At 35.8% G+C, this 60,622-nt stretch overlaps 4 protein-coding genes and 1 non-coding gene across 6 annotated transcripts in view; 2 read left to right on the top strand and 3 right to left on the bottom strand.

Annotated features, from left to right (window-relative positions):
• The window catches only part of LOC21400891 (probable voltage-gated potassium channel subunit beta), a 9,333-nt gene extending 5,563 nt beyond the window's left edge, over nt 1-3,770 (bottom strand). The window contains exon 1 of the mRNA XM_010100811.2: nt 3,139-3,770. Within this exon, the coding sequence (XP_010099113.1) occupies nt 3,139-3,711 (573 nt within the window). The 5' untranslated portion in view covers nt 3,712-3,770. The remainder of the gene's footprint in view (nt 1-3,138) is intronic.
• Nucleotides 3,771-14,891: 11,121 nt separating this feature from the next.
• On the bottom strand, nt 14,892-26,418 carry LOC21400890 (probable voltage-gated potassium channel subunit beta). Of its 2 annotated transcripts, none has more exons than XM_024167405.1 (5): nt 26,179-26,418; nt 18,182-18,956; nt 16,486-16,629; nt 15,426-15,590; nt 14,892-15,308 (listed from the first exon to the last, which is right to left on the bottom strand). In XM_024167405.1, the coding sequence occupies exons 2-5, from the start codon at nt 18,743-18,745 to the stop codon at nt 15,195-15,197; spliced, it is 987 nt and encodes a 328-aa protein (XP_024023173.1). In that variant the 5' UTR covers nt 18,746-18,956; nt 26,179-26,418; the 3' UTR covers nt 14,892-15,194. The 2 variants fall into 2 exon arrangements, with proteins under 2 accessions (XP_024023173.1, XP_024023174.1); XM_024167406.1 differs by having other exon boundaries at nt 18,182-18,951.
• On the top strand, nt 23,024-24,893 carry LOC112092117. Its single transcript, XM_024167396.1, has 3 exons — nt 23,024-23,218; nt 24,312-24,546; nt 24,631-24,893. The coding sequence occupies exons 1-3, from the start codon at nt 23,024-23,026 to the stop codon at nt 24,891-24,893; spliced, it is 693 nt and encodes a 230-aa protein (XP_024023164.1).
• A 2,311-nt stretch (nt 26,419-28,729) lies between the features above and the next one.
• On the bottom strand, nt 28,730-28,836 carry LOC112092125. The gene has a single exon (XR_002902432.1). It is a non-coding gene; the product is annotated as a small nucleolar RNA R71 (small nucleolar RNA).
• Nucleotides 28,837-28,852: 16 nt separating this feature from the next.
• On the top strand, nt 28,853-30,540 carry LOC112092116. The gene is made up of 2 exons (XM_024167395.1): nt 28,853-29,582; nt 29,738-30,540. The coding sequence occupies exons 1-2, from the start codon at nt 28,853-28,855 to the stop codon at nt 30,538-30,540; spliced, it is 1,533 nt and encodes a 510-aa protein (XP_024023163.1).
• The last annotated feature ends 30,082 nt before the right edge of the window (nt 30,541-60,622 follow it).

Genomic DNA, 60,622 nt, shown 5'->3' with positions numbered 1-60,622 from the left:
GTCAAGTCCATCATAGTTGGCGATTGGAGACCAACAGCCACACTAACGACTAGTAAATATAATATTTATCAACAAATATCATATTTAGTCACAAATATTTTATTTATCTAAAAATCTAACCTCAATATGACCATATATACCTAAAAATACTTTATTTACTTAAAAATATGATGTCAACGTCGACGGCCGGTAAATATTATCTTTCTCAAAAATCTAACGTTTGACGCCGACAGTCAATAAATATAGTATTTATTAATATATATTATATTTATCTAAAAATATTATATTTATCCGAAATACAAAATTTTAAAAATAAACTAAAACCAAAAATTAATATGAAATATAGATTCTACATAAATACTGCATTTAATACCAACCATTGAAAAATCTAGATAAATCCTATATTTAAATACGGTATTTTTTTTTACAAATTAACTAATATTACAAATTAATCCCAAAAATCACCAAATCAGTACCAAATTAACTAAGCCTAACTCTGATCCCCAAATTAGCCCTAAATTTTGATTCCCAAACCCTTACCATGCCCAAATAGCCCCAAACTTCCACCCGCAGCCCACACCCCTTGCCCGCGGCATTGTTCCCGATAACAACCAAACCACCAACCAACAAAAAACAAGCTACAGAGATAGATAGAGCACCACTGCCATCTCGGAATCAGAACGTGGTCTCGGTCACCTGCGGGAGTGGTTCACGATAGCGGCGCCGTTTTCACTGGCCGGAATCGGGTTCGCTACGGCAAGAACTGGACAGACGATGAGGAGACAAACTTTGACGAGGAGATGGAAGGACGACAAGATCCGGCTATTGTTGTCTAAAATGGTGACCGTAAATCTGCAGACGGCGTCGCGAGGTCAGAGAGAGTGAGATCAGAGTCGATTTCGTCGGTCCTCCGTTGAGGATCTGTCGTCACGTTGTCGTCGGCATGAGATTTCATCGCCGCCACAGGAGCCGTCACCAGATAGAGAAAGCACGACGAAAGGAGAGGCAGAAATCGAGAAGATAGAGAGAGGGGATAACGATGAGGGAGAGAGGGAGATGAATGACAGATAGGGGGTTGGGCGGCAGAGAGAGGAGAGAGAAAGGGAAACAGAGTATGGGAGAGAGGAAGCTGTAACTTTGAGTTGAGCTAAACGGACTGGTCTTGAGTCTGTTTAGTCTGTTTGTAGGAGATTCATACTATCAGGTTCATAGTTTATTACAATATTTTTTATTACACATAAATTAAAAATAATACTAATTTTATAATTCTAATCTATTAATTAAACATTAATTTATACCTTAAATTATTTTTAAGTTAGGCCAGATTGGGCCGAAATATTTTTATTTTATTTTATTTTTATATTTTTTTTGTAAAAGTCAAGATCGACTCGGCCTGACTTTAAGATTGTGTTCGGCAGCCTTAAAAACTCAAAAAAAAAGTAACTTGAGTTTTAATTTTATTCAAATTCATGTTCTTTTAAGTTTGATCTTGAGTTTGAACTCAAGTTTAGGACTAAAACTCGAGTTTAAGTTTCTCCTTCAACTCGAGTTCAGAAACTTGAATTTAAATTAATAAACAATATTTTTTCTATTCTTAAAAATGCTATAACTTTTTCGTATTAATCTTGATTGAGATGATTTTTTTTATGCGTTGACAACGAAAAGACGAATAAAATCTCACTCATATACCCTATTAAAATTTTTCATCACCATTGAGTTTTTATTAAAATATTATCTAAATACAAATTCAAGTTTTGACTCACTCAAACACAAACTCAAAAAGATTTTTATCACAAACCTTAACTCAAATGTACACAACCAAACACAAACTCAAGTTACAACTTCAACTCAAATTATAACTCAAATTCAACTCAAAAACTACACTCAAATCACACTCTAAAAAAACATGCCCTAAATCTGTCAAGTTGGATTGATTTTTTCTTTTTAAAGTTGAGTCGGCCCGACCTAAATATTCCCTTTAACCGTTGCCTTAGTCAGCCTAAATTTTTAATTTTAAAAGGGTACATTCGAAAAGAAATAATTTATTTTAGAATCAAAATTCAAGATATGCAATAAATTATCAATATTTAAAAAAAATGATATTTTCTTCAATAGCATAATTAAATATGCTATATGATGCATTTTCTTTTTAATCTTCTATATGATTTTACCAACTTAACTTTTTTAATATGCTCTACATCATGTCTTCACGCACACACTCTCTCTCACACATAAGCGAACACACAAATATTAAACCAAAATACACGTTATGATTGAAATTGCATTTCAATTCATTTGATTTATTATTTACTTTTAGTTGTTTATTTTAAATGTTCCTTGTTAGCTTTCTGTTTTCGTAATCAAACTCTCACGAAAATAACTTTTATCAAGTGCACGACTACCTAAACAGTTGCTTTCATAATCAGTTTTTTTTTTTTTTTTCTTAATTATGGTCCTCATAACGGTTTTTTTGTAATTTCCTGGCCGAAATAATTTCTCTTAAATATGTATCTACCTAAAAATTATTTTCGTAACCCCTCTGATACTTTTTTTTTCCACACGCATAGCTAATTCAATGTCTAATTTGTCCCAATAAAAAGCTTTTCTTCCTTTCATATGTGTTTTATTTAAATTTTTTTTTACTAAATTAAACTCTTAAGAGAATAATAAATCAAAGAAAGAACCTAAAAGGCTAAAGAACTTTTATATCTTCATATCTAAAAAATGTAACAAACTGATTATGCATGCGAATACTAATATATATATAAATATTATCTTATGATTGAAAAAATAATATCCATATAGATAAATATTTAAATAACCATATAAATCACGCTCATAATATATTTTATACATATAAATTTATAGATGAAACCCACCAAATCCAATTTCTCGCGCACAAAAACTTCAAAATAGCAAAAGGAAAGAAATAAAAAACCAACTTAAACTAGGTCAAGTGGTTGAGTGTTTCAATGTGTGCGTCGAATCTTGATGGTTAATTCATTTTTTACACAGATAGAAGACATATGCCCCACACCTTAGCTAAAAAATGTAAAAAATACAAAATCCACCAAATCAAAGAAAATAAAACAAAACATTTCATTTAAAAAAAAGAAAGAAAAAGATAAAAGGATGAACCTTGTGCCTGGAAAGGAGATTATACTCTGGCTGCTCTACAATAGGCCCAACAAGATCGAGCCTCTCGGCAATCCCCCAGGCCTCAGTGATCTGCTGGGCTGACCACTCACTGGTCCCCCAATAGAAAGCCCATCCATTGTCAATCACATGGTTCATCGCCCTCACCGTCTCCTCGATCGGCGTCAAGCAGTCTGGGCGGTGGCAATAAACAACATCAACATACTCCATGTCGAGCCTCTTAAGCGAGGCCTTGGTCCCCTCGATTATATGCTTCCTAGAGAGGCCCTTGTCGTTTGGGCCTGTCCCGCCCCAGAAGATTTTGGTGGAGACGACGATGTCGGAGCGGCGCCAGCCCAGCTCCCGGATGGCCCGGCCCATAATCTCCTCGGCCCGGCCGTCGGAGTAGACCTCAGCATTGTCGAAGAAGTTGACGCCGTGGTCGCGGCAGCACTGGAGGAGGGATTTCGCCGCTTTGACATCCAGTTGGTTGCCGAAGCTCACCCATGCTCCGTACGAGAGTTGGCTCACTCTAAGACCTGATCTTCCCAGGTTCTTGTACTGCATTGTTGCCATTTTTAGAGAGAGAGAGAGAGAGAGAGAAGTACTCGAGATCAAAGGGAAGGGGAGTTGGAAGCGAGTTTCATCAATGAGGTGCGTTGTTTGAATTGAGGCTTATAAAGGAGGAGTAGGAATGTGGGATGGATTCTAAGCCATTGGATGCGTTGGTGGGGACCACATAGAAAACCATTATGGACATGACATCCTGCTATATTTTTCTTGCTAGATTTTTTTATGGAGATTTTTATGGTGGGACTAAAAAATAATGGACAAATTACTAATTTGTCCCCTCAACTATTGACTTTGTAACAAAATGACCTTTAATTTTAAAAATAACAAATTCTCTTCCTGATTAATTATTCGTTAGCACGCATTTATCTTTTCTGTCATCTCGGTTAAATTTTAAACGTTAAGTGACACATAAAAGTTGTTGAGGCATTTAATTTTTATTCTATTATAAAAGGACAATTTTGTCCATCCAAGCCAAGTCATTGACCGGTCAAACCCACCATTGACCGGGATGGGGTCGGCGGGATGCATGCCAAGTCTAAGATCTCGAAGTGAAGAACATTCATCCGGGGTCGATTTCTCCAAATGATGTCTGGTTCGCTAGAAAAGGTCCAAAATTCAAAATAGACGGAGGCGGTACATCGGAGCTCCTTCGACACCGATCGAGGAAGCAATCATGTGGGTTTTGCTCCACTCAGCGAGAAGAATATAATGGTACAACTTATTGGTGAAATAGAGGTCAGATGGCGTTGGAATTCAGTGCAGAGAAAAAATGGACCAAAACTTTAACTGACGCTTACAGGTGAACGGCGGCGAGATTCCGGTTCCAAAGGTTGTTGTTGGCGAGCTCCATAGGTGGTTGGCGTTTGGCGACGGCCGGAGGCCGGATAGTGGCGGCTCAAAGTGGCAGTGGAGCTTGGTTTTTCACGCGCAAAGAATGAAGAAAGAGAGAAAAAGAATGAGAGAGAGAGGGGAAGCGAGAATGAGAGGGAGAGAGGGGGAGAGGGAAATCATCATATGTTCATAGTGGTCTTGGGTTGGGCTTGGATGGGCAAAATCGTTATTTCATTGAAGAATAAAAATTAAATGTCTCAGCGACTTTCACGTGTCACTTAACGTTCAAAATTTAACCGAGATGACAGAAAAGGGAGACACATGCTAACGGCTAATTTTTCAGGGGGAAAATTTGTTATTTTTAAAATTTAGAGGGTATTTTGTTACAAGACTAATAGTTCAGGGGGGGACAAGTGTAATTTGTCCAAAAATAAATATTGGAGCTGTAAGACATGTGAGAGAAACTTTTTCCCCCATTTATTTTTAAGAGCCACTATGGTGAGACCTTTTAAAAAATTCACTTATAAAACACCTTATTTTGATCATTGGATTAAGTTTTGAATAGTTAGATCTACACCGATTCATATTAAAAATTTACAGCGTGCCACACTATAACGCCCTCTAGAATTAAATATATTTAATTATGTTAAATTGTGAATTATTAGTTACCTAATTGATTTTCACAATTAATCAAGAAACTTTAAATTATTTTCAATATTTATGATTTCACCCCAAAAGTTTTTGAAAATACACTTAAATTGTAATGCATTTTCCTTTTTCCATTTTTCCCTTTTTCCTTTTTTTCTTTTTTTTTCCTTTTCTTTTCTTTTTCCTTTTTTTTCATTTCTTCCTTTTCATTTCCTTCTTTTCCCTTCCATAGCTTTCCTCTCTCTCTCTCACTTTCTTTCTTTCTTTTCTTTTCTCTCTCTCTCCTTGGTTTCTCTCACGATAGAACAACTCCCTCTCTCTCTATCTTCCTTCACCACCGGCCACCACTCCCTCCTTCTCTCCGGCCACCTCTCTCTCTTTGGGTCTCTCTCTTTCTCTCTCTCTCTCTCTGTGGTTGGTTCTGCCGAAACATAAAACAAAAAGAAAAAAAAACATAGAAAATGGGAGAAATAGAGGGAATAAGACTCCATCAACTAATTTGAGATAAAACCCCTTGAAACTCATTCTTTGATTTGAATTTTAAACTTGAGAAAGTTTAATTTTGGTTGGATTTGAATAATTTTGAGTTAGGGTTTGGATTTGAACAATTGTTGTTAGAATTGAATTAAATTTGGGAGTTTTCAGTTATTGGACTTATTGAATTAATTGGAAACTGGTTTTGATAATTTCTAGAGAATTTATTTTAAAATTAAACTTGAGTTTCAGGTTTGGCATTTTTCCTATTTATGCCGGCATGCTGCCGAAATTTATTTAAAAACTTGTTTTTAAGCTGAAATTAAATAGGAAACCAAACCCATGAATTGAATTAAAATTTTTAAAGAACCCCCAAACTGAATTATAAAATTGTTTGTGAAACTTGGATTTGAGTCAAGGCACACTAATAGGAAACAATTAAACATTCTTTTTAGGAATGAGAAATATATCCTAAGATATTATTTTTGTGATAAAGCTAGTGGAGAAGATCGAGTATTAAAGCTGTAAGGAAAGCGGAGGGTAGGAGAACGAAAGGCTAGCCTAGGTTTGATATTCAAGAGGTAGGATATTCTTGTCTATATCCTTGTTAGCCTCACTTTAAATGGTTTTGGCCATTGAAAATGTTTTAGAACAAAACATGTTGAAAGAAAATTGTTTTAAAGGAAATAGCATGAATAATGCTATTAAGTTTTCCAATGATTTTGGAAATGAGATTTTAAAGAATATCATTTCTTAAAATGAAATATTTTAAGAAATGATATAACGCATGGTAGCCTCAGAGATCGGGATATAGGAATCGTATCCTTAGGGGCAGGTCCTGAAACCCGTATGGATCTACTTCTTGCTCAGTGGTGTTATGGCTTTACATATTTTCATTATACAGATGTTTTTCTACTACTACGTGAGTATTTCCTTTTTCTAAAAAGGATGATCGGTTCTGGGTATATGTCTTCAGACCGTGAGTACCTTTATTTATAATGTTTTATAAAATTATATCATACTGAACCTTCCGCTCACTTTTTCTTGTTTTAAATGTATTAAACCCCTCCAGGCGACGCGAGGAGTAGTGCAGAGTAAGTAACTACTACCAGTGAGGTGAACCCGTCTTCGAGAGGTGAATAATTGTATTTTTCTTTCCCTTTATTTCAAGACATGTACTAAATTATGGATTGCAAACTCAAATATTGCTGACTGTGGTTGATGTCTACATTTAATGTTGTTTATATTCATGTATGTTAAACCTGTGGAAATTTTTGACATGATACCAGGGGTGAGGATTTGAACTGGTTTGGTTGGAAATTCCACCACTCTTCTTGAAACTGAATTTCTCATAATTAGCGGGGCTTGTTTAGAAATACCTGAATGTTTTGGATTTGAAATTTAAATTTTTACACTGTTATTTGTTAATCACTTTTTTAAATAGGTTTAAATTTCTGAACAAGCATTCACGTCACTAACCCTTGTTTGGGGGCGTGACACGTACAGAACTGCTCCCTCTACATATTTGACAGCTAAAAAAGTAATTCAACAGTCAAAATAAAGTGTTTCACTAGTGAATTTTTTGTGTTTCACTAGTGAATTTTTTTAAGGGATCTCACCATAAAGAAAATCATATTTTTGTTTGATATGTTTTTGATTCGATACAATCACCGTTAGAAACATACGCGGTATTATAGAAAGACACTTTTTTTTCATACAAGGAGAAAATAAGAAAAATTAGGTAGATAAATGGTTTTGGCCACCACTTAATTAATTGGCCGAATTTTTCCTTATTTTTTTTTAGCTAAATCACTTTTTTTTTTGGTTGCTTTAAAGCGATTAATCACTGCTATACTATCAATTATGATTTATGAACGATAGACCAATAAATTTTTATTAAGCACTAACTGATGTAAGTAATAGCTAACCAAATTAATCAATAATAAACTAGAAATTACTCAATTTCTATTTCAGGAAATAGTCATTTTTCTAATTTAGCAAAACATAGGTCCATTTACAAAAGAAAATAAGAGTAAAATTAGAACACAACATATTGAAATTTTAAAATATGCTATCTATTTTTACTGTTTCAATTATGTTATTAACCAAAAACGATTTAACAAATTAGTCTAGGTTGACTTCACATCTCTACCCCAAATTATGAAACACGACTTTTTTCTTACATTGGTTTTCGTAAACAGTAAACTCGTGTCACTCTGAGATTATTTATCTATCTATCTATATCTATATTTATATCTTTATCAATATCTATCTATATCTATATCTATTTATGTATACTTTATATAAAAGTGTGAAGATGTGTTGTGGCCCTACTCCCATAGTTTTCCACTTCTTGTTCCCTCCTTTTTTTTCTTCTTTCTCCTATTTTTTGCTTTATTTTCAATTATTCATAGCTATCGGTGTATACCATATATAAAAGTAAAAAATATGTCTCAGTCCCAATCCCGTGATTTATAACTTTTTTTTTAATAGATAAATCTATTATCTATTATTACTTATTAAAAGACTCAAAGTGCTCCTTCTCAGAGTTAACCACTTGACAACCGTTCCTCTTCCTCCTTTTTTCCTTTTTTTTTCCTTCTTTACTTTTTTTAATCTTGTTAATCTTTTTCTTTTTAATATTTTGTGTGTTTTTTTAAATACTTTCTTTTTCTTATTTTCTTTTAATTAAAAAATCCTTCAAATATGTACCCACTCATTTTTTTATCAAAAACTCTTATATAACCTTAATTCTTTTTTTTTTTTCAGTTTTGAAAATTTCTCTTTTTCTCTTTTTTTCTTTTAACCTTTTTTCTATTTTTTCTTCCTTTCTTTTACTTATTGTTTTCTTTTCTCTTTTTTCCTTTTTCCCCTAGTATTATTTGACAGTTCATTTTTTTACCATATTTTTCTTTGAAGTACTTTTTCCCTCACTTTCTTTTAATTAAAATAATTACTTTCAAATGTCTCCCTACTTAAAATTCTTTTGATAAATAACTCTCATACAACTTCAATTCATTTTCGATTGATTTTTTTAAAATACTTTTTTCTTATCTTGCTCTAATTAATGGACTTGACTTGTAAGAATGTTACGTCTTTTGATGTGAGATCAAACTTACAAAATTATTTTCTATGTGCATAGCACATGGCTCAACTAGTATACATAAGGGCAAGTAAAGAGAGAAAAAAAGGAGAAGGTGTGTTTTGGTTCTACCTCTTCTTCTTCTTCTTCTTCTTCTTCTTTTCCTCTTTAATTTTATTTATTCACATCTATGTAGAGAAGTAAAAATGTGAGTTTTGTTCTTGGTCCCACAATTTGTCTCATTTTTCTTTTATCCTTATAATCTTAATCTTAATCTTCATTTTAATATATATATATATATATATAGGAATTATCTACAGTCCCTTCGAAGGGACTATCCCCTCCAACGTTATATGTGCAAGTGAAAACGTAACATTGTAGTTATTAACGTAAGATTGATATTTTTAACATATCATAATTACTGCATCTATTATGACCTACTATTACTTGCTGAACGAAAGCTCATTAAGTTTGTTCGTGTTGTAGGAAGCTTGGGTAAGGCATTGGCTCCCTGAAACTTATTGCTGAGCATGCAGAGAGGATGTAGCAGCGGAGTGTGGGCAAGTAGGTAGTGAATGTATCACGTGTTTTGGAAACATTGCTGAGCTTTCTGTGTATAAAGTAAATAATGTTTTATGAATATATATGAGTTATGTAACGAAAGTTGAGTTTACGAGATAGTGAGGCTATGCATAGCAACCTCAAGTCACAAGGTATGCTTAATGTATCTAAATGCTATAGCATTAATGGAATGCATAGCAAAATGCTATAGCATTAAGACGTATGAATGGTTGAAAAAAATTAGCCTGAATTTTTAAGAGGTTATAATTAGAAAGTAGTAGAGGATGAGTAATGCTAAGTAGGAACGTAGGATGATGATCAAAAGTTAGGATCATCACAGTTGGTATCAGAGTGACGGTTCTGCCACCCACCCACATTATGCTGAGCATCGGACTCTACAATGTCTAAGTAAGTTATTATTTCTTTTGAATTTAGAATTCAGTGTGTGAATTTTGTCCTTATAAGATATACGATATGGTTCGAACAAGACAAACTTGAGCGGTACCACGTGGGTTGCATAGAAGAAGTATCCGGGGTCCAGGAAGGGGAAGACATCCACATAGTCTACCTTCGATACAAGAAGCGAAACCTGTTCCTTTAGAGGTACCTCTGCAACCCCTACGACCTAATAGAATAGCTGAGCCACCCCCGATTGATAGGAAAGTGCAAGTAGCTATAATTAGAGACCCAATAGGATCTAGGGTTGCTGCAACAGCTGTTTTTGCACTTTATTAATGTAATCCACCTATGTATAATGGTCAGACTCACCCAACTAAGTTGTAATATTGGCTACACCGAATTGCATATTTGATGGTAAGGACACCAATCCCAACAATAGGATAGTTGTTACGGGCATGTAACATTCTGTTGAACAACATATAATATCCTAGTGACCGGTGTCCAACATCCAAGAGAAAAAGAAAGAAAAGAGAAAGAAAAGTTCTTTCATTTCCAGTTGCACATCATACTTGTGTTGATGTTCATAGAAGACTTGTGAGTTTAGTGATAACTATTTTCTCTGATTTCAAGTTTGCCCACACGCACGTTCTTTGTAGAATCAAGAAATTGATGAGGAAGATTCTTGGTGATCTAAGGAACTAGACCATTTTGATTGTTCGGGGTCAAAGAATTCAAGTTATCATCCTAATCCGTTGCTAGGTATAATTCATGTTCTAAATTAATTAGATTAATTTACTCGTTATAAATTAATATAATCTATAGCATTCCTAAAAGTCTTATGAATTACCGCGTTTCTGCATCCGAAATCGTTTCGAAAACAAAGAAGACATCCCATGACCTTCTCTCTCTCTCTCTCTTGGCGATTCGTTAATCGCCACCTTCTGGAGATCTCGAAATTGCACTTCTCATCCCCGACAACATGGTGAAGACATTGTACTCCTCGAGATCCATTGACGACGGCACTAAGATCTCAGACTTCTCTTTTTGTCTTGCATATTGACTCTGTCGAAGAAGAAGACTGTCGAGGAAGGTCTCAAGCACACGCTTTTGAAGAGGAAGGTATCGACTTCGCCAGTGGCAAGGGCTTCAACGGCCATTGATGGTTACTAGGAGAGAGGATGAGAGAAAGAGGTAGAGTAAGAGAGAGAAAAAGGGATTGAGAAAGAAAGAGAAAGGAATTCAAAGGTGTGAGAGAGAGAGAAAAAAAATGAACAAATAAATCAATGGCATTAAAAATCTTTTAATGGCATAAATAATAGGTAGTTGAAAAACAACGGTTAAACATGAAATTTTCTAAAAAATTAATACTTCTGCACAAAACCATGTGATATGTGCATAATTATTTATATTTTTCATTGAATTTTCTCATATTTTCCCTGTTTGATTATCAAAGTTTTAGAGTTTTTATTAGGTTTTTGTGTTTTGTAGCTGTTTGGAACAAAACAGAATGAATTAATAATTTTAACAAGGAATTGGGCACATTTTAGAGACTTTTCGAAATCAATTTGGGGACCAAAATGAAGAAATACAAGTAGGGCATGTTTGTAAAAGAAAGGAAAAGAAAAGAATTTTCTCAAACAAAAAAAAAAAATTCCAGTCGATGGGGCTGGCTGGCCGCGCCAGCAGCGCACTCGCTCGTCAGCCCGCATAGCACCAACTTAGGCTGACAATCCGGGTAGCAACACGATGACATGACTCGAAACCCGCACGAAGTTAGCGGGTTTGGGTTTACTATAAATGGATTTGAGTTATAATCGGGTTGACACGTTTAACACGATTAATAAATGGGTTAGGTTAGGGTTGACCTTCTAACACAAATTGACACGATTAACTATATGTGTCATCTACAATCTAATGATATGTGATATAAAATGAAAGTTTATATGACATATTAAATACAAATAATGTGAATTTTAATATTTGTAGGTAAAATTCATTTATTTTTCTTAACGGGAAAAGATAAATTGACCAATAAACATGTTAAACCTATCTTGGCCATCTTAAATAAGTCATTATTATATTAGTTACTTATTCAATATATTAATTTAAATGGGTTGACACGATTAACATAATTAGTAAATGAGTCGTGTTTGGATTGACATTTTTGACACGTTTAATAAACATGTCGTGTTTGAGTTGATATTTTCTGACACGATTATTAAACGGATTGATACGAACACGACCCACTAACACGAATTGTCACCCTTAGCACCAACACATGCCTTAGAGCGCGCACATCAGCCTGCCCAGACAGAGGCCAGCGCCCATCAGCAGCACGCCTGCGCTGCCCAACATGAGAAAGCTGCGCGCCAGCTCAGCCCAGGCACTCGCCCACACGCTCCATCGCACACATGTTCTGAATTTTACTAACTTGTTGACCAAAAAAGCTCCGTTTGACCCCGAATTAAACCATATTTGACTCCAACTTAGAAACCTATAAATAGGGAATTTTAGGATTGAATTAGGAGTCGGTTCTCATATTTTTCCAGCCACCTTTTAGAGAGAAAAAGATGGAGAATAAAGAGGTTTTCACCAGAAATTCAAGGAGAACGTGAGGATTTTTTCAAGAATTATCAAGAGTTTTTCTTCTTTCTTTCTTTCTTTGTAACTTCATATGCTTCCTATTTATTTTGCTTCGCATTATTTTAGAATTACGCTAAGCTAAATTTCTTTTGGGTTAAGGGTGATGTTGAAACCCTAAACATGGAATTTATATTTGAATAATTTCATACCATTTCTAATTGCTCAAGAGAAATCATTTATATTCTTCCAATCTAATTGTTCATAATTATTTTCTTATTTTATTTAGGTGTGTAATCAATTAGGATTCAAAAATTATCTATTGCTAGATTAGGAGTTTTTGATCCGTAATTGCCTTGAGTTTCTAATTATCGGTAGCGAATTGTGATCAATAATTGCAGGAGGTTTTTATTCGATTGCATGTGGAGCATAACCTAGGTTAAATATTCTGAGCTTGGTGTTTATTGCCTAGATCAACATGTATTTCTCAACTTAATGCTTCCCTTAGATTGAATCTAGAGCGCTTGTTCTCGGTTATTTAAGGGAAAAAGAATTAAATAAAGAGCTTGTTTTATTTAAAGACGAATTAAGGAAAGAATGAGGTAGCAAAGCATATTGTTATCTACAGTTGGTGGTTTCTATAGGAAATTGGGAACATTCATTTATCATAATTTCATTGTCTAGAAGTGGAAACTGGACCTTTAACCAATCTTAACCATTGATAATTTCTCATATTATTTTCAAGCATTTCTTCATTTAATTTCTTGTTTAATTTTAGTTACTTTAGTTTAGAATTCAAAATCCCCTTTTATTTATTCAAAAATTTAAAACTTGTTAATTAAGATTAATCCTCTTGGGGAACGATTCTTACTCATTGCTAAACTCAATAACGATCATATAAGCAAATTAAATATTATATCCGCTAGGATTCCCATCACCATGGCAAACCATATGCTTTTCTCAAAGAAAATTATATTTAACGATTACTTTAGCTGTAATAAGTATTGTTAAAAGAAATTAAGTACGGATACATTCATAATAATTTATTTAATAAGAGCAAGAGAGGAAAAAATCATTTCAAAAAAATAATTGAAAAAGAATTAAAATATCCAGAAGCTTTTGGCCAAAGGGAAAAGAGATAAAAGAAAAAAGCAAATATATTTGAAAAGAATTATTTTAACAAAAACAAGAGTAAAAAAGTATTTTAAAATACATACCATTAAAAAAAACTAAAATGTATAGGATCTTTTAACAAAAGAAAAAAGAAATTAAACAATAACGAAAAAGAAAAAGAATGAGATTGAGAAAATGTAAAAGAAAAAAAAAATGGGGAAGAAAAGAAAAAAAAGGGTAAAAAAAAAAAAAGAGTATAGTAGCTTTTAGTCAAAAAATAAAAACCAAGAATGAGAAAAAAAAAAGAAAGAGAAAAGGTAAACAAAAAAGGGGAAGAAAAAAGAATCAACTGTCATCTGGCGAAAGAGAGAGGAAATGACCAAAACACACTTTACCTCTTTTATTTATGTATATAGCAGTGTAGATACAGATATAGTTAATTAGGTTGTATCCTATTTTTGTGAACAACATAATTGTTTTTATCACTTTTATTCATTTGATATACCTCAATTTTACTTTGTATAAAGACCCTTTTACCCTTAAGTGATAAATCACAGTTTATCAGTGATTAACCCCAATTTATCAATGATGGACTCAAGTTTATCAGTAATTAAATATATCTGGTTTGAGGTCAAGTTCGTCTCTTTAACCTTTAAAAGTAGTATGTTTCAAACTTTTTCACAGAAGTAATATAATTGAATAGTAGTACCACAGAAGTGATGTTTATCAAAAACACAGTACAGATATAGATATATAGGTGTGATTTTAACTGCTACTTCAATTTTTACTCGTCAATGCACCGTTCCATAAGGATTACATGCCATTTTCCTTTTAGCCAGTAAAAGCAAGAGATTCAATTGTCAAAAGAAAATCCCCGAATTTAAGAGGATTTTAGATGAGGATCCGCGCTAACTCTAAATCAGAGGAATCAAAGGAATAAACAGGCAATGAATATGGTGGACCTAAATTCCACTTAAGGACAAAAACAAGCGGAGGGAACCACAGAACATGCTGAGGCAGAAGACGAGGAATAGATCTCCGACGAGCTTCGAAAGGAAAGTTGGTAGCTGCCTATGGCAGTCTTGTTTGCGGGTGTACGATCTAATCCTAATCCTATACCCGTAGGGGGGAACGAAGAGTAACAAATCTCACTTGAAGTTCAATTCCCTTGACCATAAGATATTGACGTAACAATTGTAATAAATTGAGTGGTTACTTAGAAAACATCTATGGGTGAAGGGAAGGAAAGTTTGCTCTTTCTGTTGCCTTGTCTCGACTTCTACAGGATGTTTGAGTTTATTAGCCAACTTAGTAAATAAATGGGTGTGAGCGAGTGACGGAATTTTCTGGGAATTTGTAGAGCCTTGGCTCTGGGGAGAAATAACAAGACTCGAGAAGAATTATTTGTTCCCTCATCATTCAATACAACTTTCCAACCGTCGATCTCAATTTTTAAGAGAGTTTGATATCAATTCTTATAAATGCAACGCCACCCTTTTACTGCAAAAGGAAAACAAACAGCAAATGGAAAAACAAAAACAAACAGGGATTGATTACAATGCAGAGTATTGCTCAACTATAGAGAGACTCATATTCCCCAACATCATAATACCTGAGGGGGAAGAAAAACGCCATAAATTTAAGAGATGCATATGTTAGTCCAAGGGCAAAACAACACGAAATAAGAAAAACCAGGTGCAATTTACTGATGAAGGCATGAACTCTCTATCCCTAAATGTTGGAAGAATGGACCTGCAATGTGCAGAAGTGTGAAGGACTTTGAATGAATATCCCACGTCTACCTATACGAATCCGGACGCTTTGGCTTAGTTTGCACGACAGCTTCGATCTTCTCCAACACCGCAGGCGTCAGCAAGGGGATAACATCGATGGCTTTCATGTTCTCTTGAATCTGTCATGGAGGAAAATAGTAACTTAGTGGAGTGTACAAAGACAATGTAGCAACAAAGATCACACAAATTGCTTGTGAATGTCTTTCAGTCAGCGTAATGTACAAGTCGATACGAACCTGAGACTCCTTGGTAGCACCAGTAATAACTGATGAGACATTAGGGTTTGCAGCACACCATGCAACTGCAAGTTGAGATAATGGGACACCTAGTTCATCTGCAATTGGCTTCAGGCCATTTACCTTTTTCAACACATCCTCAACCAGTGACCTGTTAGCAAGATTCTGCACGGCATAAAAATTAAAATTATGGACCGAGAATATGTAAACAGAATAATAAACTAGTTGTGAAAAGTTCTAAGCATAACATCTTAAGAAATACTAAATTCTATTCAAACATACTATAAATTATCAATTATCAATTATTTAGGGAATCTTGTATTAAATTTTATAGGTAGTTTATTGGCTTAAGCATTTTTACTTTTTTGGTTAGGAGACAATTTACACTTGAATGTTTGTTGAGTTGAGCAATATTCAAAATCACCGCCACAATATTACTTGAATAGCCAAACCATGCAAGCAGATTGAATCATAGATCAAAGTCACTAAAGAGGATTACCAATAATCCTATTCACATAACAAGAACTTATATTCCTTTTTTCTTTTTTTTTTTCTGTTTTTTGAAACACTAAATAACTTATATCTCATTAAGCTTACATGTATCTAACAATATGACATGATACAGGTAGGAACTTGATAGTAAATGGTTAGAGAAGTTAGTAGTTTGTTAGAATTGGCTTAGAAGTATAAATAAGTGGTTTAGTTGTTAATGTGGTTGGTCTGGTTTATTGGATTTTGGGGTGACCCTTGGGAGAGTTGGTGGTCTCTTGAATACCACTGCCGTTGTTAGGATTAGTCATTCTCTTTTGTAAGTCTTCAATTCAATATCAATAAAGGTTCCTTCTTTGATTCATTCTGTTGTGTTTGAGCTAGAGCCTTATCAGATACCTAAATAATTTGCAAAGACATTAGCGTTACAATGAAAACTACTTTCTCGTAAGTACTTATTGAATAATAAATAACTTTGGCCATCTTTCTTCAAGTGAAAAGTCGAATCGAGAAAGCTTTGGCAAAAGAAATTGGACTCCAATGCAGAGGAGAGGACGTAGTAAGATATTACCTTGTAATTTTCCAATGCAAATCGACTGTCAGGTGGTATAACTCCCTTGTTGTATTTTCCGGTGAGCACTCCAGAAGCAAGTGGACTCCAAGTGGTCAGACCAACACCATAGTTGCTGTAGAGTGGGAGGTACTCCGATTCAACCTGCATCGAAAACATATACGACATAAAATAAATCCAAACTAAATATCACATTTTTGATACTATATATTCAACTAATCATCAAATCTACGTGATCCCATTTCTGGATTAAGCATATGGACGAGTCTTTCTGGCTCATGTGACCAGATCTTCTCTACTAATAATACTATTAAATTAAGCCCAAAAACAGGGGACTTACATGGTGACAACCTGTTTTTAGAGATCAATCACATGCCTAGTTTGAATGAGTATAACACAATATATCAACCAACCAAGTTTATGATTTTTTTATACGATTTGGGCCTATGACTCCAACTTCATTAACAAGAAATAAAACCACTAGAATTCGAACCCTGGTGACACACGCATACACACACAAACCCAACCCAACCACTTGAGTTAGCCTCAAGTGGCACCAAGTTGATGATTCAAATATACTAAAAAATCACCAAGAAAATTTGAAAACAACAAACTTCAGCATCAAAACTATTGCCTTTAGCCAATAAGCAAGTTTGTGCCCTTCTAAAGATAAACGAATCTTGTGATTTAGATTCTACAAAACGAATTAAACAATGAACTAGTATATGCGTAAAATTCATAAGCCAATCTTAAATAAATAAATAAGCTTCCTTGAGCTTCAAATTGGATCACGAGCAACCTAGTGACATGAGTGGTGGCAACAAATAAAACCCCTCTTAATAAAATCTCACTCCCAAGTTCTCATTCCACGGGGAACCAAAAAATCCCATCACAAAACCTCAAAAACTTCAGAAATAAAGAAATAAAAAGCAAAGTACATTTCCTCAGAACTCTGAAATGGAGAGAGAGAGAGAGAATATAAATCCGTTCGCAATAAATACAAACAGGCTTCAAATAGAATCACGGCTAGCACACTAGTACTCCTAGTCCCATCACCGTGGCAACATATTAGACCAGATCCTATTCAATACAACGAACCCATATTCTCATTTCCCGAAATATACGCATACATACATACATACACACATATATATATATTTGTATGTATGTGTCTATATATATATATATGTATTAACAAAATCTCAGCTGGCCACATACAAACTTAACATAAAAAAATAAAAGAAAAAGACGACGAAGAAGTAAGAAATCCTTGTTAAAAGAGAAAAGAAAAGAAAAGAAAAATAAATAAATCAAAAAATAAACCAAGCTTGTGCCACAAATGCACAAATTGGATCACAATTCACAAGTAAGCATGTGCCATGAGTGCTGGCAACAACAGATCAGAAACCGTAAAATTTATAAAATGAATCCTACCGAATCCAATTTCCCATTTCCAAAAAAAAAAGGTACCATTTGAGAATAAAAAATAAAAAAAAAAACTTCAAATAGCAAAAAAAAAAAAAAAACTTCAAATAGCAAAAAAAAAAAAAAAACAAAAAAAAGTGTAACAAATACAAAATGCTGTACCTGCACAATCCTAAATCCACCAAGTTCTAAGTCCCCATTCCCCACTTCCAAGAAAATTAACAAAACAAAACAAAAAAATCAATCATAAAAAGAGAGTAAAAGAACGAACCTTGTGCCTGGAGAGGAGATTATACTCAGGCTGCTCCACAATAGGCCCAAGAAGATCGAGCCTCTCGGCGATCCCCCAAGCCTCAGTGATCTGCTGGGCCGACCACTCACTGGTCCCCCAATAGAAAGCCCATCCCTTGTCAATCACATGGTTCATCGCCCTCACCGTCTCCTCGATCGGCGTCGACGAGTCGGGGCGGTGGCAGTAAACGACATCGACATACTCCATGTCGAGCCTCTTGAGCGAGGCCTTGGTCCCCTCGATGATGTGCTTCCTGGAGAGGCCCTTGTCGTTTGGGCCTGGGCCGCCCCAGAAGATCTTGGTGGAGACGACGATGTCGGAGCGGCGCCAGCCCAGCTCCCGGATGGCCTGGCCCATGATCTCCTCGGCCCGGCCGTTGGCATAGACCTCGGCGTTGTCGAAGAAGTTCACGCCGTGGTCGCGGCAGCACTGGAGGAGGGATTTCGCCTCCTTCACGTCCAGCTGGTTGCCGAAGCTCACCCATGCTCCGTACGAGAGCTGGCTCACTTTCAGACCGGATTTTCCCAGGTTATTGTACTGCATCGTTGCTATTTTTTTCTGGGTTTTTAGAGAGAGAGAGAAATGAGGAAGAAGGGGAGTTGGACTGTTGGTGTGCGTTTTGATCAGTGGGTAGATTCAAGATTGTTTGACGAAGTTTATAAAGGAATGAGATGGATTCTACACCGTAGATGTCCGGGTGGGACCACATGGGAAGCCATAAATCCTGGATTCTACACCGTAGGTAGGATCTAAACTATAAATTGCTAGAGCCGTTAGATTCATAGGAGAAATTGTTTTGCATATATTTTCATTTATATGCAGAACAAAAAAAAAAAACGAGAAATGTAGAAACGAGAAAAGAAAAACAAACAAAAAAAGAACTCTTTATTATTATTTTTTTTCTAAATACCGTTTTAGATCTATTTGTTTCTTTTAACAATTTATCCCTAGCAAAATCCAAACTTGATATACTAGCGTTACATCTTGTCTAAAAATAGTCAATTCATTAAATGATATGTTAATATTGTATATTTCATACATCATAGGGTAATTGGACCAATAAAAATAAATGTCAGCATCCAAAACTAGTAAAGTAATAAAATTATTTTGGTACGTTGTGTTATAGTGAAATATCTCGTTAATATCTTATATTTTTTATAATATTAAAATAATATTTTAGTTTTTAAATAAATGTTCTATTTAGTTAATAAAAATAACAGTTAGGACATTGTATCTCAAAAGAAGGTCTCAAGGTATAAAAAAAAATTTTAAAGGTAAAGGTACCACTTTAATATATTATAATAAATACAGAGTATCAATGAGATATTTCGTTATAACAGAAGATACCAAAATGATTTTAACCATGTAACAAATGCATAAAATGATCCTTTTTCTTTTTGAATCTATAAAGAATAACTAATTACTAAGGGGGCATTTGGTATGTGGCAGCAGAAATTATATTACTAACAAAGTGATACAAAGTAATGTGATTTTCATAAAACATTCATTATAACATTTAGTTGCATATAGGAATCCTTTTTCAGATTTCTAGGAATATTATTTTACTGTGTTTGGTTGTGTTAAGCAATGCAATACTATTCTTCTTATAAAATCAATAATCTTTAATACTTAAAGTTTATTTTTTAAAAATTAGACTTTTTCATTTTACAACTCAAATCACAACTCAAATTTTATTACTACAGTGTTTTCTCACACAAAAATTAGATTCTTTATGATGGAACCCCAATAAGTGCTCTACTGGTGGAGCATTGTTTTCTTCCATTCGATTACTTTTTCAACGGCCAGATCTGCAGCAAAAACAGTCTTATGTGGTGCATTGTAAATTTTTAATACGGACTTGCACAAATCTAACCGTTAAAAAACTAATCGAACGGTTAAAAACTCAGTGCTCCACTAGTGGAGCACTTTTTAATGTTCCACCATAAAGAATCTCCACAAAAATTCAAATTTAACTTTTTTACTATATGGTTTTTCTCTCACATACACAACTCAAGTCATAACTCAAGTTACTTGAGTTGTGAATTGAACAAATTATGGCTCGTTTAGTTTGTTGATTCGAGTTGAAATGTGACTTTATGTGAGAGCTTTTTACTGTAGCAAAAAAGTTAGATGTGACTGTTTCTGAGAGCTTTTTACTGTAGCAAAACTCAAATTTTAAATTCGAATCGATGAAATGAACGGGGCCTTAGAGCCCGTTTGGTTGAAGGATTCGGGTTCATGATTCGGAGTCAAATGCAAGAATCCATATTTGGATCCATTTTTCAGTCTGTTGGGTTGGTATCAGGGTTTGAGTCCCCGAGGGTTTTTTGGGTCCTAATTGAAAATCAGCTCCCCCTTGATTCAGCCCAACTTCAATCCCTCTACATAGTGCACAAACAGTAACGGAGTAATGACTCCCACCTTCCTCACACTATTCGGGTCGACTATTCTGCCAGAGAATCTCTAGTTTTTCTCAGGCTTTCGTTCTTCTCGAGCTCTTTTAGAGAATCGAGTCAGCCTTTTCCCTTCTCCAAAAAATTTTCACGCTTCTGTGCCTTCTTGCATATTAACCGGGTAAAGAACCCACATCTCGGTGGAAGCCTTTTCTCTAAGTTAATGCCTACCCTTTCAAGTAGGTTGCTCGTGAACAATCGACGGAAGCTTCACATTCAGTACAAATTTAGCCGAAACTATGCAATTTCTCGCCCTTACCGGAGAGGAAACAAAAGCGAACGGATAAATTTTAGAATACCTTCGTCTGCGTTTGGTTTTCTACCGACGGTGACGTTCATCTCCTCCTCTTGCTCGAACTCTGTAACGGTATGCGATCCTCACCTTATTCACTTCTTTTTTTACAGATCTATAGATGCTTAAGATATTGTTTGGCATGGTTGGTCTTTTGAATGGGTTCATCTTGGCGGATGTATCCCAGAGGGATTCAAACAAAGCCTGTGTTTTGATTGCAGTTGTATTTCAGCTTTTATTTTTTGCTCTGACTCGTTTTTTTGTTTTTTTGTTTTTTTTGTTTTTTTACTTTTCCAATCTTTTTAGTTTGTTCCGAACTAGAAAAAAATTTGTTATAGATAGTGTATGAACATCTTTAGGCATCACTTTTATTCAGACATAATGTTGTTTCTTGAACAAAAAGAGGAGAAATTTTGCAAGGCCACTAGGTGGTTTAGGAAATTTTTGGGCTTAAAGGGAGAAAAAAAAAAGAAGCAATTTTGCGTTGCTAATCTATTGTGTATTGTCCCTTAGCTTCAGGGTATGAAAACTGCAATGTATGATAGATACCCTCTTTAAGCTTCGAGAACTTACTCTAAAACGACTTCAGGATATGAAAACTGCCATGTTTGGATCCATATTCTGACTTGTAGTTTTGAGAATAAACCATTACTTATTGTTTATTTTTTGTTATTGTTTTTATTGCTCTTGGAGAGTCCAAATTAGGATTTATAATGCTTATCATATTTTTATATCCAAGTCTGCCATGCCACCGAAAGACTGGACTTGATAATGCAACATGCAATATGACAATGCCCTGTGATGACAAGTTTGCCATGCAATATGTTTTCCCACCAAAACCGCATATAATCATATTCTTATTCCTTGATTAGAAGAACTTTGCCAAACCGAGAATTTTGGTTCTGCCCTGTGATTTTGGTCCTGCCCTGTGATAAGTAGTATTGCACAGGCCATTGCAATCTATTGTTCCTGCCCTGTGATTTTAGTGTATAACTTGGGAAAGAAAAAAAAAAGACAGCCACACAGATAAGAATTGTGCAGATGGTGAGTCCCTGCCCTGTTATTTGGTTGTTTATTTAGGTGGTTGTATTTTTAAACTATTGTCCATGCCATGTTCTTTGCACACATTGTCCTCCACTTGGTTGTCATATGCGTTTGTAAATGTCTAGGAGAAGCACAGATGAGAGGCCATTGTATTGGAGCGCCCAAACAGAGGCATTCCTACTTGAGTGATTATACGAATACCATGGCGCAAACCATAGGAAGCAACCAGAATCACGTGACTACAACCAATGGGCTACTCAGATGGCCAGTTTTTTTGATGGATACGTACTAGAGGGTGAGCGACTGAGGGCGAAACACCGCCAGCTTAGTAAGGTTTACACAGCGTTCAAAATGCTGCAAAACCATACAGGAGTTGGGTAAGATCCTATCAACAAAACTTTTACATGCTCAGAGGATCTACGGAAAGATCTTTGCAAGGTAAGTTGTGTGATTCATTAGTCCTCCGTTATTCATAAAAATGGGTAATTACACTCCGTTTAATAATGTAAGAAACTTACAAGTTTTTAAAAAAATTTTTACTAGAGAAACCGTGAAGTAAACACACTTTTTAGTCACGGTTGGAAGCTGAATGAGGAGTACATGGCCGCCATTTTCCCCAACCGAGTTGTTGCTACTGGTGCATGTGCATATCACCTGGCCGTGCCACAAGAGCTTGTCGACGGTTTGCCCTCCAACGAAGTTGGAGCTGGGGATGAGGAACCACAAAACGACATAAATTCTCCCTATCAAAACAGTGATGATGATGAGGTTCGAGTTGCTTTTGGCCGCCGCGTGGAACGCGCTGCACGGGTAAATGTGACCAATGTCGCCTCATCTTCACGTGTGATTCATAATAAATTGGTAAGGGCACGCAAATCCAATGACAATACACGGGAGGAACTACTTGAAGTGGTGAAGGACATGCATGATGAGTTGTGAGAAGATATTCGTTCAAGCAAAGAGAGCCTTCTGAGTAACAACACCGTCAACAGACCAAGTGAAGCGAGTATCATATTATCGTCGCTAATTGACATGGGAATTGATCTGCGTACGCGGTCCCATGCGTTTGAGAAAATAGTTAAAGACAACGACTATCGTGGAGTTTGGGCAACCATTGATGAGCCGATGAGGAGGGCCTTCTTAAATGACTTTGTTAACGTGCCCCAAACTCCGTTTACATTCCAGGTTCCTAATCCTTATAGACAGCCTTCTCAAAACTTCTCGCAGGTTCCTAATCCTTATGGATAGGCCTCAAACTCCTTCCATCAGCCACCCAACAACTACAACCAGCAACCTCCCCCCTTCGAACAACCCCCAAACTCCTTCAACTAACCACCCAACCCATATAGCCATCCACCAACTCCTTAAAGTGCATTGTGACTTGCTTCTTCTGCTATAACCCATGTTATGTAATGGTCGATTTTTCCCTTATGTTCGACCACGGATTAGTGGTGTCTTTATTGTTAATTTGAGTGTTTGATATGTATTATTTGACTTCAAGTTGTAAAATCGGATTTGCGTTTCGATTTGTGTTTTTATTACTGCATGAGTATAGCTACTTAAACCGGATTTGTGTTTATGTAGTGGAAAGTGATTGTGTTCTTTGGAAATGTATGGCAGTTTGTTGCACTTATGGAAAACTAATGTTGTAGTATTCATGAAATTATGTTGTGTACAGGTTAAATTGTGAAGCAACAAGATGTAGGGACAAGGATTAGGAAATGCAAATGACGAACGCGACACAAAGACATCTTCGCAAAGACGATGACGGTTAATTGCTGCAATAGGTGCTGCAACAGTCGCTGTCGCATACTTGGATAATGAAACTGTACCAAGGCCTGTCAACATTTCTTCTCTGAGGGGCATAGATAAGGCAAACGAGTTATTAGCAAATATTAATGAGACTGCAATGTTTAACAAGGTGCGTATGGGACCACGTGCATTTATGGTTCTCTGTGATATACTAACTGAAAGACGGTTGTTACAACCATCACAAAATATGACTGTACCAGAAGAGTTATTTGTGTTTTTAACAATTGTTTGCCAAAGTCAAACTAACCGTGAATCGCAAGATATATGGCAACATTCTGGGGATACCATTTCACAGCGGTCTAGCGATGTCCTAAACGTTATATGTGTACTACACGATGATTTCATTAAACCGCCAAACTATGAGAAGGTGCATGTTTTTTTGCGTCGAAATCGTCAAAGATATAGTTCATGGTTTGACGTAAGTTGTGTGGTTCTTTTACATCTAATTTTTTTAATATCTTTCATTGTTCTTCTTTATAATATCAACAAACCAATATTTGGCGTTCAGGACTGTGTAAGCGCAATTGACGGAACTCATATACCTTGTACACCGATTGGTGTTTCAAATCCTATGGCGTATCGAAATAGGAAGGGTGTGAACTCCCAGAACATATTGACAGCCTGCTCATTTGACATGAAGTTCATGTACTTGCTATCTGGTTGGGAAGGTTCAGCGCACGATGAACGAGTACTCACGGATGCACTCTCCAATCCTAGGTTTAAGTTCCCACGTCCCCCTCCAGGTTATACTTCATAATGTCTTTGTAGTTATGGTTATTAAATAGTATGGGGCATAAATTGCATCCTAACTTATATAAGTTGCGTAGGAAACTACTATCTTGTTGATGCGGCCTACGTGAACAATGATTGTTTTCTCACTCCCTACAGGGGTGAGACTTACTATTTGCCTGATTATAGAAGGAGTAGTGATGGATTTCAGGGAGCTAGAGCTATTTTTAACTACAAAGATTCGTTCAAACGCTTAGCATCCAGAGTGGTCAATTGCTTCAACTGCTCGCGCTCAGCCAGCAACTCACTCCTCTCCTTTGCAAGCAGCGAGCAGCAGTCAGAAAGAAACATCACCATTTGACCTACCTGAGAAACAAGAAAGCAGTAAGCACGTGATCTTCGGCATCTCAAACAACCTAAGAAAGAAGATAAGCACAAAATAAGCGAGTTCCCCTGCATAACTCGACCATAACTCTACTCGGCCACCGAACGATGTGAACAGTCAGAAAGAACATCCGCATCAGCACGGGTGACTAAGGAATAACTCACTCGAGCAGCAGCTGAAACATCAAGCTATAAGGACAAGGTCTCAGGAATGAACAACTCAAATGCATCAGTCTCCTCTCTCTTCCGCTTCGGAATATGAGGAACCAACGACAAGAGAACTGCAAACGAGGAGCCGACGAGCCGCCCGAAGCAGTAGCTTCAATTTTCAAGCTGATCAACTCTCCCAAGAAGCTGGCGACTTCTTGTTTTTCATCAGGGCCTCCATCCTTTCTTTCGATAGCTCCGGCCTTTTGGTTCCATTCGTTGTTCAAGTTACAACAGTCGAATTCAGTCAATAAAGCACTCAGGGGGCTTGCTCAAAGCTCACAAGCATATAAGTGCACATACATACCTGAAGAGGAGTCGGTGGCAGAACACGTTCGGGCAGCTATCTGCAACGGGGTGCAATGCTGCCGAATCACCAAGCAAAAACAAAACAACACTTAGCAAATATCAGCGCCTCACCAGGGTGGCCCCATATGGTAGGAGACTTGAACGAGCAATCCAGAGAATCAATCACCCTAAGGGCCATGGCATATCGAGATTTCCAGTGGTCCAAATTTTGGACCTCTCCAAAGTCTATGTGATTCCTTTAGTCGCCATCAGCATAAATCGGCTCGTGGACTCAGTTAGCGTTTGGTTCACAGATTTAAAACTATAATTTAGAATCATTTTTAATTTACGTGTATTTTTTATAAAAAAAAATATTATATTGAGTCATGATTCAAATTCTCATACCAAACACCCTCACAGAACTTTGTTCCATATAGTACAGAACTCGAAACTCATCTGTACTGAGTTCCATCTCGAGTCGCTCGCCAATCGTGACAACATGCAGCAGATTACGTCGGGACTGAGGAGTCATCAACCAAAGAGTCAGCAGCAATAATCGTGCTTTTGGACGAACCCTCCATAATCAAACTACGGATTTCTTGGTTTTCCTCACCAAAATTCAATCCTAGGGCGAAAACAACAAGCATGCAACACCAAGAAAATCAAGCCCTAAAATTGTACGAATTTCCATGGGTTCAATCGGTAGAATAGAATAAAATCATGAAAGAACAAACAGAAAAATTAAAAAAAAAAAAGAAACGGCATACCTTGGCCGGAAAACGCAATGGCAATGACGGTGAACTTGAGAGGGCTCGGGGTGGCTTCGCGTCAGACGAAAACGAGTAGAACATCAGTGAATAACAGCTGCACGGTGATCGCGGCGAAAGGGAATCGCAGGCGGAACGATCGGAGAGACAGAAATCGGTCTTCGGTGGCGAAAGAAAATCGACGGAGAGAAATTTTTTAGAGAGAAAAAGCGTACTCGGGAGGCTGACGACAGAGAGAGCCTTTTCAATTATTTTTCATTAAAATTCCCCTATTTCGAACTGATGACCAGGATCTTTTCTCCTCAATGGCTCAGATTGGGTCACCCGCAGCCATCATGGCACTACACCAATAGACGTGCATCGGCCAGCGCGCCACTACACGTATCCCATCAGACATCACCTTAAATGGGCTTCGGACATGTGATAACTCTAAGAATTAGAGTTATTTTAAACATTTCTAGGCTTAGTTAGCTTATTTAAAGGTTTAGTTGTTAATTCTATGCTTCATTTGTTCAATTTTTGGTTCATGTGGTGCACTCTCTTGGAATTCAGTTGTGGGAGGTTTTTGTGTTAACTTTGAAGAAAATTGCTAACGTGTGGCAAAAAGAATGTCGTTTCTGATTTATAGGTTTTGTGATGATAAATGCTGCAGCATTTTCTGCAGCAAAAATGTGACAGAGTGCATTTAGTGGATGACGTCAGTGCACAACTTTGCACGGGAATTAGAACACAGAACGCATAAGACAAATTTGGTACCTCGTCAGCTGGACCCAACATGCCACCTCAGCATCCTTGGTTACCCTAAAGAGGGGTGCACCTGGAAACCCAAGAAAGAGCATGGGGAGCGCCGTAAGAGGCAGGAAAGAAAACAAGAGGGGAAAATAGAAGACACACGCAGACGGGAGAAAAAGGAAATCAGCAGCAGAGAGTAAAAAAGGAAAAGAAAACCAGAGAAGAAAAGGAGAAAATAAGCCAATACGGAGGAGAGAAATTTGCTGGAAATCTCAAGGAGTGAAGCCACGGGAGGAATCCACCAAGCTTCACCTAGCCTTTACTGTTGTCTTCTTCATTTTGGCTTATCTTTCCTCTTCCTCTGTATTCAATTCATGGCTGTGTATTTGGTTGAAATTAACAGAGCAAGAATGAGCTAAATTAATTTAGCTGGGATGATAAAGTACCCGGAACTGTAATCAACATTGTTTATGCTTACTTTGTCTATTTTGATGTTGTTCTAGTTTGTTCAATATAAATGTTACTGTTCATTTTTGTTTATTGATTGGCCATCTTAAACATAATATTGTGAGTTCAATTTGCTGGAAAGTTGATTGGAATTAGACCAATATTGAACAATGTGTTGGTTAGCTAAGTTTCACAGAGAAATCTAGTTGATTTGCGAGTAGTATAGGAATATACACTTGCCTCACATAGCCCAATTGAAACCCATGCTTAACTTAACCTCTATGTTCAGGTTTCTCATAGGAATATGTTGAAATATGAGTAAAGAGGCGAAATCATAATTGGATCGGGAGATTCTTATGCTAAATTCGTGTTTCAGGTTAACTGACAGCATTGCTGTAGCAAAAGTCATAGCATAAATAGTCCAGATTGCAGGGAAGGGGAAATTGAGTCCCAGTTTTCACATAGATTAATTTTCTCCTTTGATAACTTAGTGTGCATTTATTTACTTGTGTTTATTACAATTCTTTTAATCTTCATAATTGAATCAAACCATTAAATTTGTTTACGTTGCATTTCTTGGATCTTATTAAGAAAAATATTGATAACTTTCTCCGTGGGAACGATACTCTACTCACACTTTATTACTTGTTCGGCACGTACACTTGCGAGCATAAAAATCACGCAACAAGTTTTTGGCGCCGTTGCCGAGGACAATTATCATAGTTGATCTTTGTAAGATTCAAGTGTTTTTGTTATTTTACATGACAATTTTGTTTCCGTCAATTTCAGCTATTCTTCTTCTCGCATGAATCGACAACAAGACCGTGATTTGCTGCCCTTGGATCCAAAAATTGACAAAACGTTCCTAGCAAGGAGAAGGGAGCAGTAAGGTCTAGCAGTTGTTGAAGGAATGGCAGAGGAAGTTGCCGGCAATGCAGCCAACCTGGAGCAGCCCGTACATGTTAACAATCCAGTTAACCAGGCAGCCATGGTAGATGACAGGGATAGGACCATTAGAGAATATGCCATACCGATTTTACATGGGCTCAATCCGGGCATCATTAGGCCAGAGATACAGGACCCTCAGTTTGAGCTTAAACCGGTCATGTTCAATATGTTGCAAACAGTAGGCCAATTCAATGGCATGGTAACTGAAGATCCCTACTTGCATCTCAGGCTATTCATGGAAGTCTGTGATACTTTTAAGCTTCCAAGGGTTACAGATGAAGCTTTGAGACTAAAGCTCTTCCCTTATTCCTTGAGGGATAGAGCTAGGGTATGGTTAAACTCTCTACCCTCAGACTCTGTGGTGACGTGGAATGACTTGGCAGAGAAATTCTTGATGAAGTATTTCCCTCCAACTAAGAATGCCAAGCTTAGAAATGACATTACTGGATTTCAGCAACATGAGGGGGAATCTTTGTATGAGACTTGAGAGAGGTTTAAGGAATTGTTGCGCAAATGCCCTCACCATGGGATTCCTCATTGGATTCAGATGGAGACGTTCTACAATGGACTTAATGGGCAAACTTGGACCATAGTAGATGCTTCAGCCAATGGTGCTATTTTGGCAAAGACGTACAATGAGGCCTATGAGATTTTGGAACGGATGGCTAATAACAACTATCAATGGCCTACGGAGAGAGCAGCTACGGCTAGGAGAGTAGCAGGAGTGCATGAGGTGGATGCAGTGACCGCTTTAACCGCTCAAGTATCATCCTTGGCAAGTATCTTGAACTCAATGAACCAAGGGGTGAATTCTCCTCAGTTTACAGTAGTCTCTTGTATTTACTATGGTGAAGGGCATCTCTTTGACAATTGTCCATCCAATCCGGAATCAGCATGTTATGTGGGTAACTTCAACAAAAACCACAATCTGTATTCCAATACTTATAACCTAGGTTGGAGGCAACACCCAAATTTTTCCTGGAACTCTCAAGGGCAGAATGTAGCATCGTCTTCAACAGCAACCTGCCCTCAACATCCCCCTGGATTTCCACAACATCCGAGACATCAACCAGCAGAACAACATTCATCGATGGAGCACTTATTGAAGGAGTACATGGCAAAGAATGATGCCATTATTCAAAATCAGTCAGCACTGATTCAGAACCAAGCAGCTTCATTAAGAAACTTGGAGAATCAAGTGGGGCAGTTAGCTAATGCCTTGACAAGTCACCCTACAGGCGCACTCCCAAGTAATACCAAAGATCCTAGGCGTGAAGGCAAAGAGCATTGCAGGCTATTACGCTGAGGAATGGGAGATAAGTAGAGCGAGTGACTAGACAGCCCAAGTGCCAAGAAAAGCCCTCTTCAATCTAAGGTGAAGTGGAAAAGGAAGCAGAAGTGGAAGAATTTGGAAAATGAAGCGATGCTGCAGAACCTACAGCAAAACATACACCAACGCTGCAACAAAGTTTGGCAAAAAAGCAGAATGATAGACCACCGCCACCTTTTCCTCAAAGATTTCAAAAGCAGCAGCAAGATAAGCAGTTTAAAAGGTTTCTAGATGTCTTGAAGCAACTCCATATAAACATTCCATTGGTGGAGGCGTTTGAGCAAATACCTAGTTATGTGAAATTCATGAAGGACATTCTTTCAAAGAAAAGAAGACTTGGAGAATTCGAAACAGTGGCAATGACGGAAGAAAGCAGCTCCATCTTGCATAATAAAATCCCTCCAAAGTTAAAAGGTCCTGGGAGTTTCACCATCCCACGTGCTATTGGCAATAACTACTTTGGCAAGGCTCTCTGTGATTTAAGAGCAAGCATAAATCTTATGCCTATGTCAATTTTCAAGAAGCTTGGAATCGGGGAAGCATGGCCAACCACAGTAACTCTTCAATTGGCTGATCGATCTCTAGCTCATCCAGAAGGAAAAATTGAAAATTTCCTGGTGAAAGTAGACAAGTTCATCTTCCCCATTGATTTTATTATTTTAGATTATGAAGCTGACATGGAGGTGCCCATCATTTTGGGGAGACCATTCCTAGCTATAGGGAGGACATTAATAGATGTTCAAAAAGGGGAGTTAACAATGAGAGTCAATGATGAGCAGGTCACTTTTAATGTTCTCAAAGCAATGAGATTTCCTGATGAAGTGGAAGAATGCTCTGTGGTGAATGTAATGGATACTAGTGCTTTAAAGGGGCTGGAGCAAGAGTTGGAAGGAGAAATTTCATAAGTGAGTAGTCAGTTGCCTTGTTTGGAAGCAAGATCAACCGGTACAACTAGAGGAAGGCAGTTTGAGTCGTTAGGGCTATCCGAATGGCTATGTGAAATGCATGAAGTAGTATTCGAGGGTGGAGAGAAAAGGCTGAAGATAACTCAAAAGATTATTCCTGCTACAGTGGCTAGGATTTCATAAGAAAGCAATGTTAAGAGAGCCAGGTTTGACCACTCTGATAAAGACCCTCTAGAGGCACCAACTCAACCTTCCTCAATCAATCCCACACCTCCTTCGAACGCTAAGGACTCGGTGTCCAGTCGCTTATCCAGTTTAGAGAGCATGATTTCTCTTGTTGAGCTAACTCAACATGACATTCTTGAGGAGCTTCGGCTGGCCCGGAAAAGTCAGCAGGACGTGTGGAAGTATATGGAGGCCCAAGATGCTGCAATACAAAGACCCTTCAGGGCAAATACCAAAGGCTCCACACATTCCCTGAATTTTCCACGCATGTTCTCGATCCATTTGCTGGTCAGCCCGCCGATGACACCGATATTGTAGCTGGAGCAGATGATTAAGGCCAGATCGCAACTTCTAGCCCTTCAGGGATGCTCTTTTAGCCTCATTTTTCTTATTATTTCTTTTATCTATTTAGTTAATTTTTGTTTTTGTTTTTTGTGCCTTATTTTCTTTTTCAATAGTGGGGACACTGTTGATTTCAAGTTTGGGGGGGGGGGGGGGGGGGGGGGGTGTATTTCCTGTTTGTGTTGAGACCGATTCGTTTATTTTTTAGATTGGTTATTTTTCTGGTTTTTCTGTTTTGTTATTTATGGTGTGTTTTGTGTGCAGGGAGAGTTTCTTTTTATCAATTTTTGTGGTGTGAAAAGTGTGTGGTTTTCAATGATGAGGTGGGCTAAGTCAAGGCATGCTTTTGTGATAGATTAACTTGAATTGGATGTAAGTGAAAACCCATAGAACTTGACTTTTGAATGTAATTCTCTATGCAATTCTTTCCACAACATTCGTAATGTTACTTCCCGAGAGCTTATTGATGGCTAGATTGCTTTGAGAGCTTAGGTTTCTAGAATTGACCTAGAGACTCCTTTAAGGCAAAATTCTAGGAAGCCTAGTATGAGGAGGATGACTGAGACAAAGATTTGATTAACGACACCATTCTGTTTAGTTTGAAAGAAAAAAAAATTTACTCCGCTGTCTTGGAGCTTAGTAACCAGGAGTGAGCATGAGCCTCATGTTCACTTTTGCGTCAAACGGTAAACTGAGATAAGAGTATGCAAAGCACTTTGAATTGCGACTTTGTTGAGTAACCGGGTGTCTTCATCACAAATGTTGGCATCCGCGTAAAAAGGCAATTGTGGCATTACAAAGAAGTAAAAAAAAAAATAAAAAAATAAAAAAAATAAAAAAACAGAGAGAAAGATAAGATTAAAAATCAGAAGAATTGGGAATGAGGTGTCAAGTTGGGAAGAAGTTGAGTCTTAAGTCTGATTCCAAGTGCTAGGTGATTCCTCATTAGTGGAGAAGGAGTCAATAGGTCAACATATGGAGACACTTCTAGGCTTGATGATTGTGGTCTAGGTTGATGTGGGTGATCAGGAAGGAAGCACAATTGATGTGTGTGCACACACACACCAGGGAAGAGCATTTGAAATGAAGGGGAAATTGGCCGATCTTATATTTCAAAGAGAGTTGGTGTAGAGCTTAAGCGTACAAAAGTAAAAAACAAAAAAAAAAAAAAAAAAAAAAAAAAAAAAAAAAGCCTCTAAGAAACTTAACCACACACCTTGAACCCACACGATTGACTGAAAAGGGAATTCTCTTAGTGTCATTTGTTTTTGTGTTGTTTTGTAGTGTCAGTTGTTTTGTACTGTCATTGCTCGAGGACAAGCAGTACTTTAAGTTTGGGGGTGTGATAACTTTAGGAATTAGAGTTATATTAGGCATTTCTAGGCTTATAGTTGGCTTATCCAAAGGTTTAGTTGTTAATTCTATGCTTCATTTGCTCAACTTTTGGTTCATGTGGTGCACCCTCTTGGAATTCAGTTGTGTGAGGTTTCTGTGTTAACTTTGAAGAAAAGTGCTAACGTGTGGCAAAAAGGGTGTCGTTTCTGATTTGCAGGTTTTGTGATGATAAATATTGTAGCATTTTCTGCAGCAAAAATATGACAGAGTGCATTTAGTGGATGACGTCAGTGCACAACTTTGCACAGGAATTAGGACATAGAACGCATAAGACAAATTTGGTGCCTAGTCAGCTGGACCCAACATGCTACCTCAGCATCCTTGGTTGCCCTAAAGAGGGGTGCACCTGGAAACCCAAGAAAGAGCATGGGGAGCGCCGCAGGAGGCAGGAAAGAAAACAAGAGGGGAAAATAGAAGACACACGCAGACGGGAGAAAAAGGAAATCAGCAGCAGAGAGTAAAAAAGGAAAAGAAAACCAGAGAAGAAAGGGAGAAAAAAAGCCAATACGGAGGAGAGAAATTTGCTGGAAATCTCAGGGAGTGAAGCCACGGGAGGAATCCACCAAGCTTCACCTAGCCTTTACTGTTGCCTTCTTCATTTTGGTTTATCTTTCCTCTTCCTCTGTATTCAATTCATGGCTGTGTATTTGGTTGACATTAACAGAGCAAGAATGAGCTAAATTAATTTAGCTGGGATGATAAAGTACCCGGAACTGTAATCAACATTGTTTATGCTTACTTTGTCTATTTTGATGTTGTTCTAGTTTGTTCAATATAAACGTTACTGTTCATTTTTGTTTACTAATTGGCCATCTTAAACAGAATATTGTGAGTTCAATTTGCTGGAAAGTTGATTGGAATTACACCAATATTAAACAATGTGTTGGTTAGCTAAGTTTCACAGAGAAATCTAGTTGATTTGCGAGTAGTATAGGAATATACACTTGCCTCACATAGCCCAATTGAAACCCATGCTTAACTTAACCTCTATGTTCAGGTTTCTCATAAGAATATGTTGAAATATGAGTAAAGAGGCGAAATCATGATTGGATCGGGAGATTCTTATGCTAAATTCGTGTTTCAGGTTAACTGGCAGCATTGCTGTAGCAAAAGTCATAGCATAAATAGTCCAGATTGCAGGGAAGGGGAAATTGAGTCCCAGTTTTCACATATATTGATTTTCTCCTTTGATAACTTAGTGTGCATTTATTTACTTGTGTTTATTACAATTCTTTTAATCTTCATAATTGAATCAAACCATTAAATTTGTTTACGTTGCATTTCTTGGATCTTATTAATAAAAATATTGTTAACTTTCTCCGTGGGAACGATACTCTACTCACACTTTATTACTTGTTCGGCACGTACACTTGCGAGCATAAAAATCACGTAACAACAGGTCTTGGCTGCCCAAAGCCCGTTCTCACCCAAATATTTAATATATTTTTTTATATTTTATTTTATTATTAATAATATAGTATGTATATTATATATAATATTGTTTATTAATTGTATTTGCATATAAATAATTATTAAGTTATTTATTGTAAAAATTATATAAAAATTATAATTAAAATTGGCATTAACACACACTATTAATACAATTTAAAAAATTTATTTTGTTTATTAATTTTTAAATTTATAATTTATGATTGTCTCGTTAAAAACCTTACCAAAAAAATTCAGTTGGGATAAAAACTTAGTAAGAAGAAAAGAGTACAATCATTTTGTGACGAATTACAACTTTTACAAAATTACAAAGTCTAAATATACAATATTACAATTACAATGTCCAAAGCAAATAAATGTTTACAAATTACAATTTAATTTGAAGCTGAAGAATCGTCTTCAAAATTAAATGTTAATCTATTAAATTCATTTATTCATTCTTGGCTTGCCCACAAAATTGTATCTTGTAAATGTTGATCGGCACGATCCCAATCCTTAATGCTCACCAAAGCTTCAATAATATACATTTGCAATGCGTTTCGACGTTCCTCAAGTATTCGTCTAGTTGTACTGAAGGCTTGTTCGGATGAAACAGTGCAGACTGAGATAAAAAAATACACATTGCCAATCGAGTTAGGACTGGCCAAGTTAATGCTCGTGCCCTCCACCATTGAACTAAATCAAACACTTCTGTACTATCGTCGACTACTAAGCTCTCGTTAAGGTATGCCATAAGCTCGTTGAAGCCGCCACCACTACCTCTTGATGAATGCCGGTTTTCATCTTTTTGTTCCAGTACTCGTAACTTCTGTTTGAGTATTCTTCTTCTTCTTCAACCTGAAAACATTCAATAATGAATGTGGGTTTTCATCTTTTGTTGCGGTTCATGTACTCCACAAGTGGTGTTTCTAAACCTATTCTCATAAACACTATAGAGAGAAAATAATTTTTCCTTTATTTTAGGAAATTAGTCAGGACAATTGATTTCTAAAAACTCATCTAAGTTTTCTAACCACTTTCTAAACCTTCTAATTTTAATCTAGGGTAAAAAATAGTACCGAAACCATACGACATTGGTAATTTAGACCAATATTTTTTTAATTCCTTTTCCATAGAAGGGATAGGAATTCCTAAAATTGGATCCGTCCTAAATTCACTAAATAAAATACTAATTCTTAAAAGTTCACCTAAAGCTAAATGTGGTGTTGGGTAATATGTGCCACTAAGTTTTAAAGTAATTTCATGAAACCTACCTAAAAATTTATACAAAGTTTCGGTGATTTGCTAATCATATGGGTCTATATGTCATACTCCTAATTTTACACTGATATAGTTCTTATAGCATCTTATAGGGGAGGCATTGTTGAAGCATTATATAAGTTGACTTCCATCTTACAGGCATATCTAGCTCTAATGCTCTAAGAGATAGATTTAGTGCTTGTAAGAACCTAAACCAATCTTGTTCTCTTTGGTTACTACATTGAATCCATAAAATACTATCTCTAATTGCCTTTATATGAACAACCATTGATTTTAAACCAGATTTTACAACTAAATTAATTACATGGCATGCACATGTTGGTTTCTGAATCAAATTCAGGTGCGGAAGCGTGGCCGAACACAAATTTTCACAAAACTTTTACGGACACTATAGATTATATTAATTTATGCAATAATAAATTAATCTCATTAATTTATAACAATGGATACCTTGTCGATGATTAGGATGATAACTTCGAGTCTTTGGCCAACGAACGATCCTTGCTCCAAAGCTTTCGTAGAAAACCCAAGTCTTCCTTGTCTACTCCTTGAAACTTGCAAGACGTAGAATGTGGGCTCAAGGTAATTATCAGATCACTCAATAATTTGTACTCTTTCACTGTCAATGCATGTATGTGAAAGAATTGAAAAAATTAGAAGAACTTTTCTTCTCTTTCCTCTCTTAAAATTCGGCCAACTCTTATGAATTAGGGAGAGAAAAACTTTTCTACCACAACTTATTTTCAATTTGCTGTTGTCTCATATTTATAGACAATTTAAGATAAGCTTTTTCTTCTTCCTTTGGAAAAACTTGTCAAACAAGTTAAACCAAAGCTTGTCAAACAAGTTAAACCAAAGCTTGTCAAACAAGTTACAGCCAAAATTTTTCAAACAAGTAAAGCTTTACTTCTCCTTTGGAATTACTTGTCATACAAGTAAACCTTGTCCAATAAGTAAACCTTGTCAAACAAGTTAACCTTTTAGTTGTCAAACAAGTAAACCAGATTACTTGGAGAACAAACAACTAAATCCCAGTGTGTATTTTTCTTGTGTCACACGCCCCCTATGGTCCCACTACAGTGGTGACGAAATAATTAATTCTCAATTAATTATTCACAAGTGATATAAAATCCCGATAATTCATGTTGTCTTGTAAATAATACAAGGATGACGGGAGACTTATGGACCTATAATTTTGAGCTCCAACAAAATTAATAATTAATTAAATTCTTTAATTAATTAATTAATTCTATTAATTCTAAAAGTTACTCCACTGAAAACTTAGAATTGCACTCTCGAAATTATGGACATAATTACTTCTAAGAACTTGAAGTGTCCATTTGATATAGTAACTGTATATAGATCGAGTAATTCATAACTAGAGCTAGGTAAAATCTACTAATTTCTCTAATTACATCTTTATCCTTGAGTATCATTCATTTTCTAATGAATAGTATATTCATAGAACACATTCATGAATACGAGCTCGTTACTTATTCAAGTACCGAATCAATCCTCAAGGGAGTTATTTATTTGCTTCTTCAAAGAAGAAGGAATGGATTTCATCTTATATATTAGCATTCTCGGCTATCCATTTCATCATGTTCCCAAGATACAAAGAATAGGATTTAGTATCTCAAAATCCGTACCGAGTAAATCAAAGAACACGAATCCATAAATAGGAGTCTACCAACAACTCAGGATTGAGATCATTCTATATAAAATAATTTGTAGACTCAAATTTGATTTTTTATATTTAACAGAAATTATCAGAAAATTAAATTGTGTCTGTGTCTCAGTTCTACATAATCTCATTATGCATAATACACTCATTCAATATCCCTCTATATTAATGGTGTGGGTAACATCATTCCATTTTTAATGGGAATGACGTGTATCAGTAATGTTTTAATTAAAGATTCTGAAATTTTAATTAAATTCATTACAAACATTGTTTCGATTATTATCCTTAAATATTATCATCTCGTATATAACACTTATATACAACATTTAAGGTTACATAAATAATCCAAAAATTTTCAATGATATTCATAAAGTATTCAATAATACATGCACATAAATAATGAATAAACTATTTTATTAATCAAATAATAAAATATCGTTATTACATCTCATGCGTTAAGGACATCATTCCCAACAATCTCCCACTTGTCCTAAAGCAGGTGTGACATGTCCGTAATCCCGAAAGCTTTAAGATGTCTATCAAAGACATTTAGCGGTAATGTCTTCGTGGACGGGTCTACAAGGTTGTTCTCTGACACGATCTTTAGGACCGCTACATCGTCTCTCTTGAAAATATCTCGTATCAGGTGATTTTTTCTCTCTATATGCTTTGCACTCTTATGACTCCTCAGTTTTTTAGAATTAGTCATTGCTCTGCTGTTGTCACAGTATAGTTTAATCAGTTGATCCACATCTAGAACAACTTTTAGATCAATTAAGAACTTATGGAGCCATGTAGCTTCCTTTGCGGCCTCACAAGCTGCAACATACTCAGCTTCCATGGTAGAGTCAGCAACACACTTTTGCTTACCATGCCTAGAAGGCAAATTTCCTTTCTTAGAGTGCTGTATCAAGAATCTGACAAGCACTTTGTCAATGTACGATGCTTGAGACAATGCCAACAGTCTTTTCTTGCGATCTCGAATAATCTTGATTCCAAGAACGTAACTTGCCTCTCCTAAATCTTTCACGATGCTTGAGACAATGCCAACAACCTTTTCTTACGATCTCGAATAATCTTGATTCCAAGAACATAGCTTGCCTCTCCCAAATCTTTCATTTGGAATTGGTTGGCTAACCATTCTTTTATGTTACTCATGGATTCTACATCATTCTTAATGAGTAGAATATCATCCATGTAAAGAACAGGGAAGACCACTTTCTTGTCCTTTATGTACTTATAGACACATGGTTCATCTTGATTTTGATCAAATCCATTAGACTTTACAGCCTCATCAAACCAGATGTTCCATGATCTAGAAGTCTGCTTTAATTCATAAATGGATCTCTGCAACTTGCAGACTTTCTGCTCATGATCTTCTTCCACAAAACCCTCTAGTTGGTCCATACAGATGGTTTCCTTAAGACAGTCATTCAGAAAAGTTGTCTTGACATCCATCTGCCATATCTCGTAATTGAAATATGCTGCTATGTGTTGGGAATGGTGTCCTAGAAGCATGAGATGTGATATGATATTTATTATTTATATAATAAAAGGGTTTATTCATCATTTTATGTGTATATATTTGTGATTATTTTATGAATATCAATGAAAATTCCATGATTATTTATGTGACCCTAAACATTGTATATAAGTGTTATATGCGAGAGGATAATGTTTAAAGGATAATAATCAAAAAGAGATGTTCGTAATGAATTTAATTAAAGTTTGGAATCTTTAATTTAAACATTATTAATACATGTCATTCCCATTTAGAATGGAACGATGTTATCCGCACTGTTAATATAACGAGATATTGAATGAGTGTATTACGCATAATGAGATTATGAGAAACAGAGATTCAGACACAATATGAATTTCTAATAATTTTCGTTAAGTATAGAAATTCTAATTGAGTCTACTGATGGTCATAAATAGTATGATCTTAATCTTGAGTTCTTAACAAACTCATATTTATGGATTTATATCTTTTGATTTACTCGGTACAGATTCTGAGACCCTGATTCCTATTCCTTGTATTTTGGAGACATGATGATGTAGGTAGCCGAGAATGTTATTATACGAGATGGAATCCATTCCTTCTTGAGAAAGAAACAGATAAATAATTTTCTTGAGTGTTGATTCGGTACTTGGATTAGTAAGAGCGCTCTGGTTCATGAATGTGTTTTATGAATCACTATCAATTAAAGAATCAATGGTACTTAAGGATGAAGATATAATTAGAGAGATAAACGGATTTTGCCTAGCTCTAATTATGAATTATTTATGGAGGATTGATCTATATGCAGTGACTATATCAAATGGACACTTCACAGTTTAGGAGTAATTTATGGGTCCGTTCACTTCGCTGATTCGAGTTTGTAATTCGAGTTGAGATGTGATTTTATGTGAGAGCTTTTTACTGTAGCAAAAAAGTTAGATGTGATTGTTTGTGAGAGCTTTTTACTGTAGGAAAACTCGAATTCTAAACTCGAATTGGTGAAGTGAACGGGGCCTATGTCTATAATTTCGAGAGTGCAATTCCAAGTTCATAGTGGAGTAGCTATTGGAATTAATTAATTAATTAAAGTGTTTAATTAATTATTAACTTTATTGAAGCTCGGGATTATAAGTCCATTAGTCTCCGAGTCGTCCTAGTAATTCTACCAGACACAAAGGGCAAAATGAGAATTTTAGAATTACAGAATTCTAAAATTAAACACTCAAAAATAATTAATTAAGAATTGATTTTTATTTAAATAATGTGATTATTTAAATTTGAATTTGAATTGTGAACACAATTTAAATTTATCCTTTTAAACTTATTTGATAAGTTGTTCAATTTGTAATTTAAATTAATTTAAGTTTGACTTAAATTGAAATTTGAATTTGAGTCAAAATTGGACTACAAGATAAAGGATAATTTTCTCTTCATTCCTTACCTAAAATTGGTGCTACACAAAGGGATGAGATCTTCTATAGGTGGCAGGCCATACTAGGATAAAGGATTGAGAAATTTTGTTCCAAATTCAAATAGGTGATAATTAACAAACTTTATCTTTGACATAAAGATTGGATTCCTTCTAGGAGTTTGACTTCTACTCTATAAATAAGAGAATGATAGAAAATTGTGAAACACAATTTTTGACCTAATTTTATTAGTGTGGCCAAAATTCTCTTAGTGTGGAGAAGGAAATTTTTTCTTCAAAAATTTCACATCGTGTATGCATTGGTGTTTGTAGAAATTTGAGTGTTTATTCTAACTCGTTTTGTCTCGGGTGTGCTCACACACACGTCTTCATGAATTCTAGAAATTGACGTGGAAGACATTGGTTTTCTAAACACAAGACTTTAGAGCAAGGATTGTTTGAGGTCAAAGAACTCAAGTTATCATCCTAATCGGCCGTCAGGTATTATTCGTAATTGAGTTCTTAATAAATGAATTAATGTGATTAATTTATTCACACATAAATTAATATAATCTATAGAGTATCTCAAAGGTTTTATGAAAATTTTTATTATACTTGATCGACTATCCCCACGCTTCCGCATCCGAATTCGATTCAGAATCCAACACTATGGACAGGAGTATCCGAATGGATTTAAGCATGGTTACTGATGAGAAAGTTTCCTCATAGTTAACTCCCTCTTTTTAGGTATAACCCTTAGCCACAAGCCTAGCTTTAAAAGTCTCTACTTTTCCATCCACTCCTCTCTTTCTCTTGAAGATCCACTTGCACCCGATGGGTTTTACCTCTTCAGGTAGATCAACAAGTTGCTAGACTAAGTTGGAGTACATGGACTCCATCTTGAGTTTCATAGCATCTTGCCATTTTTCCTTGTTAGCATCCACCATTGCAGGCTTAAAAGTCGATGGATCTTCCTTATCGTCATCAGTAGTGATGATTTGTGCTTCCCTAGTATATCAATCAGGTAATCTGATTACCCTCCCACTACGATGGGGTACCACGGGTGCTTGACTAGGAATAGTGGTCTGTTCTATGTTGACTTTGACAACTCTTGTCGGTTGTGGTCCGATCTGATCGGAAAGTAATTCTTTTAGAACAACTCTGCTTCTGGACTTGAAATCTATCATATAGTCATGATCCAGAAAAGTGGCATTTGTCGATACAAACTTCTGAACGGGACTCTAACTTCTCAGTCTTAGCCTTTAGCACATGTGCCGGACACCCTCATATGCTAATGTGTCTCATAGTGGGTTTTTGACCATTCCACAACTCTAGGGGCATCTTAGGGATAGACATAAATGGAACTAGGTTCAAAATGTACACAGCCGTCTTCTGGGCATAACCCCAAAACGAAGTGGGCAGGGAAGAATAACTTAACATAGATCTCACCATGTCTAGAAAAGTCCAATTTCTCCTTTCTACAACGCCATTCTACTGTGGCATCCCAAGAGCGGTAAGCTGCGAAAGTATACCATTCTCAGTCAAGTAGTCGTTGAATTTTATATCCAAATATTCACCTCCCCGATCAGATCAGAGTACTTTAACTTGTTTACCTAACTGTTTTTCAACTTCTGCATGACATTCTTTAAACTTTTCAAAAGTTTCAGATTTCTTTTGCATTAGGTAAATACAATCATACCTTGAATAATCGTCTATAAAAGTGACAAAATATTCATTACATCCTCGTGCTTGGACATTTAAAGGTCCACATACATCCGAATGTATCAGCTCTAGAGGTTGTTTGGTTCTTTCGCCTTTAGCTGAGAAAGGTCTTTTGGTCATTTTGCCTTCCAGACAGGATTCACAGACAGGTAGCTCACTAACTTTGAGTTCGTGTAAATGACCATTCTTTACAAGCCTTTCAATCATGTTTAGGATAATATGAACAAGTCTAAGATGCCATAGGTATGTATTATTTTCAATCCTGTGTTTGCGATTCCTGCGTAGTATAAACATTAGTAGGAATTAGACTTTAGGGATCAACGTGATTATCACTATAACCAAAGGATTCCATTATAAAAATGAAATTAAAATTAATTAACAAAAAAACACAAAAAATAAACAATGAACTTGACAGAGGTTGAAGTTGAAAAAAGCTTTGAGACTTCAAATGAGAGCACTTTAAGAGAAAGAGCTTTAGGATTTTGCGTGAGCTTTATGGAAAAATTGTGAGAGAGACTTGTCACAAAAGTGAGATAGATTAAGAGCGATTGAGAGAGAATGTGAGAAATGTTGTGAAGAAAATGTTTGGGGGAGGGGGGTATTTATAGTTAAATTGTTGGGTTAAAAAAATCAACTTTTTTTTTGTGAAATTTCGAGTGCAACGGCTAGTTTTTTGTTCGGCGGGTTGGGTTTCGGGCATTCGGGCAACGGCACAAAATAGAGCCGTTAGATTCGACCTTTTGGGCGGCGGGTTAGGTTGGCCAGCAATAGTAAAAAATAGCCCTTGGGCGGGCTCTCGGTCGGGCTTAAGCGCAGGCTTAGGCCGGGCTTTGGCTAGTTTCGAGCATGAGGGTTAGAACGGATAGCAGGCTTTGTCCAAATCATTTTTTTCATGCTGCCTGAGCCCGAGCCCAAGGAAGCTCATTGGACGGACAGACGTTGGGGCATGCCCACCGAGCCCAAAAAATTTGGGCTTCAAGCAGGCCCGCAGCCCAAAGTTCTAGCTCTAGTTGCGGATTATCTTTGAGCTGTGCAAATCACTTGCGAGCTGTCAAACCATCCTTCACTCACCCACGAGCCGTCAAACGATCAATATGCGCAATCCGAACGGGTCAACGTCTACACATGGATCACACGTGATACTCCTTAAGCCGATATTCATCGACTACGAAATGGGCGTTTTGTATTGTGGTCAAATTTCGTACCTCATTTCTCACTATACATGTGTCACCGTGTTTCTCAAAGAATGACGGTTTGCCATAGAATCGGCCTATAGAATCAACCGAGAGCTTCTGACAGCTTGTCGGCCTGACAAGTCGTCAAATGAGTCTCTAGCGGACGACAATCCATTTATCGAGTCCATGACTTCCTATATCACAGAATGACCTAGAAGAATGACTCAAGCACATCAGAATCAAACAATGAGCTTCAGACAACTCGCGGGTCGCCACTCGATAGACTGACAACTCGTTTGGCGAGCTGCCGAATTGCCTGGGTGACTTGGCGCCCAAGTTACCAGATAAAGATCGGATTATGTACAAGATTATCTCCCTAAATCTCAGGGAATCTCATTTAAATGCAGATATATCCTCTAGAAAAGGGATTGTTTCAATCATAATTCAAATATTCAAACTTTAGACTTATCTGTAGAATATCTCCTATCAGAATTCAAATAGAAAATCTTATCCTACAGAGATTCAGCCACCAAGCCTATAAAAAGGAGATTAATTCACGCCAATGTCATCCTTCATTCACACATATTCACGCCCAGAGCATCTCACCTACAAACCCTAGCGTCCTACAGTGTTCTTCATGCATTCCAAGGCATACAAAGCTCTTTCTACGGAGATTAGGCTTAGTTTTAGCCAAATTATTGCTATATTCCATTATTTTCCTCTTCTCTCTTTATGCTTTTCTCTCAATCATATTGTATTTTTTCACCGATATTAGTGAAATTATTACCGAATACCCTACAGTGGGTGTACCCAAATTTTTAAAAAAATCACTATAAATTCTTTTGTCTTTGTCGGTTATTTAATTTTTTTTCACTTTTATTATCTGCTACGCGACATTAATTAACTTGGTCCGAACTCGGTCATTAACTTTATATAAATTCAATTGTAGAAGTCCCTCTATAATAATCAATAATTTATTTTATCTAATGCGACATGATTTAATTGCGGCCATAGAAGGAGTTGTGAACACGTATCTCCGTACATTTGCCTATGTGGGATTCTACTGTATTGATACGTGGTGGTACTACATTAATTAAAGTCTACTGAAAATGTTGTGGCGGTGATGAGTAGTTCATTGGAACAAAGCTGGGGGCACTGAGACTGTAGCAGGGAATTGCGTGGAGAAGTTGGCGTCTGCAAATGGGAACAATAATACCAATCGATTGCATAGGAGAAGCAACTTTTGGGCCATTGAAACGTTGCTATTTAGAGCTTGAAAAACAAGGTCTTATTTTTGTTGCACATATTACAGATAGAAATTAGGTGTATCCCATAATGGGAGAAGGAGGGGAATAGCATAGCTTGAAAATCAGTAAAAAAAATAACAGCACACAATCTTTAAAGAGAATCAATAAATTGCATAATATTTGAAAATTCACATTTAGCACACTAGGAAATACTAAATTTATCCCTAATTAACCTCTAAATTAAAAACGGCCTATACTTTCTTTACTTTTTCTCTCTCTTTCTTTCTTTTTTCTTTCCTGAAACGATACTCTCTCTCCCTCATCCCCAGAAGAAGCCACAATCGGCGGCCATTGCCAGAGCAGCGAAGGTGAAGGACGATGATTGTTGAAAATTATCATTCTTATTTAGTGTCTAAGACATATAAAAGACAATAGGTTCATAGGTTACTTGTCAGAAGCGTTGATGTTGTCATTAAGCTGTCAGAACTAGCCTGTAGAATGGGTTTGAGAGTAATGAACTCTTCTCTCACTTAGCCTCTCCACACATCATACATTCCACACAAAAAACCCCTAGCAAGAGTCCAGAGGCCTTAAGGTAGCTAATAAATCGTGTGTCCATCCCATTATGGACCAATAGTTGACATACATACATTTGTTAATTTATACTAACACAGTTGGTCATAACATGCTTTAATTCATATTGTAGTGAATTATTATAATTATGCAAGTCCACATAAAAATATTCTAAAAAGATCTGCTCTTCCTTACAAAGGCAGAGACTGACATCATTGAGGAGGATCCAAGAATGATTACCGGCTAATACTTGAGCTCATCTTTTCCGATCAAGTTTGCCTTCTCCGATCACGATTTTCCAACCTAGAACATGATCATGGAGTTTGTCTTCTCTGTTGATGATCGTGTGACAACCCTCCTTGGAGGCCGCCACTGTAGTTGAATTTTAACTTGTACTTACTGGAATTTCTTAAAATTTGCGGAATATTTTTTTTATAATAAGGAATAATTTCATAAATCGTAACAATAATTTCGAAAGATGAATCACTAAGGGTGCGTTTGGAATTGGTTCCAAAATGATTTTGTTTTTTGTACGAAAATGGAAATGAAAACGTTTTCATTTTCATTTTTGAATTATTTCTGAACATGAGTTTGGTAGTTTTATTCAGAGATTGATTTCAGTTTTAAAAAAAAAACTGAAACTGCGTTTGGTGGTTTCATATTTGAAAACATGTAATAGTATTTAATATATTAAATAAATAATAATTCAATCCCAAATAAAAGCACTAATAATTAATAAAATATAGAAATTACAATCTTACCTTAAATTATTGTCGCCGATACAAATCCCACATTTGATTAGCTAGATGATCCCTAAAATTAACCATGTAATTACGTTGTTGCCGACCACCCATTTCAGATGTTTCTGTTTCTTGTGCATCCATACCATGTTGTTGTCCCTGTTGCCCTTCTTGTTCTCCCTCAATATCTTCTACGGGCAAATCGACCTTATATTGTCTAAATAGAAGATCATCTCGCGCGTGCATCTTAATTAAATTGTGGATCACACAACAAGCTATTGGTATAACATTTTGTCTTGGCATCCAATAATTGGTCATATGCCTAAGAATTTTAAACCTTGCTTTCAAGACCCCAAAGCACCACTCTACGCAATTACGCAGTGAAGAGTGATAATAATTGAATAACTCTTGTGGTCCCGTTGGTTGGCCACCGTTTCTAAACTGTTGAATATGGTACCTCTGACCACAAAATGGTGCCAAAAAGCCTTGCGTGTTGCTGTAACCGGAATCCACAACGTAATATTTTGGGGGGGTGGCGCCAAGAATTGGTTATCTGGATCTCTCATAGTCTCAATTAACACTCTGGAATCAGCAGCTGATCCTTCCCATCCGAAATTGACATAAGTGAATAGCATATCAAAACTACATGCCGCCATTACATTTTGAGTACACGAATGTCTTCTTCCTCTGTAGACTGTCTGTTGATGTGCAGGTGGGACAACGATAATGTGTGTACCGTCTATTGCACCAATACAATCCTAATTTAAAATACATAAGGCGTGAGTTATGATTAATTTAAAATTATTTGTCATATTAGTAGTTTATGAGCAGAGTGAGAATGTACCTTAAATCATGGCCAATACTTAGGGTTGTGTTGAATCTCTGGGGGGACAATGTTCATATTTGGTAGTTTTATAACTTCAGGTGCTAACGCAGACAATGCGGTAAGCACATTATCAAAATGCCAGTGTACTGTCTCGCTAGAATGACAAAATCTATCTTGTGTCTCTCTATTGCGATATGAGTGAGCAACCATTCTTAAGAACATCATTAGAGATTCTTCTGTTGAAATACTTGAAGAAGGCAGTAGGTTGTGGCCTCGAATTAACTGAACAATTGCTTCGAACGTGTCTCGATGCATACGACACATTTCGAACAAATTTTTGGGATGTCCATGTAATTGTTCTAAAACATATTCTCGTCCTGTTAACTCAGAATTACGACGAGGTTGCCTAGTTCATCTGTTTCCAATCGACATCAATAATTGGATATAATGTTGTGGTTGTTCATCATCATCTGATGACTGGAGAAAGTCAACAGCTCTAGCATCATTCTCACTATCTGAATCCATATAATCCAAAAAAATGAACAAGACTGGAACTAAGCAAACATCCATATAACATTAACTAATCAAACGCAGAACTCCAATGTAATTCAATCCGGCTAGAAACAAATAACAAAGTCTAACAAACACAAGTCCGAGAGGAAAATCTGTTGTACATGCTCAACAATACTTAAAAAAAAAAACATACGTCCGAGAGGAAACAAATAAAGAAAACAACACAAAAATCATTTAAACTACAGGCTTCGAATCCATGAAATATGACGATGAGCGGGCATTTTCACAAACATCCTCCGAAGGGAAATGTCAACAGCCAATTGGTGCGCTGCCTTACTATACGCATTGTCGTCTAAATACTCCTCATACCTATTCAGCAAATCCATACAGATTTCAATACTTGTAGTTGGATCCTCTTTCTAAGCCTCGGCTAATGTCATAGTACGGGCTTGCCTATAAGCTAAATATTGTTGAAACAAATCAACCTTTTGAACAGATGTCTCACTACGTAGGGTAGCACTCTTTGCCAAAGCCTCTATAGCCGCGTCAATTGCAGTATTGTTGTTGCCCTTCTTCTTGGATCGAGTAGTAGGACCCTGACACCATCTGTTTCTATTGGCTTTTGCACCCCGGACTTTATCCGAGTCCCTTGTACCCTCCTCCTCCTTTTCCGGTTGTGTGGCAGCCCTTTTCGCCGCATTCAAAACATTAACGGCAGTATGTGCATTCATTGACCCCTGTCCAGTAGCAATAGTCCCAAAAAAAATCTGTGAAAGTTGAGCAAAGTTCTGCAAACCCCCTTTCTTGAATTTCTTAGCCTCAGGATGTTTCTGACATTATAAAGAAAACAGGAATAAATACTCATGTGCAATCCAAACACCAATTCAACTCTTTCATATAACATAAGATGTTAATGCTCAAAACTTACCACCACATATGAATCTCATACTTCTTTTTCAGCCGTGACAGTGTTAGCCTAAGAATCCCAGCCAAACCCTTAAACTCCCTCGTGCTACGTCTAAGCATATTCCACTTTGCTTTAAGCTGGTCCGCTGTGAAATGCTTACCAAACTTAAGTGCTATTTCATTAGCAATTTTCATCCACCTTTTTTTGTCCAAAGTGGATGTTTGCAGCCCAGTCTTTGACTCCTCATATATTAGTTCTACATAAAAATCCTCAATTGCAGCCGGCCATTTCGTATTATCGTCCTGATCATACATCTAAAATAACACCTTCATCATTAAAATAAATCACAATTTGTAAAGTACATAGACACACACACACACGCGCGTGCAGGGGCTGAATCAGCCCCTGGGAGGCCCCTAGAGGCTGAATCAGCCCCAATGGGAGGCCCCTAGGGGCTGTATCAGCCCCAACGGGGGCCTTCCAGGGACTGATACAGCCCCAATAGGAGGCCCCAGGGGCTTCAGCCCTAACGGGGGCCTCCCAGGGGCTGTATCAGCCCTAATGGGAGGCCCCCAGGGGCTGACTCAGCCCCAACGGGGGCCTCCCAGGGGCTGATACAGCCCCGATGGGAGGCCCCCAGGGGCTGATTCAGCCCCAATGGGGGCCTCCCAGGAGCTGTATCAGCCCCAACGGGGGCCTCCCAGGGGCTGTATCAGCCCCAATGGGAGGCCCCTAGGGGCTGAATCAGCCCCAATATTAGCCTCCCAGGGGCTGATTCAGCCCTAACATTAGCCTCCTAGGTGCTGATTCAGCCCCAATGGGAGGCTCCCTGGGAAAACAAAACAGGAAAAAAAATCACCAAATTAGATAAAAAAACATATCAAAAAATTAGAATAAAAACTCAACCAAATCAAACGGAAAACTATCAACTGATTTGGTTGATTATAGCAAATCAAAAGCATATCAAAAAAAGCCTTAAAAAAACAAATCAGAAAAAAATGCTCAACCAAATCAAACGGAAAACCATCAAACATTTTTGTCTAGGGGCATACCTCGGTGAGAAAAGGGCGAGATGAGAACGGGACAGATCGGGCAAGAAGAGACCGGAGGAGCTCAGGCGAGAACAGAACGGAGGAGCTCGGGTGAGAAGCAAACGGTGCAAGTCAGGTGAAAAGGAAACCGGAGAAAACGAAACGGGCGAGAAGAACGGCAGAGCTCGGCCGGGAAGAAGGGCTAAAGAGAGAACAGGAGGCTGAAGAAAGAAAAGGAAAACGCAAATGAAAACCATAAAATGAAAACAGCATTTTTACGTTTTCAGAATTTCACAAAACGACAAAAACAGTTCTGTTTTTATTTTTTAAAACAAACTGTGCCGAACATGTTTTCTAATACCGTTTTTAATTTTTTGCTTCGAAAAACGTGAAAAATGGGATTGAAAACAGTAATAAACAGGCCCTAAGTTTCTTAAAGCTTTTCTTAATTTCAACTAAGATAAAACCTTCTAAAAATATCTTTCGAACTGAGTGGTATTTGAACTCTTGTTTCAAATACTCTTTAAAAACCTTTCTAAAACTAGCCAATACAATCGGGCCATCTAATTTGACTTTAAAACAAATTTAATGAGAAATCTTAAATTCAAGTACTTCTTAAAGTCCTTTCAAAATCAATCATTTAAACCGTCGTATTTAAAGTTCATTTATTTGTTGCATGCATGTTGCAACGTTCTAAAACTTAAATACTCAAGACTAGGTAGTTACAACCTCAGTTCTCTTAACATACATATGTACATATACTTTTTAAACATACTTGCTTGAAAACTTTGAATCATATATACTTATACATGATTTTACTTAAACTTACTGCAGAAGATTTAACTGTGAGCGGTATCTATTCCTATCTCCACCATCCACCCGCCGCTCGCCACTGCCCTTCAAGAATTGCTGATAGGTTTCTTACCTACAGCATGAACATGTCTGATTTAGCTTTCGCTCAGCAAGTAGGAACTATCTCTCACAAAATAACTGTAAGTTCACATGAATAAATATGCATGAGCTGATTATGCTTAATTATGATGTCTTATCATAGTCTTATTATCTTATCTTATCTTTTTTACTGATGGGCCCGAGTGCTCGTACCACTTACGCGCAATCATCGAGACGTGAGGGTTTGCAAGGTCCCCCATGACATCGTGATTATAACTGAACTGAATGCCTCTCTCTCAGAGGACATTATTATTTTTTTTCTTCTCCCTTGGAAGCCCGTGTCACCTCCCTCTCAGAGGCTGGTATGGCACTCAACTGAGATTATTCTTATAAGTTCTTCTTGACTGATTAAGGTGTATGCAATATGACATAGCATATTATACTATAACATGAAATGTACTCAAACACATATAATTCATGTGTACTGCTTAAGTGTATGCAGTATGATCTAGCATAGCATACATAACATTAAATTAACTCAAACACATATAATTCATGTGCACTACTTATGTGTATGCAGCATGACATAACATCGCATACAATACTTAAAGCATAAACATGCATATATAACATGTGTAACTTTTTCTTTAAAATCTATTCATACTGTAGGTGAGACTCCTACTTACCTGATTTACAGAGCTGGAATTCACTTTTCGCCAAACAGCCTATTCTCTTAGTTGCTTACTTCTGAAAATGAACACCCATTAAGAGTGTGAGATTAACTGTCGTTTGCTATTCTATTTTAGCAACTTATGAAGGAAATCTAGCCCTTTACTTAAGGCATGTATTCATTTCCTTTACTGAAGGATGATTTACTATAAGGATCAATTTATTAAATCCTCAAAATCTTATTTTCCTTAATTGCCCTTAACATACTTATGTCTAGATTGAAAATCATTTACCCAATCTAGTAACTTATTCTCTATAATTTTTCTCATTGGACTTATTATGATATTAAGGCTCAATTCAGCCTAGAAACTTATTCACGGCATTCTAACTCTTAGGCCGTTGAAATTTAAATTCAAACAGGTTCTCTTGAATGAATGCGGGTGTTGGACCCACATCCAATCTTCAAAATTCCAAGGACCTATCGTATTGGGCTCGTTGGCGCCCGTCGGGATGATTTGCTCAATAAACCATTAAGTTCTTTAAAAGAAAGCATTTTTCTTGAAAACTTTCTTTACGAATACTTCTGTTAAAATGAGATTTAACACCATAGTATTTTACTAAAACCATATCTCGGGTTCTTTGATAACTTTTCGTTAAAAATCAATACTGTGTTAGTTTTGTTTTGTTAAAACTGTGCAGTTTCTGAAATCTGCGTTTTACTACATCTTAGGGTCAGATTGTAAAAATCTATTCTTCATGATAATTCTTTGTCTTGTCGAGATCTAAAATTGTCATTTTTAGAGAAAACTGAAATTCAGCCTCTAAAGGCATCGTTTGGCTGAAAACAGTGGCTGCAGTCTTTTTTCCGAAACTGTGTTGGACAACCTGTCCCGTTTTTACAAAATAGCTTAAAACTTGCATTTGGAGTTAAAATTGGGTTTTGTCACAATCATAGAAAACGTTTAAAAAATTGAGAACTATGAATTTAAGTTTTGAAACACTGAAAAATCTCGCTCTAGGGTTCTCATTTTCGCGTTCAAAGTAACCCGAAAATTTTACCTCTAACCCCAAAATAGGCAAACTTAAACCAACAATAAACATACTACATAATGCTAATCAAACTAACCTCAAAACTCACAAAACCAACTTAAAACTCACATACCCTTATTACAAACTCATTTCCGTGAGAATCACAAATTACATCAATGGATTCTCAAACTTAAACTTTGCTAGAAAAGAAAATAGAAGAGAAAGGTTTTAGAGTTTATACCCTTGAGGAAAGAAAATCCTTGGTTAACTCCTCCTAGAACACTTTGATCCTCCTTCTTCTTCCCCTAAGGTTTGTTAATAGAAGAGTATAAGAAAATTTGAGAAGAATACTTCTAAATTTCAAACTTTGCTAGAACATAAGAAAGAGAGGGTTTAGAGTTTATACCCTTGGAGAAATGCTTGACTAGACTCCTCCTATAACACTTTGATCTTCTTCTTCTTCTATTGTTTGCTAGTGGCTTAGAGTTAGGAGAGTGAGGGAAAATTTTTGGGAGAGAATAGGTGGAGTATGGCCAGTTTTGGTGTGCAGAAAAAGGAGAGGAGATGTGCAAAATGGCTAACCTAAGGCTTGCACTAATGGTCTAACATTTATAGACTTTGCTTGATCTCTTCTTAGTTCTCAACTAAGCCTATCAGGCTAGCTTAATTAGCTAAATTTTGGGTTAATTCCCCTTGCTTTGGCTGGCCGGTTGTGTGCTTCAAGAGGGAAGTGAAGTAAGCATCCTTGCCCAATAGTTGATTTGACTCAATCTCATCATGAAATCATCTAGCACACTCCACTAGCCAAAATTTGGCTATAATTCCCTAAGCATGGCCGGTTCTAGGTGGGGAAAAGGAGTATGTATGCCATGATTTACCCTTCAACCACTACTAAATTTTTTCCTTGTAGGAAGATGACTTAGGCAGCAAGTTTAGGTATAATTAACTTTTCCTTTCGTATTTATGGGCAAAATCTCACAGTTCGGTGTTGATTTAATGATGGAATCAATCCATAATCTCATAATGCTGATATGGCATCTCCGCGGCTCGAATGGCTGTTCGGACGACCAAACTTGCTGATGAGTAGCGGACTGTTTCTGCCAACCAATTTCATGATTCAGTCTCATTTTTCAAGACGTATGAAGATACATGTATGAGTAGAAATAAGGAACAAAATTTGACCTTAACAGCGCATTTCTCTTTTTTTTTTTAGTAGTTTCAAGATCTTCCTGCAAATAAGAAATTATTGATGTCAACACATAGGATAACTCTAGAGTAGGTTTGAAAGATTGTGCTATCGACAAGCTCATTTTAAATTGTTAGATATGTATCATACTTTGTTAGTTTTACGTAGTTTTTAATTTTGATGTGATTTACCTTGCGATAAAAGCTTCTTATGGCACTGTTAAGTGACATTGTACATATTCTCTCAAATATATGGACTAGAACCATTTTAAATGCATACACGGGCAACTACAAAGTAACCCTTGAATCTTGCAACTCAAAAAATCAACCTTTTAATTTTTGGAATTGCAACTTAATCCTTTAATTTGAGTAGTGTTACAATATTCATCTAACTCATTGGTTATACTGAGAATAAGGAAAATTCTTTTATATTCCATTAATACCATTAAAAAGTGGGACCAAACAGCAAATTAAAAGTAGATGTAAATGCCCTTAAACCATTGTCCAACCACTAAAATTGCAAAAATTGCAAATATTAAAAACTATCTCCAAGCTTTCTCTCTAACGAATCTGATTAATTTGCAAATAATCGTGGTGTTGGTGTTCGTTTGAAATGGTTTTATCAAGGAAATAGTTTGAACATATTCTTAATTTTAGAAACACGGGATAACGTTATTTTTTGCATCAGCCAGTTTTGGTCCTTGATTGTGTAGGTTACGAGGACATCTTTGTTTTGATTAGCCTTTGTGCTCTACTCGTTTCATAGATTGAAACTACGATTCAAACTTTTTTACTACACGTTTTCTTTAAAATTTAAATTTTTATTTAAATCTATGAACTAAACAGGTCACATATTTTAACCATGCCATACTTTTAGGATGATGTTGTTATGTTACAGGCCCGTTTGGATTGGCTTAAAAAAACGGAAATAATAAAAAATATGCCAATATAAAAAGCTTAAGAAAATATATAGGCCAACTTTTAGTTATAGAAATTAATAAGCCATAACTTGTCAAGTTATGGTTCATAACCATATAAGTTATGGACAAACTTGTCAAGTTATGGTTTATAGCTAGACAAGTTATGGACAAAAACCATGAATTATGGACAATAACTTGTCAAGTTATGGTTCATAACCATATAAGTTATGGACAAACTTGTCAAGTTATGGTTTATAGCTAGACAAGTTATGGACAAAAACCATGAATTATGGACAATAACTTGTCAAGTTATGGTTCATAACCAGACAAGTTATGGACGAAAACCGTAATTTGGCCTATTTATTAACTTATGTAAACTATTAGCCTATTAATTTTAATTCATCTCAGGTCTTGACATATTTTCCTCTTTCTCTCTTAAAAAAACTGTTTTTGGCTTATTTAGTCCAAAAGTCACTTTTGAACCTGTTTAGATAGACAACGAAAAGGACCACAGATTTTAGCCATGCCATACTTTTAGGATGATGTTGTTATATGCTACGGGCCCATTTGGATTGGCTTAAAAAAAAGCTGGTTTTAGCTTATTTAGTCTAAAATAACTTTCGAACATATTTAGATGAACAACTTTAAAGTGCATTTAGCCTTTTTAAACACTTTTGGAATAAGTTATCTCCTTAGTGCTTATAAAAAAATGCTTATGAAAAGCTTTTGTATTTACATTTTTAACCTTTTATTTGTGAACAATAAATTAAATATCACATCCATATCCTTTTATTACATTACTTTTTATAACAATAAGTGTTTTTGACTTTTTTACCCAAACAGGTTCAAAAGCTCTTCTTAAATATAAAAACATTTTTTCATGCACTATCTAAAGCGCCAACTTATGTTTATATCCTTCTACTACTTAAAAGCACAAGCCAAGTTATCCCAAACGGGCCCCTACTCCAAATCTAAACCATCATTATGCAACAAAGCAAAAAACTAATTACAAGAAGGACCAATTTCATAAATGCCAATGAACTTTATATCTTGTTTCAATATGCCCTTTAAGCTTTGAAAAGGGTTCATTTCTCCCTCTGAAGTATGTACCCTAGATCAAAATGCCCCCTACATTTATAAAACTAACAAATTGATTACGTGACACTATTTATGTTTTTATAAATGCCCCCTGAATTATTGTTTTTATAAATGCCCCTGACTTATTACTTTTGTGTCAACTTGCCCCTCAAAATCAAGGGGTATTTATGAAAAATATTAGTTCAAGAGGCATTTATGAAAAACAATAGTTCAGAAGGTAAGTTGACACAAAATTAATAGTTCAAGTGTATTTATGAAATAAATTAGTTCAGGGGTGGTTTGAACCACTTTTCATACTTTAGAGAGTAAAATGATACTTTTTCAAAGTTTAGGTACAAAGTTCAGGGACATTTATGAAATTAATCCTTACGAGAAATAACAATAAAAATAAAATAAAATAAAACACAGACGATCCCCAGTTAAGCATATCGCCAGCCAGCAACCAGAGTACATAATGTTCTATATTATAATATTTGAGATTTAGCCAGAAAACACGGGTCATGAAAAACATTGTCGTCGTTGTCTAATAGTTCATTGAATTTAAAGTTGTTATTGGTTTTGTGTAAATGAAAGCTACCTCTTAATAATGAAGAGCATCCTAAGAAAATTCAAGACTGGATAATTATTTTAAGATAAGCTAAAGCAAATGACATCTTACGTATTAGACTCAAAGACCTGTACAACTAAAACTTCAAGTTTGATTCATCCTCCCTTTTCAAGAATTATTTACCATATTGGTAACCCTGGACACTTGATAATATTGGGGTATATATCCATAAATCAAATAAAATGTAAATATTTTTACTGATTATTAATGAAATGAGGAATTTATTTAATATTATTTTGCATGCATGTGATGTTTTATAAATATCAAAAATTTTTAAATTATTTTATATGTAACTTTAAACATTGTATATAACAGTTATATGCAGAGGATAATGTTTGAAGTAAAATAATCTAAACAGGTCCGTAATTATAAACTAAAGTTGGGATGTTTAATTTAAAATTACTAGTGCAGTTGATTACATTTTGAATGAAACATTCTCATCATAGATTTTTAATAATGAGAGTATTGGAATGAAAGTACTTTATGTAATATGATTGCATAGGATCGGAACGCGATTAATTATGAATCTCTAATAAATTCCGTTATTAAATAGAGCATTCAATATTAATCAATGATGGTCATATATGAATTAATCTTAATTCTTAGTAATTAATAGACTCCTATTTATGATATTATGTTCTTTGAGAGTAATGACACATATGAATAGTGTCAAAGTCTTGGTATATTGGGAGCATGGTAAAATAAATAGCCGAGAATATTAATTTACAAGATGAAATCCACTTATTCATAATGAAGTCGATAGACGGTTCTCATAAGTGTTGATTCAGGACTTGAATAATAAGAGTGCTCAATTTTATGATTGGATCATAAAATATATTATTCATTAGAGGATCAATGGTATTTATAGAGAAATATATACTTAAAGAGGTGAACGGAAAATTCCTAGCTTTAATTTTGATCCGTTTATAGAGTATTAATTCGCATGTAGTGACTATATCAATGGACAACACAAATTCCGTGAACATTATTATTTTATAATTTTAAGAGTGCAATTCTAAATTTATAGTGGAGTAATTTGGACTTAATAATTTTCATATATTAATTAAGGTGTTAATTAATTATCAAAATTATTAGAGCTTAAAGTTATAATGTCCATAGTTACTATCAACAGCTCCATAAGATTAATATGAACTATATATATCATATTGAGTTATGTTTATTAATTTAGAATTGAAAATTCTGAATACACATATTAATTAATTCGATTAATTAATATTAAAATTATTTTAAAATTATTTTAAATTAATATGTATGAATCTAATCAAAGAATGAAGTTTTTCTCACACCGCCAAAAGTTCCCCACGTGTCTCGTCACGAGAGTAGATTTCTTTTTTTTTTTTAATTTTATTTGGCCAATAAGATTTGGCCATAAATGTGCGGAAGCACATTCCTCAATGCATTGGGGAAACTTGCAAAGTTTGCGGATTAGATATATACGAGCATGAATTCCACACGTTGCTACGGTATATAATATTATATCACATAAAAAATTTTACAGCGTTGCTGCAGTATATAATGTTGTATTACATAAAAATTTTTATATTATTATAAACATATTAACAAATATATACACATGCAATATTAGAAACCAACATATATTTATATGTACATATAGATATATATAAATTATAAAACAATAACGCCTACCAGATCCATCGTGTTGTCTTTTTTAACTGCAAGATAGGAATGTTAAGAAATGAAAAAAAAATAAAAAATAAATGTATACAAATAATAAAAAAAATTAAGAAATGAAAAAATAAATGTATACAAATAATAAAAAAAAATTAACTCAAAATTAAATATGTATTATTTTTTAAAAAATGAAGTCAAAGAGAAAATAAAACTCAAATATTCAGAGAAAAAATAAACAAACGAACAGAAAATGAAATAGTATAACCAAAAAAGAAACAATATAATTACAAAAGAAAAGAGGAACCAAATTAGTAGAGGATGGAAGAGGGAAGACATAAAGCAAGAGACTAATACATATACTAAAATAGTATAAACCGGCCTCATTAATACATAAGAAAACTGAAGATAACATATCCAACAAAAAAATAATAAGAAATCAGAAATAAAAAATGAAGGAAAAATTTTTATAGAAAGTAGAAAAAAATGTAGGAACGAAAATTCTTAAAAAAAGATTAAAGGAAAACCCCAAAGAAAAGAAGCCCTCTTAAAATAAATTATTCCAGAAAAAGAAAACCTAAATCATGGAAAAAATTAGAAAATGAAAAAATAAATGTATACAAATAATAAAAAAAATTAACTCAAAATTAAATACGTAATATTTTTTAAAAAATGAAGTCAAAGAAGAAAAAAACTCAAATATTCAGAGAAGGAAAAACAAATCAGCGAATAGAGAACGAAATAGCATATCCAAGAAATAAACAATATCATTACAGAATAAAATAGGAACCAAATGAGTAAAGAATGAAAGAGGGAACACATAAAGAAAGAGCTTTCAAAAGAAAGAGGATAAAACTTTAGGCAATGGAAACGAATAATAGAAGCAACGGAATACAACCTCTTCCTAATTCAGATCTAACCCTATATATAAAGAAAATATATTTTTTTTTTAAATTCCGCTACAAATAGACGTAAATACCAACGAAGAACATGCGTGGTAAACAAACATGAAAGGATAAGAGAACAAACCAACAGCACCCAAAAAAGCCTAAAAGAAAAAAAAGAAACAAAAAGAAGACTGAGTGAAAAAATAAATAGGCTCATAAAAAACGTTCTCTTAAGAGCAAAAGAAAGAAGAAGAAAATTATAAAAAAAATCCATATTTATGCACATAAGATGGAGCAAAAAGAGAGGAAAATAATATAAGAGGGACACATAAAGCAATAGCTTTCAAAAGAAAGAGGATAAAACATAGAAAAGAATAAGAGAAGTAACAGAATACAATCTTTTTAATACAGATCTAACTCTATTTGTAAAAGAGAAAAAAATTTTAAAAAAAAAATCCGCTACAAATAGACATAAATGCCAGGATTTTTTTTTCTCTGCTCTCTCTCTCTCGACCACAGCTAGCCTCCACAATGAACAGGGAAATTTTTTTTTTCCTAAGTACTACAATGCACGTGAAAACAAATAAGTGAACCCCACGTTCATTAGAAAACCAACGTCACAAATAACACATTCACACCACGTGTCTCACTTGTCCCTTAGCACGTAATTTTTTTTTCTTTTTAAATTTCCGTAAGAAATATACGAAAATGCCAGCTGAAAACACCGGCTTCATCGGCAAGACAAGACGCACCCGTAGTGGCCGCACTCACGTTTTTTGGCTTCCCTAAAATTGAATATTTTGAAGTTGTCGTTGTTTATCCCCCCTTATTCATTTAGATTGGGTTGATGTTCAGTGACTGGCCTTTCTCTTGCTGTTGTCGAGTGCCAGCTCTTGGGAATAGAAGGGGAATGAAGGCAATTTGCCTTCTTAAATAGAAGAGGCTAAAGTTCGGCAGCGGATCACGAAATCTTGGTGATCTTCTCTATCTAATGAATGGGGAGTCACGGAGCCGACGAGTTCAGTCGAACAGCGTAACGAGGTCGATCGACTGACAGTGAGCCAAATCCGCGTTTTCAAACAATGAATCTAATTCAAACTCTCTCAGGAAGCTTGTGGTTCCGGAACCGGCTGCCGTAAGCCAACCCATATCCTTATTCGCGGTATCAGTTCCTACGCCCGGGCTCCCCGTCCCAGCCAATCTCCTTCTGGATCAAGGCCAGACATGACCCTGAAAATCTCGACCGACATAACGGGAATAAAAAAATCATCAGAAGAAAAAAGCAAGACTAAAACAGAAAAAACACTGTTTATTGCACTGTAGCATGAACCGTGAATCCGTCATCTCCTTTAATATATGTATAATATATATGTGTGTATATATATATATATATATATATTTTTTTTTTTAAAAGGAAATATGGCTGCACGTAAAAGAGTGGGAGAGTGGGTGAGAAAATCTCACAAAGTGTGTGTGTGATAGTGGGAGGATATTTAACTTAAATTGTTTAAATTAAAAAAAAATTCTCTCTAATATCTCTTAAGAGAATAATACGTATTATTTGAAAAAAAGATAGAGAAAAACATATACAGAGAAAAGGCTACTAAGAGACATCACATATTTTTGAGAAAAGTGAGTAATAATTATATGTGATTTTCTCATTCATCATTCTCATGTGTTGAGAAACCCATTAGAATGCTCACACGTTCGAATTCACATTGATCTGGAGATACGTTGAGAAAGAGCCGTGATGTTCTTAGAATTTAAAGTTCAAGACGGTGTTAGAGGAGTTCAAGATTAACGTCTTAATCGAGCGACAGTAAAATTCTTCTTCTCTTTAATTTCATAGTAGTTAAATTAATATGAAATAATAGTCGCATTAAATTTTTAATTTATGTGATTCAATCGATACCACGCTTCCGCACAAATTTTTTAAAAATCCGGTTTGAGAAACTAACAATTGGTATCGGAGCGATCTTTATTTCATGCTAATTTAACGTTTGATTATGTGATAATTCATGTATGTTTAATGGGTAGACACTTATGCATATGATGTATGATTCTTGTGTGATGGTTATATATTATACGAATGGATTGGTCGTCACTTTTTCCGATTTCTTGGAATTAGTTTTTGCTATTTTATTTTGATTAGATCAATTGTAAAATAGGAATCCATATGTAATTTTATTTTTCTTCAATGGCGGACGGATCATCATCATGTGTGAATTTATGGAAGTGTTCCAAGTATTTCTTTTAGAAAAGTTCCAAATTATTTTAAAAAATAGAGGCTGTCCGGCGACCGTACGGTGACAGTCGCTGGCGATTGTCACCGGCGAAGGCAGGGCGGCTGCCATGGCTGAGCGTCGGGCCATGGCAGAACTGCAGCAGCCATATTGGCTAGTGTAGATGACTACACCTTCAGGTGCAGTCATGGGCCCAGGCCCAAATGGGCCTCTTCTGCTTGAGGCAGAGGTTGTGGTATGGGCTGGCTTTTCCAACCGGCCCATATCCCACAAGGGGCTGCCTTTAGGCAGCCGAATCTCTTTTTTTTTTTTTGAATCAATTTTTTTTTTGACATCCACAAAAAGGAAGACATAAAGATGGATAATGTTGGAATTTTGGACGGGCCGCCCGCGACAGTCCGAAAAGCCCAAAGATTTGTCCGAGCCCGAACCCGATCCGCCCGAAATTTCCGGGCCGCCCGCTCGAGCCCGAATTTCACCTTGAACGGGCCGCGGGCTTGTATTCGGCGGCCCGAGCCCGCCCGAATTGCCCGAATTTTTTAAACTTTTTTTTTAATATTAAGTATTTATATATATATTAGTATTACAATTTATATATATTACAATTTGAAATGAACACACGAACTATATAAAAAAATTATTTCTTTATTAATTTTTAAATTTGTAATTCATGATTGCCTCATTAAAAACCTTACCAAGAAAAACCCAATTGGGAAAAAAACTTGGCGACGAAAAAAGAGTGCAATCATTTTGTGACGAATTACAAATTTTACAAACTTATAAAGTTATACAATTACAAATACAATGTTAAAAGTAAATACATATTTACAAATTACAAATTTACAATTTAATTTGAAGCTGAAGGATCGTCTTCAAAATTAAATGTTAATCGATTAAATTCATCA

The sequence above is a fragment of the Morus notabilis genome, unplaced genomic scaffold (genome assembly GCF_000414095.1).
Source record: "Morus notabilis unplaced genomic scaffold, ASM41409v2 Scaffold508, whole genome shotgun sequence".
Taxonomy (NCBI): domain Eukaryota; kingdom Viridiplantae; phylum Streptophyta; class Magnoliopsida; order Rosales; family Moraceae; genus Morus; species Morus notabilis.
The sequence above is the reverse complement of the archived record's forward strand: the minus strand, read 5'-3'. Positions and strand labels throughout refer to the sequence as shown.

What these genes read in the sequence shown, in the direction of transcription:
- LOC21400890 (XM_024167405.1), bottom strand. Translation starts at nt 18,745, where the DNA reads ATGCAGTACAATAACCTGGGAAAATCCGGTCTGAAAGTGAGCCAGCTC. An exon ending in TTGCATTGGAAAATTACAAG is followed by an intron (nt 15,591 to 16,485) that starts GTAATATCTTAC and finishes TATGCCGTGCAG; the next exon opens with AATCTTGCTAACAGGTCACT. An exon ending in GTGCTACCAAGGAGTCTCAG is followed by an intron (nt 15,309 to 15,425) that starts GTTCGTATCGAC and finishes CCTCCATGACAG; the next exon opens with ATTCAAGAGAACATGAAAGC.
- LOC112092117 (XM_024167396.1), top strand. Translation starts at nt 23,024, where the DNA reads ATGGGAATTGATCTGCGTACGCGGTCCCATGCGTTTGAGAAAATAGTT. An exon ending in CTTCTCAAAACTTCTCGCAG is followed by an intron (nt 23,219 to 24,311) that starts GTTCCTAATCCT and finishes TTTGGCGTTCAG; the next exon opens with GACTGTGTAAGCGCAATTGA. An exon ending in GTTCCCACGTCCCCCTCCAG is followed by an intron (nt 24,547 to 24,630) that starts GTTATACTTCAT and finishes TAAGTTGCGTAG; the next exon opens with GAAACTACTATCTTGTTGAT.
- LOC112092116 (XM_024167395.1), top strand. Translation starts at nt 28,853, where the DNA reads ATGGAGACGTTCTACAATGGACTTAATGGGCAAACTTGGACCATAGTA. An exon ending in CAAAGATCCTAGGCGTGAAG is followed by an intron (nt 29,583 to 29,737) that starts GCAAAGAGCATT and finishes GCGATGCTGCAG; the next exon opens with AACCTACAGCAAAACATACA.